Here is a 72,089-nt window from a genome sequence, read left to right as displayed (position 1 = left end):
GTGCTTGACCCTCTTCCTTTTAACATTGATGGATATCATACAAGAGCAACAGTGTTTCTCCATTCACTTCACAGAGGCAATTTTGCACAAAGGTGAGGTTCCTGACTCCTGAAAACTCTGAGAAGTAGGCAGTATTCCTTTAAACAGCTAAGTCAATTCACAATGCTAAACAACTTGCTACACCCTGTTGCTTCAAACATTCATGAGTCTCTTACAAGAGCTACCAGGAATCTTCCATTCGCTTGTATGGGATATTTTGCAAAAGTTGGGTTCCTCACCCATGAAAACGCTGAGAGGTAGGCAGTATTCCTTTACCCAGCTAACTCAGTTCACAATGCTGTTCAAGGTGGTAGACCCTTTCCTTTCTAACATTAATGATTCTCTCAGAAGTTCGACAGTGATTCTTCCCATCCCTCTAAGTGCAGTATTTTGCACAAAGGTGGTATTGCTCACCCATGAAAACACTGAGTTGTAGGCATTATTCCTTTAAAGCAGTATATCAATTCGCATTGGAAAACAAGGTGCTTGACCCTCCTGCTTCTAACATTCATACTTCTCTTCCAAGAGTTCTAGTGCTGGTTCCATTGACTTGAAAGAGGCAATTTTGCACAAACTTGAGGTTCCTCCACCCATAAAAACACTGAGAGTTAGACAGTATTCCCTTCAACAGGTAAGTCAATTCACAGTGCTTAACAGGGTGCTAGACCCTCTTGCTTCTAACATTAATGATTGTCTCACAAGACCTACAGTGTGCCTCCATTCCCTTGGAAGGGGCTATTTAGCAGAACATTGATTTTCCTCCACCTGAAAACACTGAGAGTTAGGCAGTATACTATTGAACAGGTAACTCAATTCCTAATGCTTAACAAGGTGCTTGACCGTCTTGCTTCTAACACATGCATCTCTTACTGGAGAAACAGTGCTTCTTCCTTCCATTGAAACAGGGCTATTTTCCACAAAGGTAATCTTCTTCACACTGTAAATGCCTGAGAGACAGGTAGTATTCCTTTGTAAAGCTCACTCAATTCTCACTTTTAAACAACAGTCGAGACCCTCTTGCTGCTGGAATGAATGCTTTTCATACATCCTAAACTGTTCTGGTTCCATTCAGTTGAAGGCAGCTATTTGGCCCAACGGTGATCTTCCTCACACATGAATAAACTGAGGGGTAGTCAGTATTCCTTTCAACAGGTAACTCATTTCTCATAGGGAGACAAGTGGCAAACTATTCCTGCCTCTCACATACTGCATCCTGCCCTGAGCTACAAGTGAATGTGCATTTCGCCGAAAGTGGGTATTTTTCAAGGAGTGAATGATTCTCCATTGTCAAAGGCTTTCATTTGGCAAGCACTCCTTTCACATGCTAATTCAACTCTCACAGGAAAACAATGTGCTTGCAACTCCTGCTGCAAACCTTGACATCTGCTTGCCAGACACACAGTGCATGTTCCATTCAGTGGAAAGGGTCTACTGGCACAAAGATGGATTTGCTCACACTGTCAAACCCTTGACAGATAGGCAGTGTTCCTTTTGAATGCTAAATCACTTGAAGCTGCTAAACAAAGTGCTTGAGCATCTTTCTTGTAACCTTTGTGGTTCTCCTACAAGACATACAGTAATCCTTCCCTTCATGGAAACAGGCAATTTTGCCCCAAAATCAAGTTCGCCACACTTTCAAACTGTGAGAGGCAGGTGGTCTTAATTTTAAAACTTCACTCTACTCACACTGTTACACAACTTGCTGTGCGCTCTTGCTTCCAACCTAAATAATTTTCTCAGAAGAGCCTCAGAACTTCTTTCATTCTCTTCAAAAGGGTGATGTTGCACAAAGGTGATATACCTCATCCTTGAAAACACTGAGTGGTAGACAGTATTCCTGGAAACAAGTTACTCACGTATCATCCGAAGACAAGCTGCTTCACCCTCCTGCTTGTAACATTCATACTTTTCTTACAACACCCACACAGCTGGGTCCAGTCAGTTGTAAGAGGAGATTTTGCACAAAGTTGAAGGTTCTCACATATAAAAGCACTGAGAGGTATCAATATGTCCTTAAACAGCTAACTCAGTTGAGAATCCTCAACAGAGTGCTAGGCTCTCTTCCTGTTAACAGTAATGTCTCTCTTATAAGACCTACAGTGAAGCTTCCATTCACTCGAAAGGGGCAATTTTGAAAAATCCTGGTACTCCTCATCCCTGAAAACCCTGAGAGGTAAGTAGTATTCCATTAAACAACTCATTCAATTCACAAAGCTGAAGAATGTGCTTGACCCTCTTCCTTTTAACATTGATGGATATCATACAAGAGCAACAGTGTTTCTCCATTCACTTCACAGAGGCAATTTTGCACAAAGGTGAGGTTCCTGACTCCTGAAAACTCTGAGAAGTAGGCAGTATTCCTTTAAACAGCTAAGTCAATTCACAATGCTAAACAACTTGCTACACCCTGTTGCTTCAAACATTCATGAGTCTCTTACAAGAGCTACCAGGAATCTTCCATTCGCTTGTATGGGATATTTTGCAAAAGTTGGGTTCCTCACCCATGAAAACGCTGAGAGGTAGGCAGTATTCCTTTACCCAGCTAACTCAGTTCACAATGCTGTTCAAGGTGGTAGACCCTTTCCTTTCTAACATTAATGATTCTCTCAGAAGTTCGACAGTGATTCTTCCCATCCCTCTAAGTGCAGTATTTTGCACAAAGGTGGTATTGCTCACCCATGAAAACACTGAGTTGTAGGCATTATTCCTTTAAAGCAGTATATCAATTCGCATTGGAAAACAAGGTGCTTGACCCTCCTGCTTCTAACATTCATACTTCTCTTCCAAGAGTTCTAGTGCTGGTTCCATTGACTTGAAAGAGGCAATTTTGCACAAACTTGAGGTTCCTCCACCCATAAAAACACTGAGAGTTAGACAGTATTATCTTCAACAGGTAAGTCAATTCACAGTGCTTAACAGGGTGCTAGACCCTCTTGCTTCTAACATTAATGATTGTCTCACAAGACCTACAGTGTGCCTCCATTCCCTTGGAAGGGGCTATTTAGCAGAACATTGATTTTCCTCCACCTGAAAACACTGAGAGTTAGGCAGTATACTATTGAACAGGTAACTCAATTCCTAATGCTTAACAAGGTGCTTGACCGTCTTGCTTCTAACACATGCATCTCTTACTGGAGAAACAGTGCTTCTTCCTTCCATTGAAACAGGGCTATTTTCCACAAAGGTAATCTTCTTCACACTGTAAATGCCTGAGAGACAGGTAGTATTCCTTTGTAAAGCTCACTCAATTCTCACTTTTAAACAACAGTCGAGACCCTCTTGCTGCTGGAATGAATGCTTTTCATACATCCTAAACTGTTCTGGTTCCATTCAGTTGAAGGCAGCTATTTGGCCCAACGGTGATCTTCCTCACACATGAATAAACTGAGGGGTAGTCAGTATTCCTTTCAACAGGTAACTCATTTCTCATAGGGAGACAAGTGGCAAACTATTCCTGCCTCTCACATACTGCATCCTGCCCTGAGCTACAAGTGAATGTGCATTTCGCCGAAAGTGGGTATTTTTCAAGGAGTGAATGATTCTCCATTGTCAAAGGCTTTCATTTGGCAAGCACTCCTTTCACATGCTAATTCAACTCTCACAGGAAAACAATGTGCTTGCAACTCCTGCTGCAAACCTTGACATCTGCTTGCCAGACACACAGTGCATGTTCCATTCAGTGGAAAGGGTCTACTGGCACAAAGATGGATTTGCTCACACTGTCAAACCCTTGACAGATAGGCAGTGTTCCTTTTGAATGCTAAATCACTTGAAGCTGCTAAACAAAGTGCTTGAGCATCTTTCTTGTAACCTTTGTGGTTCTCCTACAAGACATACAGTAATCCTTCCCTTCATGGAAACAGGCAATTTTGCCCCAAAATCAAGTTCCTCACACTTTCAAACTCTCAGAGGCAGGTGGTCTTAATTTTAAAACTTCACTCTACTCACACTGTTACACAACTTGCTGTACGCTCTTGCTTCCAACCTAAATAATTTAATCAGAAGAGCCTCAGAACTTCTTCCATTCTCTTCAAAGGGGTGATGTTGCACAAAGGTGATATACCTCATCCTTGAAAACACTGAGTGGTAGGCAGTATTCCTGGAAAAAAGTTACTCACGTATCATCCGAAGACAAGCTGCTTCACCCTCCTGCTTGTAACATTCATACTTTTCTTACAACACCCACACAGCTGGGTCCAGTCAGTTGTAAGAGGAGATTTTGCACAAAGTTGAAGGTTCTCACATATAAAAGCACTGAGAGGTATCAGTATGTCCTTAAACAGCTAACTCAGTTGAGAATCCTCAACAGAGTGCTAGGCTCTCTTCCTGTTAACAGTAATGTCTGTCTTATAAGACCTACAGTACAGCTTCTATTCACTCGAATGGGGCAATTTTGAAAAATCCTGGTAGTCCTCATCCCTGAAAACCCTGAGAGGTAGGTAGTATTCCATTAAACAACTCACTCAATTCCCAAAGCTGAAGAAGGTGCTTGACCCTCTTCTTTCTAACATTGATGGATTTCATACAAGAGCAACAGTGTTTCTCCATTCCCTTCACAAAGGCAATTTTGCACAAAGGTGAGGTTCCTGACTCCTGAAAACTCTGAGAAGTAGGCAGTATTCCTTTAAACAGCTAAGTCAATTCACAATGCTAAACAACTTGCTACACCCTGTTGCTTCAAACATTCATGAGTCTCTTACAAGAGCTACCAGGAATCTTCCATTCGCTTGTATGGGATATTTTGCAAAAGTTGGGTTCCTCACCCATGAAAACGCTGAAAAGTAGGCAGTATTCCTTTACCCAGCTAACTCAGTTCACAATGCTGTTCAAGGTGGTAGACCCTTTCCTTTCTAACATTAATGATTCTCTCAGAAGTTCGACAGTGATTCTTCCCATCCCTCTAAGTGCAGTATTTTGCACAAAGGTGATATTGCTCACCCATGAAAACGCTGAATTGTAGGCATTATTCCTTTAAAGCAGTATATCAATTCGCATTGGAAAACAAGATGCTTGACCCTGCTGCTTCTAACATTCATAGTTCTTTTCTAAGAGATGTAGTGCTGGTTCCATTGACTGGAAAGAGGTCATTTTGCACAAACTTGAGGTTCCTCCACCCATAAAAACACTGAGAGTTAGACAGTATTCCCTTCAACAGGTAAATCAATTCACAGTGCTTAACAGGGTGCTAGACCCTCTTCCTTCTAACATTAATGATTGTCTAACAAGACCTACAGTATGCCTCCATTCCCTTGAAAGGAGCTATTTAGCAGAACATTGATTTTCCTCCCCCTGAAAACACTGAGAGTTGGCAGTATTCCATTCAACAGGTAACTCAATTCATAGTGCTTAACAAGGTGCTTGACCCTCTTGCTTCTAACACTTATGCATCTCTTACAGGAGAAACAGTGCTTCTTCCTTCCATTGAAACAGGGCTCTTTTGCACAAAGATAATCTTCTTCACACTGTAAATGCCTGAGAGACAGGTAGTATTCCTTTGTAAAGCTCACTCAATTCTCACTTTTAAACAACAGTCGAGACCCTCTTGCTGCTGGAATGAATGCTTTTCATACATCCTAAACTGTTCTGATTCCATTCAGTTGAAGGCAGCTATTTGGCCCAACGGTGATCTTCCTCACACATGAATAAACTGAGGGGTAGTCAGTATTCCTTTCAACAGGTAACTCATTTCTCATAGGGAGACAAGTGCCAAACTATTCCTGCCTCTCACATACTGCATCCTGCCCTGAGCTACAAGTGAATGTGCATTTCGCCGAAAGTGGGTATTTTTCAAGGAGTGAATGATTCTCCATTGTCAAAGGCTTTCATTTGGCAAGCACTCCTTTCACATGCTATTTCAACTCTCACAGGAAAACAATGTGCTTGCAAGTCCTGCTGCAAACCTTGACCCCTGCTGGCAAGAGACACAGTGCATGTTCCATTCAGTGGAAAGGGTCTATTGGCACAAAGATGGATTTGCTCACACTGTCAAACCCTTGACAGATAGGCAGTGTTCCTTTTGAATGCTAAATCACTTGAAGCTGCTAAACAAAGTGCTTGAGCATCTTTCTTGTAACCTTTGTGGTTCTCCTACAAGACATACAGTAATCCTTCCCTTCATGGAAACAGGCAATTTTGCCCCAAAATCAAGTTCGCCACACTTTCAAACTGTGAGAGGCAGGTGGTCTTAATTTTAAAACTTCACTCTACTCACACTGTTACACAACTTGCTGTGCGCTCTTGCTTCCAACCTAAATAATTTTCTCAGAAGAGCCTCAGAACTTCTTTCATTCTCTTCAAAGGGGTGATGTTGCACAAAGGTGATATACCTCATCCTTGAAAACACTGAGTGGTAGACAGTATTCCTGGAAACAAGTTACTCACGTATCATCCGAAGACAAGCTGCTTCACCCTCCTGCTTGTAACATTCATACTTTTCTTACAACACCCACACAGCTGGGTCCAGTCAGTTGTAAGAGGAGATTTTGCACAAAGTTGAAGGTTCTCACATATAAAAGCACTGAGAGGTATCAATATGTCCTTAAACAGCTAACTCAGTTGAGAATCCTCAACAGAGTGCTAGGCTCTCTTCCTGTTAACAGTAATGTCTCTCTTATAAGACCTACAGTGAAGCTTCCATTCACTCGAAAGGGGCAATTTTGAAAAATCCTGGTAGTCCTCATCCCTGAAAACCCTGAGAGGTAAGTAGTATTCCATTAAACAACTCATTCAATTCACAAAGCTGAAGAATGTGCTTGACCCTCTTCCTTTTAACATTGATGGATATCATACAAGAGCAACAGTGTTTCTCCATTCACTTCACAGAGGCAATTTTGCACAAAGGTGAGGTTCCTGACTCCTGAAAACTCTGAGAAGTAGGCAGTATTCCTTTAAACAGCTAAGTCAATTCACAATGCTAAACAACTTGCTACACCCTGTTGCTTCAAACATTCATGAGTCTCTTACAAGAGCTACCAGGAATCTTCCATTCGCTTGTATGGGATATTTTGCAAAAGTTGGGTTCCTCACCCATGAAAACGCTGAGAGGTAGGCAGTATTCCTTTACCCAGCTAACTCAGTTCACAATGCTGTTCAAGGTGGTAGACCCTTTCCTTTCTAACATTAATGATTCTCTCAGAAGTTCGACAGTGATTCTTCCCATCCCTCTAAGTGCAGTATTTTGCACAAAGGTGGTATTGCTCACCCATGAAAACACTGAGTTGTAGGCATTATTCCTTTAAAGCAGTATATCAATTCGCATTGGAAAACAAGGTGCTTGACCCTCCTGCTTCTAACATTCATACTTCTCTTCCAAGAGTTCTAGTGCTGGTTCCATTGACTTGAAAGAGGCAATTTTGCACAAACTTGAGGTTCCTCCACCCATAAAAACACTGAGAGTTAGACAGTATTCCCTTCAACAGGTAAGTCAATTCACAGTGCTTAACAGGGTGCTAGACCCTCTTGCTTCTAACATTAATGATTGTCTCACAAGACCTACAGTGTGCCTCCATTCCCTTGGAAGGGGCTATTTAGCAGAACATTGATTTTCCTCCACCTGAAAACACTGAGAGTTAGGCAGTATACTATTGAACAGGTAACTCAATTCCTAATGCTTAACAAGGTGCTTGACCGTCTTGCTTCTAACACATGCATCTCTTACTGGAGAAACAGTGCTTCTTCCTTCCATTGAAACAGGGCTATTTTCCACAAAGGTAATCTTCTTCACACTGTAAATGCCTGAGAGACAGGTAGTATTCCTTTGTAAAGCTCACTCAATTCTCACTTTTAAACAACAGTCGAGACCCTCTTGCTGCTGGAATGAATGCTTTTCATACATCCTAAACTGTTCTGGTTCCATTCAGTTGAAGGCAGCTATTTGGCCCAACGGTGATCTTCCTCACACATGAATAAACTGAGGGGTAGTCAGTATTCCTTTCAACAGGTAACTCATTTCTCATAGGGAGACAAGTGGCAAACTATTCCTGCCTCTCACATACTGCATCCTGCCCTGAGCTACAAGTGAATGTGCATTTCGCCGAAAGTGGGTATTTTTCAAGGAGTGAATGATTCTCCATTGTCAAAGGCTTTCATTTGGCAAGCACTCCTTTCACATGCTAATTCAACTCTCACAGGAAAACAATGTGCTTGCAACTCCTGCTGCAAACCTTGACATCTGCTTGCCAGACACACAGTGCATGTTCCATTCAGTGGAAAGGGTCTACTGGCACAAAGATGGATTTGCTCACACTGTCAAACCCTTGACAGATAGGCAGTGTTCCTTTTGAATGCTAAATCACTTGAAGCTGCTAAACAAAGTGCTTGAGCATCTTTCTTGTAACCTTTGTGGTTCTCCTACAAGACATACAGTAATCCTTCCCTTCATGGAAACAGGCAATTTTGCCCCAAAATCAAGTTCCTCACACTTTCAAACTCTCAGAGGCAGGTGGTCTTAATTTTAAAACTTCACTCTACTCACACTGTTACACAACTTGCTGTACGCTCTTGCTTCCAACCTAAATAATTTAATCAGAAGAGCCTCAGAACTTCTTCCATTCTCTTCAAAGGGGTGATGTTGCACAAAGGTGATATACCTCATCCTTGAAAACACTGAGTGGTAGGCAGTATTCCTGGAAAAAAGTTACTCACGTATCATCCGAAGACAAGCTGCTTCACCCTCCTGCTTGTAACATTCATACTTTTCTTACAACACCCACACAGCTGGGTCCAGTCAGTTGTAAGAGGAGATTTTGCACAAAGTTGAAGGTTCTCACATATAAAAGCACTGAGAGGTATCAGTATGTCCTTAAACAGCTAACTCAGTTGAGAATCCTCAACAGAGTGCTAGGCTCTCTTCCTGTTAACAGTAATGTCTGTCTTATAAGACCTACAGTGCAGCTTCTATTCACTCGAATGGGGCAATTTTGAAAAATCCTGGTAGTCCTCATCCCTGAAAACCCTGAGAGGTAGGTAGTATTCCATTAAACAACTCACTCAATTCCCAAAGCTGAAGAAGGTGCTTGACCCTCTTCTTTCTAACATTGATGGATTTCATACAAGAGCAACAGTGTTTCTCCATTCCCTTCACAAAGGCAATTTTGCACAAAGGTGAGGTTCCTGACTCCTGAAAACTCTGAGAAGTAGGCAGTATTCCTTTAAACAGCTAAGTCAATTCACAATGCTAAACAACTTGCTACACCCTGTTGCTTCAAACATTCATGAGTCTCTTACAAGAGCTACCAGGAATCTTCCATTCGCTTGTATGGGATATTTTGCAAAAGTTGGGTTCCTCACCCATGAAAACGCTGAAAAGTAGGCAGTATTCCTTTACCCAGCTAACTCAGTTCACAATGCTGTTCAAGGTGGTAGACCCTTTCCTTTCTAACATTAATGATTCTCTCAGAAGTTCGACAGTGATTCTTCCCATCCCTCTAAGTGCAGTATTTTGCACAAAGGTGATATTGCTCACCCATGAAAACGCTGAATTGTAGGCATTATTCCTTTAAAGCAGTATATCAATTCGCATTGGAAAACAAGATGCTTGACCCTGCTGCTTCTAACATTCATAGTTCTTTTCTAAGAGATGTAGTGCTGGTTCCATTGACTGGAAAGAGGTCATTTTGCACAAACTTGAGGTTCCTCCACCCATAAAAACACTGAGAGTTAGACAGTATTCCCTTCAACAGGTAAATCAATTCACAGTGCTTAACAGGGTGCTAGACCCTCTTCCTTCTAACATTAATGATTGTCTAACAAGACCTACAGTATGCCTCCATTCCCTTGAAAGGAGCTATTTAGCAGAACATTGATTTTCCTCCCCCTGAAAACACTGAGAGTTGGCAGTATTCCATTCAACAGGTAACTCAATTCATAGTGCTTAACAAGGTGCTTGACCCTCTTGCTTCTAACACTTATGCATCTCTTACAGGAGAAACAGTGCTTCTTCCTTCCATTGAAACAGGGCTCTTTTGCACAAAGATAATCTTCTTCACACTGTAAATGCCTGAGAGACAGGTAGTATTCCTTTGTAAAGCTCACTCAATTCTCACTTTTAAACAACAGTCGAGACCCTCTTGCTGCTGGAATGAATGGTTTTCATACATCCTAAACTGTTCTGGTTCCATTCAGTTGAAGGCAGCTATTTGGCCCAACGGTGATCTTCCTCACACATGAATAAACTGAGGGGTAGTCAGTATTCCTTTCAACAGGTAACTCATTTCTCATAGGGAGACAAGTGGCAAACTATTCCTGCCTCTCACATACTGCATCCTGCCCTGAGCTACAAGTGAATGTGCATTTCGCCGAAAGTGGGTATTTTTCAAGGAGTGAATGATTCTCCATTGTCAAAGGCTTTCATTTGGCAAGCACTCCTTTCACATGCTATTTCAACTCTCACAGGAAAACAATGTGCTTGCAAGTCCTGCTGCAAACCTTGACCCCTGCTGGCAAGAGACACAGTGCATGTTCCATTCAGTGGAAAGGGTCTATTGGCACAAAGATGGATTTGCTCACACTGTCAAACCCTTGACAGATAGGCAGTGTTCCTTTTGAATGCTAAATCACTTGAAGCTGCTAAACAAAGTGCTTGAGCATCTTTCTTGTAACCTTTGTGGTTCTCCTACAAGACATACAGTAATCCTTCCCTTCATGGAAACAGGCAATTTTGCCCCAAAATCAAGTTCGCCACACTTTCAAACTGTGAGAGGCAGGTGGTCTTAATTTTAAAACTTCACTCTACTCACACTGTTACACAACTTGCTGTGCGCTCTTGCTTCCAACCTAAATAATTTTCTCAGAAGAGCCTCAGAACTTCTTTCATTCTCTTCAAAGGGGTGATGTTGCACAAAGGTGATATACCTCATCCTTGAAAACACTGAGTGGTAGACAGTATTCCTGGAAACAAGTTACTCACGTATCATCCGAAGACAAGCTGCTTCCCCATCCTGCTTGTAACATTCATACTTTTCTTACAACACCCACACAGCTGGGTCCAGTCAGTTGTAAGAGGAGATTTTGCACAAAGTTGAAGGTTCTCACATATAAAAGCACTGAGAGGTATCAATATGTCCTTAAACAGCTAACTCAGTTGAGAATCCTCAACAGAGTGCTAGGCTCTCTTCCTGTTAACAGTAATGTCTCTCTTATAAGACCTACAGTGCAGCTTCCATTCACTCGAAAGGGGCAATTTTGAAAAATCCTGGTAGTCCTCATCCCTGAAAACCCTGAGAGGTAAGTAGTATTCCATTAAACAACTCATTCAATTCACAAAGCTGAAGAATGTGCTTGACCCTCTTCCTTTTAACATTGATGGATATCATACAAGAGCAACAGTGTTTCTCCATTCACTTCACAGAGGCAATTTTGCACAAAGGTGAGGTTCCTGACTCCTGAAAACTCTGAGAAGTAGGCAGTATTCCTTTAAACAGCTAAGTCAATTCACAATGCTAAACAACTTGCTACACCCTGTTGCTTCAAACATTCATGAGTCTCTTACAAGAGCTACCAGGAATCTTCCATTCGCTTGTATGGGATATTTTGCAAAAGTTGGGTTCCTCACCCATGAAAACGCTGAGAGGTAGGCAGTATTCCTTTACCCAGCTAACTCAGTTCACAATGCTGTTCAAGGTGGTAGACCCTTTCTTTTCTAACATTAATGATTCTCTCAGAAGTTCGACAGTGATTCTTCCCATCCCTCTAAGTGCAGTATTTTGCACAAAGGTGGTATTGCTCACCCATGAAAACACTGAGTTGTAGGCATTATTCCTTTAAAGCAGTATATCAATTCGCATTGGAAAACAAGGTGCTTGACCCTCCTGCTTCTAACATTCATACTTCTCTTCCAAGAGTTCTAGTGCTGGTTCCATTGACTTGAAAGAGGCAATTTTGCACAAACTTGAGGTTCCTCCACCCATAAAAACACTGAGAGTTAGACAGTATTCCCTTCAACAGGTAAGTCAATTCACAGTGCTTAACAGGGTGCTAGACCCTCTTGCTTCTAACATTAATGATTGTCTCACAAGACCTACAGTGTGCCTCCATTCCCTTGGAAGGGGCTATTTAGCAGAACATTGATTTTCCTCCACCTGAAAACACTGAGAGTTAGGCAGTATACTATTGAACAGGTAACTCAATTCCTAATGCTTAACAAGGTGCTTGACCGTCTTGCTTCTAACACATGCATCTCTTACTGGAGAAACAGTGCTTCTTCCTTCCATTGAAACAGGGCTATTTTCCACAAAGGTAATCTTCTTCACACTGTAAATGCCTGAGAGACAGGTAGTATTCCTTTGTAAAGCTCACTCAATTCTCACTTTTAAACAACAGTCGAGACCCTCTTGCTGCTGGAATGAATGCTTTTCATACATCCTAAACTGTTCTGGTTCCATTCAGTTGAAGGCAGCTATTTGGCCCAACGGTGATCTTCCTCACACATGAATAAACTGAGGGGTAGTCAGTATTCCTTTCAACAGGTAACTCATTTCTCATAGGGAGACAAGTGGCAAACTATTCCTGCCTCTCACATACTGCATCCTGCCCTGAGCTACAAGTGAATGTGCATTTCGCCGAAAGTGGGTATTTTTCAAGGAGTGAATGATTCTCCATTGTCAAAGGCTTTCATTTGGCAAGCACTCCTTTCACATGCTAATTCAACTCTCACAGGAAAACAATGTGCTTGCAACTCCTGCTGCAAACCTTGACATCTGCTTGCCAGACACACAGTGCATGTTCCATTCAGTGGAAAGGGTCTACTGGCACAAAGATGGATTTGCTCACACTGTCAAACCCTTGACAGATAGGCAGTGTTCCTTTTGAATGCTAAATCACTTGAAGCTGCTAAACAAAGTGCTTGAGCATCTTTCTTGTAACCTTTGTGGTTCTCCTACAAGACATACAGTAATCCTTCCCTTCATGGAAACAGGCAATTTTGCCCCAAAATCAAGTTCCTCACACTTTCAAACTCTCAGAGGCAGGTGGTCTTAATTTTAAAACTTCACTCTACTCACACTGTTACACAACTTGCTGTACGCTCTTGCTTCCAACCTAAATAATTTAATCAGAAGAGCCTCAGAACTTCTTCCATTCTCTTCAAAGGGGTGATGTTGCACAAAGGTGATATACCTCATCCTTGAAAACACTGAGTGGTAGGCAGTATTCCTGGAAAAAAGTTACTCACGTATCATCCGAAGACAAGCTGCTTCACCCTCCTGCTTGTAACATTCATACTTTTCTTACAACACCCACACAGCTGGGTCCAGTCAGTTGTAAGAGGAGATTTTGCACAAAGTTGAAGGTTCTCACATATAAAAGCACTGAGAGGTATCAGTATGTCCTTAAACAGCTAACTCAGTTGAGAATCCTCAACAGAGTGCTAGGCTCTCTTCCTGTTAACAGTAATGTCTGTCTTATAAGACCTACAGTGCAGCTTCTATTCACTCGAATGGGGCAATTTTGAAAAATCCTGGTAGTCCTCATCCCTGAAAACCCTGAGAGGTAGGTAGTATTCCATTAAACAACTCACTCAATTCCCAAAGCTGAAGAAGGTGCTTGACCCTCTTCTTTCTAACATTGATGGATTTCATACAAGAGCAACAGTGTTTCTCCATTCCCTTCACAAAGGCAATTTTGCACAAAGGTGAGGTTCCTGACTCCTGAAAACTCTGAGAAGTAGGCAGTATTCCTTTAAACAGCTAAGTCAATTCACAATGCTAAACAACTTGCTACACCCTGTTGCTTCAAACATTCATGAGTCTCTTACAAGAGCTACCAGGAATCTTCCATTCGCTTGTATGGGATATTTTGCAAAAGTTGGGTTCCTCACCCATGAAAACGCTGAAAAGTAGGCAGTATTCCTTTACCCAGCTAACTCAGTTCACAATGCTGTTCAAGGTGGTAGACCCTTTCCTTTCTAACATTAATGATTCTCTCAGAAGTTCGACAGTGATTCTTCCCATCCCTCTAAGTGCAGTATTTTGCACAAAGGTGATATTGCTCACCCATGAAAACGCTGAATTGTAGGCATTATTCCTTTAAAGCAGTATATCAATTCGCATTGGAAAACAAGATGCTTGACCCTGCTGCTTCTAACATTCATAGTTCTTTTCTAAGAGATGTAGTGCTGGTTCCATTGACTGGAAAGAGGTCATTTTGCACAAACTTGAGGTTCCTCCACCCATAAAAACACTGAGAGTTAGACAGTATTCCCTTCAACAGGTAAATCAATTCACAGTGCTTAACAGGGTGCTAGACCCTCTTCCTTCTAACATTAATGATTGTCTAACAAGACCTACAGTATGCCTCCATTCCCTTGAAAGGAGCTATTTAGCAGAACATTGATTTTCCTCCCCCTGAAAACACTGAGAGTTGGCAGTATTCCATTCAACAGGTAACTCAATTCATAGTGCTTAACAAGGTGCTTGACCCTCTTGCTTCTAACACTTATGCATCTCTTACAGGAGAAACAGTGCTTCTTCCTTCCATTGAAACAGGGCTCTTTTGCACAAAGATAATCTTCTTCACACTGTAAATGCCTGAGAGACAGGTAGTATTCCTTTGTAAAGCTCACTCAATTCTCACTTTTAAACAACAGTCGAGACCCTCTTGCTGCTGGAATGAATGCTTTTCATACATCCTAAACTGTTCTGGTTCCATTCAGTTGAAGGCAGCTATTTGGCCCAACGGTGATCTTCCTCACACATGAATAAACTGAGGGGTAGTCAGTATTCCTTTCAACAGGTAACTCATTTCTCATAGGGAGACAAGTGCCAAACTATTCCTGCCTCTCACATACTGCATCCTGCCCTGAGCTACAAGTGAATGTGCATTTCGCCGAAAGTGGGTATTTTTCAAGGAGTGAATGATTCTCCATTGTCAAAGGCTTTCATTTGGCAAGCACTCCTTTCACATGCTATTTCAACTCTCACAGGAAAACAATGTGCTTGCAAGTCCTGCTGCAAACCTTGACCCCTGCTGGCAAGAGACACAGTGCATGTTCCATTCAGTGGAAAGGGTCTATTGGCACAAAGATGGATTTGCTCACACTGTCAAACCCTTGACAGATAGGCAGTGTTCCTTTTGAATGCTAAATCACTTGAAGCTGCTAAACAAAGTGCTTGAGCATCTTTCTTGTAACCTTTGTGGTTCTCCTACAAGACATACAGTAATCCTTCCCTTCATGGAAACAGGCAATTTTGCCCCAAAATCAAGTTCGCCACACTTTCAAACTGTGAGAGGCAGGTGGTCTTAATTTTAAAACTTCACTCTACTCACACTGTTACACAACTTGCTGTGCGCTCTTGCTTCCAACCTAAATAATTTTCTCAGAAGAGCCTCAGAACTTCTTTCATTCTCTTCAAAGGGGTGATGTTGCACAAAGGTGATATACCTCATCCTTGAAAACACTGAGTGGTAGACAGTATTCCTGGAAACAAGTTACTCACGTATCATCCGAAGACAAGCTGCTTCACCCTCCTGCTTGTAACATTCATACTTTTCTTACAACACCCACACAGCTGGGTCCAGTCAGTTGTAAGAGGAGATTTTGCACAAAGTTGAAGGTTCTCACATATAAAAGCACTGAGAGGTATCAATATGTCCTTAAACAGCTAACTCAGTTGAGAATCCTCAACAGAGTGCTAGGCTCTCTTCCTGTTAACAGTAATGTCTCTCTTATAAGACCTACAGTGAAGCTTCCATTCACTCGAAAGGGGCAATTTTGAAAAATCCTGGTAGTCCTCATCCCTGAAAACCCTGAGAGGTAAGTAGTATTCCATTAAACAACTCATTCAATTCACAAAGCTGAAGAATGTGCTTGACCCTCTTTCTTTTAACATTGATGGATATCATACAAGAGCAACAGTGTTTCTCCATTCACTTCACAGAGGCAATTTTGCACAAAGGTGAGGTTCCTGACTCCTGAAAACTCTGAGAAGTAGGCAGTATTCCTTTAAACAGCTAAGTCAATTCACAATGCTAAACAACTTGCTACACCCTGTTGCTTCAAACATTCATGAGTCTCTTACAAGAGCTACCAGGAATCTTCCATTCGCTTGTATGGGATATTTTGCAAAAGTTGGATTCCTCACCCATGAAAACGCTGAGAGGTAGGCATTATTCCTTTACCCAGCTAACTCAGTTCACAATGCTGTTCAAGGTGGTAGACCCTTTCCTTTCTAACATTAATGATTCTCTCAGAAGTTCGACAGTGATTCTTCCCATCCCTCTAAGTGCAGTATTTTGCACAAAGGTGGTATTGCTCACCCATGAAAACACTGAGTTGTAGGCATTATTCCTTTAAAGCAGTATATCAATTCGCATTGGAAAACAAGGTGCTTGACCCTCCTGCTTCTAACATTCATACTTCTCTTCCAAGAGTTCTAGTGCTGGTTCCATTGACTTGAAAGAGGCAATTTTGCACAAACTTGAGGTTCCTCCACCCATAAAAACACTGAGAGTTAGACAGTATTCCCTTCAACAGGTAAGTCAATTCACAGTGCTTAACAGGGTGCTAGACCCTCTTGCTTCTAACATTAATGATTGTCTCACAAGACCTACAGTGTGCCTCCATTCCCTTGGAAGGGGCTATTTAGCAGAACATTGATTTTCCTCCACCTGAAAACACTGAGAGTTAGGCAGTATACTATTGAACAGGTAACTCAATTCCTAATGCTTAACAAGGTGCTTGACCGTCTTGCTTCTAACACATGCATCTCTTACTGGAGAAACAGTGCTTCTTCCTTCCATTGAAACAGGGCTATTTTCCACAAAGGTAATCTTCTTCACACTGTAAATGCCTGAGAGACAGGTAGTATTCCTTTGTAAAGCTCACTCAATTCTCACTTTTAAACAACAGTCGAGACCCTCTTGCTGCTGGAATGAATGCTTTTCATACATCCTAAACTGTTCTGGTTCCATTCAGTTGAAGGCAGCTATTTGGCCCAACGGTGATCTTCCTCACACATGAATAAACTGAGGGGTAGTCAGTATTCCTTTCAACAGGTAACTCATTTCTCATAGGGAGACAAGTGGCAAACTATTCCTGCCTCTCACATACTGCATCCTGCCCTGAGCTACAAGTGAATGTGCATTTCGCCGAAAGTGGGTATTTTTCAAGGAGTGAATGATTCTCCATTGTCAAAGGCTTTCATTTGGCAAGCACTCCTTTCACATGCTAATTCAACTCTCACAGGAAAACAATGTGCTTGCAACTCCTGCTGCAAACCTTGACATCTGCTTGCCAGACACACAGTGCATGTTCCATTCAGTGGAAAGGGTCTACTGGCACAAAGATGGATTTGCTCACACTGTCAAACCCTTGACAGATAGGCAGTGTTCCTTTTGAATGCTAAATCACTTGAAGCTGCTAAACAAAGTGCTTGAGCATCTTTCTTGTAACCTTTGTGGTTCTCCTACAAGACATACAGTAATCCTTCCCTTCATGGAAACAGGCAATTTTGCCCCAAATCAAGTTCCTCACACTTTCAAACTCTCAGAGGCAGGTGGTCTTAATTTTAAAACTTCACTCTACTCACACTGTTACACAACTTGCTGTACGCTCTTGCTTCCAACCTAAATAATTTAATCAGAAGAGCCTCAGAACTTCTTCCATTCTCTTCAAAGGGGTGATGTTGCACAAAGGTGATATACCTCATCCTTGAAAACACTGAGTGGTAGGCAGTATTCCTGGAAAAAAGTTACTCACGTATCATCCGAAGACAAGCTGCTTCACCCTCCTGCTTGTAACATTCATACTTTTCTTACAACACCCACACAGCTGGGTCCAGTCAGTTGTAAGAGGAGATTTTGCACAAAGTTGAAGGTTCTCACATATAAAAGCACTGAGAGGTATCAGTATGTCCTTAAACAGCTAACTCAGTTGAGAATCCTCAACAGAGTGCTAGGCTCTCTTCCTGTTAACAGTAATGTCTGTCTTATAAGACCTACAGTGCAGCTTCTATTCACTCGAATGGGGCAATTTTGAAAAATCCTGGTAGTCCTCATCCCTGAAAACCCTGAGAGGTAGGTAGTATTCCATTAAACAACTCACTCAATTCCCAAAGCTGAAGAAGGTGCTTGACCCTCTTCTTTCTAACATTGATGGATTTCATACAAGAGCAACAGTGTTTCTCCATTCCCTTCACAAAGGCAATTTTGCACAAAGGTAAGGTTCCTGACTCCTGAAAACTCTGAGAAGTAGGCAGTATTCCTTTAAACAGCTAAGTCAATTCACAATGCTAAACAACTTGCTACACCCTGTTGCTTCAAACATTCATGAGTCTCTTACAAGAGCTACCAGGAATCTTCCATTCGCTTGTATGGGATATTTTGCAAAAGTTGGGTTCCTCACCCATGAAAACGCTGAAAAGTAGGCAGTATTCCTTTACCCAGCTAACTCAGTTCACAATGCTGTTCAAGGTGGTAGACCCTTTCCTTTCTAACATTAATGATTCTCTCAGAAGTTCGACAGTGATTCTTCCCATCCCTCTAAGTGCAGTATTTTGCACAAAGGTGATATTGCTCACCCATGAAAACGCTGAATTGTAGTCATTATTCCTTTAAAGCAGTATATCAATTCGCATTGGAAAACAAGATGCTTGACCCTGCTGCTTCTAACATTCATAGTTCTTTTCTAAGAGATGTAGTGCTGGTTCCATTGACTGGAAAGAGGTCATTTTGCACAAACTTGAGGTTCCTCCACCCATAAAAACACTGAGAGTTAGACAGTATTCCCTTCAACAGGTAAATCAATTCACAGTGCTTAACAGGGTGCTAGACCCTCTTCCTTCTAACATTAATGATTGTCTAACAAGACCTACAGTATGCCTCCATTCCCTTGAAAGGAGCTATTTAGCAGAACATTGATTTTCCTCCCCCTGAAAACACTGAGAGTTGGCAGTATTCCATTCAACAGGTAACTCAATTCATAGTGCTTAACAAGGTGCTTGACCCTCTTGCTTCTAACACTTATGCATCTCTTACAGGAGAAACAGTGCTTCTTCCTTCCATTGAAACAGGGCTCTTTTGCACAAAGATAATCTTCTTCACACTGTAAATGCCTGAGAGACAGGTAGTATTCCTTTGTAAAGCTCACTCAATTCTCACTTTTAAACAACAGTCGAGACCCTCTTGCTGCTGGAATGAATGCTTTTCATACATCCTAAACTGTTCTGGTTCCATTCAGTTGAAGGCAGCTATTTGGCCCAACGGTGATCTTCCTCACACATGAATAAACTGAGGGGTAGTCAGTATTCCTTTCAACAGGTAACTCATTTCTCATAGGGAGACAAGTGCCAAACTATTCCTGCCTCTCACATACTGCATCCTGCCCTGAGCTACAAGTGAATGTGCATTTCGCCGAAAGTGGGTATTTTTCAAGGAGTGAATGATTCTCCATTGTCAAAGGCTTTCATTTGGCAAGCACTCCTTTCACATGCTATTTCAACTCTCACAGGAAAACAATGTGCTTGCAAGTCCTGCTGCAAACCTTGACCCCTGCTGGCAAGAGACACAGTGCATGTTCCATTCAGTGGAAAGGGTCTATTGGCACAAAGATGGATTTGCTCACACTGTCAAACTCTTGACAAATAGGCAGTCTTCCTTTTGAATGCTAAATCACTTGAAGCTGCTAAACAAAGTGCTAGAGCATCTTTCTTGTAATCTTTGTGGTTCTCCTACAAGACATACAGTAATCCTTCCCTTCATGGAAACAGGCAATTTTGCCCCAAAATCAAGTTCGCCACACTTTCAAACTGTGAGAGGCAGGTGGTCTTCCTTTTAAAACTTCACTCTACTCACACTGTTACACAACTTGCTGTGCGCTCTTGCTTCCAACCTAAATAATTTTCTCAGAAGAGCCTCAGAACTTCTTTCATTCTCTTCAAAGGGGTGTTGTTGCACAAATGTGATATACCTCATCCTTGAAAACACTGAGTGGTAGACAGTATTCCTGGAAACAAGTTACTCACGTATCATCCGAAGACAAGCTGCTTCACCCTCCTGCTTGTAACATTCATACTTTTCTTACAACACCCACACAGCTGGGTCCAGTCAGTTGTAAGAGGAGATTTTGCACAAAGTTGAAGGTTCTCACATATAAAAGCACTGAGAGGTATCAATATGTCCTTAAACAGCTAACTCAGTTGAGAATCCTCAACAGAGTGCTAGGCTCTCTTCCTGTTAACAGTAATGTCTCTCTTATAAGACCTACAGTGCAGCTTCCATTCACTCGAAAGGGGCAATTTTGAAAAATCCTGGTAGTCCTCATCCCTGAAAACCCTGAGAGGTAAGTAGTATTCCATTAAACAACTCATTCAATTCACAAAGCTGAAGAATGTGCTTGACCCTCTTCCTTTTAACATTGATGGATATCATACAAGAGCAACAGTGTTTCTCCATTCACTTCACAGAGGCAATTTTGCACAAAGGTGAGGTTCCTGACTCCTGAAAACTCTGAGAAGTAGGCAGTATTCCTTTAAACAGCTAAGTCAATTCACAATGCTAAAGAACTTGCTACACCCTGTTGCTTCAAACATTCATGAGTCTCTTACAAGAGCTACCAGGAATCTTCCATTCGCTTGTATGGGATATTTTGCAAAAGTTGGGTTCCTCACCCATGAAAACGCTGAGAGGTAGGCAGTATTCCTTTACCCAGCTAACTCAGTTCACAATGCTGTTCAAGGTGGTAGACCCTTTCTTTTCTAACATTAATGATTCTCTCAGAAGTTCGACAGTGATTCTTCCCATCCCTCTAAGTGCAGTATTTTGCACAAAGGTGGTATTGCTCACCCATGAAAACGCTGAGTTGTAGGCATTATTCCTTTAAAGCAGTATATCAATTCGCATTGGAAAACAAGGTGCTTGACCCTCCTGCTTCTAACATTCATACTTCTTTTCCAAGAGATGTAGTGCTGGTTCCATTGACTGGAAAGAGGTCATTTTGCACAAACTTGAGGTTCCTCCACCCATAAAAACACTGAGAGTTAGACAGTATTCCCTTCAACAGGTAAGTCAATTCACAGTGCTTAACAGGGTGCTAGACCCTCTTCCTTCTAACATTAATGATTGTCTAACAAGACCTACAGTATGCCTCCATTCCCTTGAAAGGAGCTATTTAGCAGAACATTGATTTTCCTCCCCCTGAAAACACTGAGAGTTGGCAGTATTCCATTCAACAGGTAACTCAATTCATAGTGCTTAACAAGATGCTTGACCCTCTTGCTTCTAACACTTATGCATCTCTTACAGGAGAAACAGTGCTTCTTCCTTCCATTGAAACAGGGCTCTTTTGCACAAAGATAATCTTCTTCACACTGTAAATGCCTGAGAGACAGGTAGTATTCCTTTGTAAAGCTCACTCAATTCTCACTTTTAAACAACAGTCGAGACCCTCTTGCTGCTGGAATGAATGGTTTTCATACATCCTAAACTGTTCTGGTTCCATTCAGTTGAAGGCAGCTATTTGGCCCAACGGTGATCTTCCTCACACATGAATAAACTGAGGGGTAGTCAGTATTCCTTTCAACAGGTAACTCATTTCTCATAGGGAGACAAGTGCCAAACTATTCCTGCCTCTCACATACTGCATCCTGCCCTGAGCTACAAGTGAATGTGCATTTCGCCGAAAGTGGGTATTTTTCAAGGAGTGAATGATTCTCCATTGTCAAAGGCTTTCATTTGGCAAGCACTCCTTTCACATGCTAATTCAACTCTCACAGGAAAACAAAGTGCTTGCAACTCCTGCTGCAAACCTTGACATCTGCTTGCCAGACACACAGTGCATGTTCCATTCAGTGGAAAGGGTCTATTGGCACAAAGATGGATTTGCTCACACTGTCAAACCCTTGACAGATAGGCAGTGTTCCTTTTGAATGCTAAATCACTTGAAGCTGCTAAACAAAGTGCTTGAGCATCTTTCTTGTAACCTTTGTGGTTCTCCTACAAGACATACAGTAATCCTTCCCTTCATGGAAACAGGCAATTTTGCCCCAAAATCAAGTTCGCCACACTTTCAAACTGTGAGAGGCAGGTGGTCTTAATTTTAAAACTTCACTCTACTCACACTGTTACACAACTTGCTGTGCGCTCTTGCTTCCAACCTAAATAATTTTCTCAGAAGAGCCTCAGAACTTCTTTCATTCTCTTCAAAGGGGTGATGTTGCACAAAGGTGATATACCTCATCCTTGAAAACACTGAGTGGTAGACAGTATTCCTGGAAACAAGTTACTCACGTATCATCCGAAGACAAGCTGCTTCACCCTCCTGCTTGTAACATTCATACTTTTCTTACAACACCCACACAGCTGGGTCCAGTCAGTTGTAAGAGGAGATTTTGCACAAAGTTGAAGGTTCTCACATATAAAAGCACTGAGAGGTATCAATATGTCCTTAAACAGCTAACTCAGTTGAGAATCCTCAACAGAGTGCTAGGCTCTCTTCCTGTTAACAGTAATGTCTCTCTTATAAGACCTACAGTGCAGCTTCCATTCACCCGAATGGGGCAATTTTGAAAAATCCTGGTAGTCCTCATCCCTGAAAACCCTGAGAGGTAGGTAGTATTCCATTAAACAACTCACTCAATTCCCAAAGCTGAAGAAGGTGCTTGACCCTCTTCTTTCTAACATTGATGGATTTCATACAAGAGCAACAGTGTTTCTCCATTCCCTTCACAAAGGCAATTTTGCACAAAGGTGAGGTTCCTGACTCCTGAAAACTCTGAGAAGTAGGCAGTATTCCTTTAAACAGCTAAGTCAATTCACAATGCTAAACAACTTGCTACACCCTGTTGCTTCAAACATTCATGAGTCTCTTACAAGAGCTACCAGGAATCTTCCATTCGCTTGTATGGGATATTTTGCAAAAGTTGGGTTCCTCACCCATGAAAACGCTGAGAGGTAGGCAGTATTCCTTTACCCAGCTAACTCAGTTCACAATGCTGTTCAAGGTGGTAGACCCTTTCCTTTCTAACATTAATGATTCTCTCAGAAGTTCGACAGTGATTCTTCCCATCCCTCTAAGTGCAGTATTTTGCACAAAGGTGGTATTGCTCACCCATGAAAACGCTGAGTTGTAGGCATTATTCCTTTAAAGCAGTATATCAATTCGCATTGGAAAACAAGGTGCTTGACCCTGCTGCTTCTAACATTCATACTTCTTTTCCAAGAGATGTAGTGCTGGTTCCATTGACTGGAAAGAGGTCATTTTGCACAAACTTGAGGTTCCTCCACCCATAAAAACACTGAGAGTTAGACAGTATTCCCTTCAACAGGTAAGTCAATTCACAGTGCTTAACAGGGTGCTAGACCCTCTTCCTTCTAACATTAATGATTGTCTAACAAGACCTACAGTATGCCTCCATTCCCTTGAAAGGAGCTATTTAGCAGAACATTGATTTTCTTCTCCCTGAAAACACTGAGAGTTGGCAGTATTCCATTCAACAGGTAACTCAATTCATAGTGCTTAACAAGATGCTTGACCCTCTTGCTTCTAACACTTATGCATCTCTTACAGGAGAAACAGTGCTTCTTCCTTCCATTGAAACAGGGCTCTTTTGCACAAAGATAATCTTCTTCACACTGTAAATGCCTGAGAGACAGGTAGTATTCCTTTGTAAAGCTCACTCAATTCTCACTTTTAAACAACAGTCGAGACCCTCTTGCTGCTGGAATGAATGCTTTTCATACATCCTAAACTGTTCTGGTTCCATTCAGTTGAAGGCAGCTATTTGGCCCAACGGTGATCTTCCTCACACATGAATAAACTGAGGGGTAGTCAGTATTCCTTTCAACAGGTAACTCATTTCTCATAGGGAGACAAGTGGCAAACTATTCCTGCCTCTCACATACTGCATCCTGCCCTGAGCTACAAGTGAATGTGCATTTCGCCGAAAGTGGGTATTTTTCAAGGAGTGAATGATTCTCCATTGTCAAAGGCTTTCATTTGGCAAGCACTCCTTTCACATGCTATTTCAACTCTCACAGGAAAACAATGTGCTTGCAACTGCTGCTGCAAACCTTGACATCTGCTTGCCAGACACATAGTGCATGTTCCATTCAGTGGAAAGGGTCTATTGGCACAAAGATGGATTTGCTCACACTGTCAAACCCTTGACAGATAGGCAGTGTTCCTTTTGAATGCTAAATCACTTGAAGCTGCTAAACAAAGTGCTTGAGCATCTTTCTTGTAACCTTTGTGGTTCTCCTACAAGACATACAGTAATCCTTCCCTTTATGGAAACAGGCAATTTTGCCCCAAAATCAAGTTCCTCACACTTTCAAACTGTCAGAGGCAGGTGGTCTTCCTTTTAAAACTTCACTCTACTCACACTGTTACACAACTTGCTGTACGCTCTTGCTTCCAACCTAAATAATTTAATCAGAAGAGCCTCAGAACTTCTTCCATTCTCTTCAAAGGGGTGATGTTGCACAAAGGTGATATACCTCATCCTTGAAAACACTGAGTGGTAGGTAGTATTCCTGGAAAAAAGTTACTCACGTATCATCCGAAGACAAGCTGCTTCACCCTCCTGCTTGTAACATTCATACTTTTCTTACAACACCCACACAGCTGGGTCCAGTCAGTTGTAAGAGGAGATTTTGAACAAAGTTGAAGGTTCTCACATATAAAAGCACTGAGAGGTATCAGTATGTCCTTAAACAGCTAACTCATTTGAGAATTCTCAACAGAGTGCTAGGCTCTCTTCCTGTTAACAGTAATGTCTCTCTTATAAGACCTACAGTGCAGCTTCCATTCACTCGAAAGGGGCAATTTTGAAAAATCCTGGTAGTCCTCATCCCTGAAAACCCTGAGAGGTAGGTAGTATTCCATTAAACAACTCACTCAATTCCCAAAGCTGAAGAAGGTGCTTGACCTTCTTCTTTCTAACATTGATGGATTTCATACAAGAGCAACAGTGTTTCTCCATTCCCTTCACAAAGGCAATTTTGCACAAAGGTGAGGTTCCTGACTCCTGAAAACTCTGAGAAGTAGGCAGTATTCCTTTAAACAGCTAAGTCAATTCACAATGCTAAACAACTTGCTACACCCTGTTGCTTCAAACATTCATGAGTCTCTTACAAGAGCTACCAGGAATCTTCCATTCGCTTGTATGGGATATTTTGCAAAAGTTGGGTTCCTCACCCATGAAAACGCTGAGAGGTAGGCAGTATTCCTTTACCCAGCTAACTCAGTTCACAATGCTGTTCAAAGTGGTAGACCCTTTCCTTTCTAACATTAATGATTCTCTCACAAGATCGACAGTGATTCTTCCCATCCCTCTAAGTGCGGTATTTTGCCCAAAGGTGGTATTCCTCACCCATGAAAACGCTGAGTTGTAGGCATTATTCCTTTAAAGCAGTATATCAATTCGCCTTTGAAAACAACGTGCTTGACCCTCCTGCTTCTAACATTCATACTTCTCTTCCAAGAGATGTAGTGCTGGTTCCATTGACTTGAAAGAGGCAATTTTGCACAAACTTGAGGTTCCTCCACCCATAAAAACACTGAGAGTTAGACAGTATTCCCTTCAACAGGTAAGTCAATTCACAGTGCTTAACAGGGTGCTAGACCCTCTTGCTTCTAACATTAATGATTGTCTTACAAGACCTACACTATGCCTCCATTCCCTTGGAAGGGGCTATTTAGCAAAACATTGATTTTCCTCCACCTGAAAACACAGAGAGTTAGGCAGTATTCCATTCAACAGGTAACTCAATTCATAGTGCTTAACAAGGTGCTTGACCCTCTTGCTTCTAAGACTTATGCATCTCTTACAGGAGAAACAGTGCTTCTTCCTTCCATTGAAACAGGGCTCTTTTGCACAAAGATAATCTTCTTCACACTGTAAAAGCCTGAGAGACAGGTAGTATTCCTTTGTAAAGCTCACTCAATTCTCACTTTTAAACAACAGTCGAGACCCTCTTGCTGCTGGAATGAATGGTTTTCATACATCCTAAACTGTTCTGGTTCCATTCAGTTGAAGGCAGCTATTTGGCCCAACGGTGATCTTCCTCACACATGAATAAACTGAGGGGTAGTCAGTATTCCTTTCAACAGGTAACTCATTTCTCATAGGGAGACAAGTGCCAAACTATTCCTGCCTCTCACATACTGCATCCTGCCCTGAGCTACAAGTGAATGTGCATTTCGCCGAAAGTGGGTATTTTTCAAGGAGTGAATGATTCTCCATTGTCAAAGGCTTTCATTTGGCAAGCACTCCTTTCACATGCTAATTCAACTCTCACAGGAAAACAATGTGCTTGCAACTACTGCTGCAAACCTTGACATCTGCTTGCCAGACACACAGTGCATGTTCCATTCAGTGGAAAGGGTCTATTGGCACAAAGATGGATTTGCTCACACTGTCAAACCCTTGACAGATAGGCAGTGTTCCTTTTGAATGCTAAATCACTTGAAGCTGCTAAACAAAGTGCTTGAGCATCTTTCTTGTAACCTTTGTGGTTCTCCTACAAGACATACAGTAATCCTTCCCTTCATGGAAACAGGCAATTTTGCCCCAAAATCAAGTTCGCCACACTTTCAAACTGTGAGAGGCAGGTGGTCTTCCTTTTAAAACTTCACTCTACTCACACTGTTACACAACTTGCTGTGCGCTCTTGCTTCCAACCTAAATAATTTTCTCAGAAGAGCCTCAGAACTTCTTTCATTCTCTTCAAAGGGGTGATGTTGCACAAATGTGATATACCTCATCCTTGAAAACACTGAGTGGTAGACAGTATTCCTGGAAACAAGTTACTCACGTATCATCCGAAGACAAGCTGCTTCACCCTCCTGCTTGTAACATTCATACTTTTCTTACAACACCCACACAGCTGGGTCCAGTCAGTTGTAAGAGGAGATTTTGCACAAAGTTGAAGGTTCTCACATATAAAAGCACTGAGAGGTATCAGTATGTCCTTAAACAGCTAACTCAGTTGAGAATCCTCAACAGAGTGCTAGGCTCTCTTCCTGTTAACAGTAATGTCTCTCTTATAAGACCTACAGTGCAGCTTCTATTCACTCGAATGGGGCAATTTTGAAAAATCCTGGTAGTCCTCATCCCTGAAAACCCTGAGAGGTAGGTAGTATTCCATTAAACAACTCACTCAATTCCCAAAGCTGAAGAAGGTGCTTGACCCTCTTCTTTCTAACATTGATGGATTTCATACAAGAGCAAGAGTGTTTCTCCATTCCCTTCACAAAGGCAATTTTGCACAAAGGTGAGGTTCCTGACTCCTGAAAACTCTGAGAAGTAGGCAGTATTCCTTTAAACAGCTAAGTCAATTCACAATGCTAAACAACTTGCTACACCCTGTTGCTTCAAACATTCATGAGTCTCTTACAAGAGCTACCAGGAATCTTCCATTCGCTTGTATGGGATATTTTGCAAAAGTTGGGTTCCTCACCCATGAAAACCCTGAGAAGTAGGCAGTATTCCTTTACCCAGCTAACTCAGTTCACAATGCTGTTCAAGGTGGTAGACCCTTTCCTTTCTAACATTAATGATTCTCTCAGAAGTTCGACAGTGATTCTTCCCATCCCTCTAAGTGCAGTATTTTGCACAAAGGTGGTATTGCTCACCCATGAAACGCTGAATTGTAGGCATTATTCCTTTAAAGCAGTATATCAATTCGCATTGGAAAACAAGATGCTTGACCCTGCTGCTTCTAACATTCATAGTTCTTTTCTAAGAGATGTAGTGCTGGTTCCATTGACTGGAAAGAGGTCATTTTGCACAAACTTGAGGTTCCTCCACCCATAAAAACACTGAGAGTTAGACAGTATTCCCTTCAACAGGTAAGTCAATTCACAGTGCTTAACAGGGTGCTAGACCCTCTTCCTTCTAACATTAATGATTGTCTAACAAGACCTACAGTATGCCTCCATTCCCTTCAAAGGGGCTATTTAGCAAAACATTGATTTTCCTCCACCTGAAAACACAGAGAGTTAGGCAGTATTCCATTCAACAGGTAACTCAATTCATAGTGCTTAACAAGGTGCTTGACCCTCTTGCTTCTAAGACTTATGCATCTCTTACAGGAGAAACAGTGCTTCTTCCTTCCATTGAAACAGGGCTCTTTTGCACAAAGATAATCTTCTTCACACTGTAAATGCCTGAGAGACAGGTAGTATTCCTTTGTAAAGCTCACTCAATTCTCACTTTTAAACAACAGTCGAGACCCTCTTGCTGCTGGAATGAATGGTTTTCATACATCCTAAACTGTTCTGGTTCCATTCAGTTGAAGGCAGCTATTTGGCCCAACGGTGATCTTCCTCACACATGAATAAACTGAGGGGTAGTCAGTATTCCTTTCAACAGGTAACTCATTTCTCATACGGAGAGAAGTGCCAAACTATTCCAGCCTCTCACATACTGCATCCTGCCCTGAGCTACAAGTGTATGTGCATTTCGCCGAAAGTGGGTATTTTTCAAGGAGTGAATGATTCTCCATTGTCAAAGGCTTTCATTTGGCAAGCACTCCTTTCACATGCTAATTCAACTCTCACATGAAAACAATGTGCTTGCAAGTCCTGCTGCAAACCTTGACCCCTGCTGGCAAGAGACACAGTGCATGTTCCATTCAGTGGACAGGGTCTATTGGCACAAAGATGGATTTGCTCACACTGTCAAACCCTTGACAGATAGGCAGTCTTCCTTTTGAATGCTAAATCACTTGAAGCTGCTAAACAAAGTGCTAGAGCATCTTTCTTGTAATCTTTGTGGTTCTCCTACAAGACATACAGTAATCCTTCCCTTCATGGAAACAGGCAATTTTGCCCCAAAATCAAGTTCGCCACACTTTCAAACTGTGAGAGGCAGGTGGTCTTCCTTTTAAAACTTCACTCTACTCACACTGTTACACAACTTGCTGTGCGCTCTTGCTTCCAACCTAAATAATTTTCTCAGAAGAGCCTCAGAACTTCTTTCATTCTCTTCAAAGGGGTGATGTTGCACAAATGTGATATACCTCATCCTTGAAAACACTGAGTGGTAGACAGTATTCCTGGAAACAAGTTACTCACGTATCATCCGAAGACAAGCTGCTTCACCCTCCTGCTTGTAACATTCATACTTTTCTTACAACACCCACACAGCTGGGTCCAGTCAGTTGTAAGAGGAGATTTTGCACAAAGTTGAAGGTTCTCACATATAAAAGCACTGAGAGGTATCAGTATGTCCTTAAACAGCTAACTCAGTTGAGAATCCTCAACAGAGTGCTAGGCTCTCTTCCTGTTAACAGTAATGTCTCTCTTATAAGACCTACAGTGCAGCTTCTATTCACTCGAATGGGGCAATTTTGAAAAATCCTGGTAGTCCTCATCCCTGAAAACCCTGAGAGGTAGGTAGTATTCCATTAAACAACTCACTCAATTCCCAAAGCTGAAGAAGGTGCTTGACCCTCTTCTTTCTAACATTGATGGATTTCATACAAGAGCAACAGTGTTTCTCCATTCCCTTCACAAAGGCAATTTTGCACAAAGGTGAGGTTCCTGACTCCTGAAAACTCTGAGAAGTAGGCAGTATTCCTTTAAACAGCTAAGTCAATTCACAATGCTAAACAACTTGCTACACCCTGTTGCTTCAAACATTCATGAGTCTCTTACAAGAGCTACCAGGAATCTTCCATTCGCTTGTATGGGATATTTTGCAAAAGTTGGGTTCCTCACCCATGAAAACCCTGAGAAGTAGGCAGTATTCCTTTACCCAGCTAACTCAGTTCACAATGCTGTTCAAGGTGGTAGACCCTTTCCTTTCTAACATTAATGATTCTCTCAGAAGTTCGACAGTGATTCTTCCCATCCCTCTAAGTGCAGTATTTTGCACAAAGGTGGTATTGCTCACCCATGAAACGCTGAATTGTAGGCATTATTCCTTTAAAGCAGTATATCAATTCGCATTGGAAAACAAGATGCTTGACCCTGCTGCTTCTAACATTCATAGTTCTTTTCTAAGAGATGTAGTGCTGGTTCCATTGACTGGAAAGAGGTCATTTTGCACAAACTTGAGGTTCCTCCACCCATAAAAACACTGAGAGTTAGACAGTATTCCCTTCAACAGGTAAGTCAATTCACAGTGCTTAACAGGGTGCTAGACCCTCTTCCTTCTAACATTAATGATTGTCTAACAAGACCTACAGTATGCCTCCATTCCCTTCAAAGGGGCTATTTAGCAGAACATTGATTTTCCTCCCCCTGAGAACACTGAGAGTTGGCAGTATTCCATTCAACAGGTAACTCAATTCATAGTGCTTAACAAGATGCTTGACCCTCTTGCTTCTAACACTTATGCATCACTTACAGGAGAAACAGTGCTTCTTCCTTCCATTGAAACAGGGCTCTTTTGCACAAAGATAATCTTCTTCACACTGTAAATGCCTGAGAGACAGGTAGTATTCCTTTGTAAAGCTCACTCAATTCTCACTTTTAAACAACAGTCGAGACCCTCTTGCTGCTGGAATGAATGCTTTTCATACATCCTAAACTGTTCTGGTTCCATTCAGTTGAAGGCAGCTATTTGGCCCAACGGTGATCTTCCTCACACATGAATAAACTGAGGGGTAGTCAGTATTCCTTTCAACAGGTAACTCATTTCTCATAGGGAGACAAGTTTCAAACTATTCCTGCCTCTCACATACTGCATCCTGCCCTGAGCTACAAGTGAATGTGCATTTCGCCGAAAGTGGGTATTTTTCAAGGAGTGAATGATTCTCCATTGTCAAAGGCTTTCATTTGGCAAGCACTCCTTTCACATGCTATTTCAACTCTCACAGGAAAACAATGTGCTTGCAACTGCTGCTGCAAACCTTGACATCTGCTTGCCAGACACATAGTGCATGTTCCATTCAGTGGAAAGGGTCTATTGGCACAAAGATGGATTTGCTCACACTGTCAAACCCTTGACAGATAGGCAGTGTTCCTTTTGAATGCTAAATCACTTGAAGCTGCTAAACAAAGTGCTTGAGCATCTTTCTTGTAACCTTTGTGGTTCTCCTACAAGACATACAGTAATCCTTCCCTTCATGGAAACAGGCAATTTTGCCCCAAAATCAAGTTCGCCACACTTTCAAACTGTGAGAGGCAGGTGGTCTTCCTTTTAAAACTTCACTCTACTCACACTGTTACACAACTTGCTGTGCGCTCTTGCTTCCAACCTAAATAATTTTCTCAGAAGAGCCTCAGAACTTCTTTCATTCTCTTCAAAGGGGTGATGTTGCACAAATGTGATATACCTCATCCTTGAAAACACTGAGTGGTAGATAGTATTCCTGGAAACAAGTTACTCACGTATCATCCGAAGACAAGCTGCTTCACCCTCCTGCTTGTAACATTCATACTTTTCTTACAACACCCACACAGCTGGGTCCAGTCAGTTGTAAGAGGAGATTTTGCACAAAGTTGAAGGTTCTCACATATAAAAGCACTGAGAGGTATCAGTATGTCCTTAAACAGCTAACTCATTTGAGAATCCTCAACAGAGTGCTAGGCTCTCTTCCTGTTAACAGTAATGTCTCTCTTATAAGACCTACAGTGCAGCTTCCATTCACTCGAATGGGGCAATTTTGAAAAATCCTGGTAGTCCCCATCCCTGAAAACCCTGAGAGGTAGGTAGTATTCCATTAAACAACTCATTCAATTCACAAAGCTGAAGAATGTGCTTGACCCTCTTCCTTTTAACATTGATGGATATCATACAAGAGCAACAGTGTTTCTCCATTCACTTCACAGAGGCAATTTTGCACAAAGGTGAGGTTCCTGACTCCTGAAAACTCTGAGAAGTAGGCAGTATTCCTTTAAACAGCTAAGTCAATTCACAATGCTAAACAACTTGCTACACCCTGTTGCTTCAAACATTCATGAGTCTCTTACAAGAGCTACCAGGAATCTTCCATTCGCTTGTATGGGATATTTTGCAAAAGTTGGGTTCCTCACCCATGAAAACGCTGAGAGGTAGGCAGTATTCCTTTACCCAGCTAACTCAGTTCACAATGCTGTTCAAAGTGGTAGACCCTTTCCTTTCTAACATTAATGATTCTCTCAGAAGTTCGACAGTGATTCTTCCCATCCCTCTAAGTGCGGTATTTTGCCCAAAGCTGGTATTCCTCACCCATGAAAACGCTGAGTTGTAGGCATTATTCCTTTAAAGCAGTATATCAATTCGCCTTTGAAAACAAGGTGCTTGACCCTGCTGCTTCTAACATTCATACTTCTCTTCCAAGAGATGTAGTGCTGGTTCCATTGACTTGAAAGAGGCAATTTTGCACAAACTTGAGGTTCCTCCACCCATAAAAACACTGAGAGTTAGACAGTATTCCCTTCAACAGGTAAGTCAATTCACAGTGCTTAACAGGGTGCTAGACCCTCTTGCTTCTAACATTAATGATTGTCTTACAAGACCTACACTATGCCTCCATTCCCTTGGAAGGGGCTATTTAGCAAAACATTGATTTTCCTCCACCTGAAAACACAGAGAGTTAGGCAGTATTCCATTCAACAGGTAACTCAATTCATAGTGCTTAACAAGGTGCTTGACCCTCTTGCTTCTAAGACTTATGCATCTCTTACAGGAGAAACAGTGCTTCTTCCTTCCATTGAAACAGGGCTCTTTTGCACAAAGATAATCTTCTTCACACTGTAAAAGCCTGAGAGACAGGTAGTATTCCTTTGTAAAGCTCACTCAATTCTCACTTTTAAACAACAGTCCAGACCCTCTTGCTGCTGGAATGAATGGTTTTCATACATCCTAAACTGTTCTGGTTCCATTCAGTTGAAGGCAGCTATTTGGCCCAACGGTGATCTTCCTCACACATGAATAAACTGAGGGGTAGTCAGTATTCCTTTCAACAGGTAACTCATTTCTCATACGGAGACAAGTGCCAAACTATTCCAGCCTCTCACATACTGCATCCTGCCCTGAGCTACAAGTGTATGTGCATTTCGCCGAAAGTGGGTATTTTTCAAGGAGTGAATGATTCTCCATTGTCAAAGGCTTTCATTTGGCAAGCACTCCTTTCACATGCTAATTCAACTCTCACAGGAAAACAATGTGCTTGCAACTCCTGCTGCAAACCTTGACCCCTGCTGGCAAGAGACACAGTGCATGTTCCATTCAGTGGACAGGGTCTATTGGCACAAAGATGGATTTGCTCACACTGTCAAACCCTTGACAGATAGGCAGTCTTCCTTTTGAATGCTAAATCACTTGAAGCTGCTAAACAAAGTGCTAGAGCATCTTTCTTGTAATCTTTGTGGTTCTCCTACAAGACATACAGTAATCCTTCCCTTCATGGAAACAGGCAATTTTGCCCCAAAATCAAGTTCGCCACACTTTCAAACTGTGAGAGGCAGGTGGTCTTCCTTTTAAAACTTCACTCTACTCACAGTGTTACACAACTTGCTGTGCGCTCTTGCTTCCAACCTAAATAATTTTCTCAGAAGAGCCTCAGAACTTCTTTCATTCTCTTCAAAGGGGTGATGTTGCACAAATGTGATATACCTCATCCTTGAAAACATTGAGTGGTAGACAGTATTCCTGGAAACAAGTTACTCAAGTATCATCCGAAGACAAACTGCTTCACCCTCTTGCTTGTAACATTCATACTTTTCTTACAACACCCACACAGCTGGGTCCAGTCAGTTGTAAGAGGAGATATTGCACAAAGTTGAAGGTTCTCACATATAAAAGCACTGAGAGGTATCAATATGTCCTTAAACAGCTAACTCAGTTGAGAATCCTCAACAGAGTGCTAGGCTCTCTTCCTGTTAACAGTAATGTCTCTCTTATAAGACCTACAGTGCAGCTTCCATTCACTCGAAAGGGGCAATTTTGAAAAATCCTGTTAGTCCTCATCCCTAAAAATCCTGAGAGGTAAGTAGTATTCCATTAAACAACTCATTCAATTCACAAAGCTGAAGAATGTGCTTGACCCTCTTCCTTTTAACATTGATGGATTTCATACAAGAGCAACAGTGTTTCTCCATTCCCTTCACAAAGGCAATTTTGCACAAAGGTGAGGTTCCTGACTCCTGAAAACTCTGAGAAGTAGGCAGTATTCCTTTAAACAGCTAAGTCAATTCACAATGCTAAACAACTTGCTACACCCTGTTGCTTCAAACATTCATGAGTCTCTTACAAGAGCTACCAGGAATCTTCCATTCGCTTGTATGGGATATTTTGCAAAAGTTGGGTTCCTCACCCATGAAAACGCTGAGAAGTAGGCAGTATTCCTTTACCCAGCTAACTCAGTTCACAATGCTGTTCAAGGTGGTAGACCCTTTCCTTTCTAACATTAATGATTCTCTCAGAAGTTCGACAGTGATTCTTCCCATCCCTCTAAGTGCAGTATTTTGCACAAAGGTGGTATTGCTCACCCATGAAACGCTGAATTGTAGGCATTATTCCTTTAAAGCAGTATATCAATTCGCATTGGAAAACAAGATGCTTGACCCTGCTGCTTCTAACATTCATAGTTCTTTTCTAAGAGATGTAGTGCTGGTTCCATTGACTGGAAAGAGGTCATTTTGCACAAACTTGAGGTTCCTCCACCCATATAAACACTGAGAGTTAGACAGTATTCCCTTCAACAGGTAAGTCAATTCACAGTGCTTAACAGGGTGCTAGACCCTCTTCCTTCTAACATTAATGATTGTCTAACAAGACCTACAGTATACCTCCATTCCCTTCAAAGGGGCTATTTAGCAGAACATTGATTTTCCTCCCCCTGAGAACACTGAGAGTTGGCAGTATTCCATTCAACAGGTAACTCAATTCATAGTGCTTAACAAGATGCTTGACCCTCTTGCTTCTAACACTTATGCATCTCTTACAGGAGAAACAGTGCTTCTTCCTTCCATTGAAACAGGGCTCTTTTGCACAAAGATAATCTTCTTCACACTGTAAATGCCTGAGAGACAGGTAGTATTCCTTTGTAAAGCTCACTCAATTCTCACTTTTAAACAACAGTCGAGACCCTCTTGCTGCTGGAATGAATGGTTTTCATACATCCTAAACTGTTCTGGTTCCATTCAGTTGAAGGCAGCTATTTGGCCCAACGGTGATCTTCCTCACACATGAATAAACTGAGGGGTAGTCAGTATTCCTTTCAACAGGTAACTCATTTCTCATAGGGAGACAAGTTTCAAACTATTCCTGCCTCTCACATACTGCATCCTGCCCTGAGCTACAAGTGAATGTGCATTTCGCCGAAAGTGGGTATTTTTCAAGGAGTGAATGATTCTCCATTGTCAAAGGCTTTCATTTGGCAAGCACTCCTTTCACATGCTATTTCAACTCTCACAGGAAAACAATGTGCTTGCAACTGCTGCTGCAAACCTTGACATCTGCTTGCCAGACACATAGTGCATGTTCCATTCAGTGGAAAGGGTCTATTGGCACAAAGATGGATTTGCTCACACTGTCAAACCCTTGACAGATAGGCAGTGTTCCTTTTGAATGCTAAATCACTTGAAGCTGCTAAACAAAGTGCTTGAGCATCTTTCTTGTAACCTTTGTGGTTCTCCTACAAGACATACAGTAATCCTTCCCTTCATGGAAACAGGCAATTTTGCCCCAAAATCAAGTTCGCCACACTTTCAAACTGTGAGAGGCAGGTGGTCTTCCTTTTAAAACTTCACTCTACTCACACTGTTACACAACTTGCTGTGCGCTCTTGCTTCCAACCTAAATAATTTTCTCAGAAGAGCCTCAGAACTTCTTTCATTCTCTTCAAAGGGGTGATGTTGCACAAATGTGATATACCTCATCCTTGAAAACACTGAGTGGTAGATAGTATTCCTGGAAACAAGTTACTCACGTATCATCCGAAGACAAGCTGCTTCACCCTCCTGCTTGTAACATTCATACTTTTCTTACAACACCCACACAGCTGGGTCCAGTCAGTTGTAAGAGGAGATTTTGCACAAAGTTGAAGGTTCTCACATATAAAAGCACTGAGAGGTATCAGTATGTCCTTAAACAGCTAACTCATTTGAGAATCCTCAACAGAGTGCTAGGCTCTCTTCCTGTTAACAGTAATGTCTCTCTTATAAGACCTACAGTGCAGCTTCCATTCACTCGAATGGGGCAATTTTGAAAAATCCTGGTAGTCCCCATCCCTGAAAACCCTGAGAGGTAGGTAGTATTCCATTAAACAACTCATTCAATTCACAAAGCTGAAGAATGTGCTTGACCCTCTTCCTTTTAACATTGATGGATATCATACAAGAGCAACAGTGTTTCTCCATTCACTTCACAGAGGCAATTTTGCACAAAGGTGAAGTTCCTGACTCCTGAAAACTCTGAGAAGTAGGCAGTATTCCTTTAAACAGCTAAGTCAATTCACAATGCTAAACAACTTGCTACACCCTGTTGCTTCAAACATTCATGAGTCTCTTACAAGAGCTACCAGGAATCTTCCATTCGCTTGTATGGGATATTTTGCAAAAGTTGGGTTCCTCACCCATGAAAACGCTGAGAGGTAGGCAGTATTCCTTTACCCAGCTAACTCAGTTCACAATGCTGTTCAAAGTGGTAGACCCTTTCCTTTCTAACATTAATGATTCTCTCAGAAGTTCGACAGTGATTCTTCCCATCCCTCTAAGTGCGGTATTTTGCCCAAAGCTGGTATTCCTCACCCATGAAAACGCTGAGTTGTAGGCATTATTCCTTTAAAGCAGTATATCAATTCGCCTTTGAAAACAAGGTGCTTGACCCTGCTGCTTCTAACATTCATACTTCTCTTCCAAGAGATGTAGTGCTGGTTCCATTGACTTGAAAGAGGCAATTTTGCACAAACTTGAGGTTCCTCCACCCATAAAAACACTGAGAGTTAGACAGTATTCCCTTCAACAGGTAAGTCAATTCACAGTGCTTAACAGGGTGCTAGACCCTCTTGCTTCTAACATTAATGATTGTCTTACAAGACCTACACTATGCCTCCATTCCCTTGGAAGGGGCTATTTAGCAAAACATTGATTTTCCTCCACCTGAAAACACAGAGAGTTAGGCAGTATTCCATTCAACAGGTAACTCAATTCATAGTGCTTAACAAGGTGCTTGACCCTCTTGCTTCTAAGACTTATGCATCTCTTACAGGAGAAACAGTGCTTCTTCCTTCCATTGAAACAGGGCTCTTTTGCACAAAGATAATCTTCTTCACACTGTAAAAGCCTGAGAGACAGGTAGTATTCCTTTGTAAAGCTCACTCAATTCTCACTTTTAAACAACAGTCCAGACCCTCTTGCTGCTGGAATGAATGGTTTTCATACATCCTAAACTGTTCTGGTTCCATTCAGTTGAAGGCAGCTATTTGGCCCAACGGTGATCTTCCTCACACATGAATAAACTGAGGGGTAGTCAGTATTCCTTTCAACAGGTAACTCATTTCTCATACGGAGACAAGTGGCAAACTATTCCTGCCTCTCACATACTGCATCCTGCCCTGAGCTACAAGTGAATGTGCATTTCGCCGAAAGTGGGTATTTTTCAAGGAGTGAATGATTCTCCATTGTCAAAGGCTTTCATTTGGCAAGCACTCCTTTCACATGCTAATTCAACTCTCACAGGAAAACAATGTGCTTGCAACTGCTGCTGCAAACCTTGACATCTGCTTGCCAGACACACAGTGCATGTTCCATTCAGTGGAAAGGGTCTATTGGCACAAAGATGGATTTGCTCACACTGTCAAACCCTTGACAGATAGGCAGTGTTCCTTTTGAATGCTAAATCACTTGAAGCTGCTAAACAAAGTGCTTGAGCATCTTTCTTGTAACCTTTGTGGTTCTCCTACAAGACATACAGTAATCCTTCCCTTCATGGAAACAGGCAATTTTGCCCCAAAATCAAGTTCCTCACACTTTCAAACTGTCAGAGGCAGGTGGTCTTCCTTTTAAAACTTCACTCTACTCACACTGTTACACAACTTGCTGTACGCTCTTGCTTCCAACCTAAATAATTTAATCAGAAGAGCCTCAGAACTTCTTCCATTCTCTTCAAAGGGGTGATGTTGCACAAAGGTGATATACCTCATCCTTGAAAACACTGAGTGGTAGGCAGTATTCCTGGAAAAAAGTTACTCACGTATCATCCGAAGACAAGCTGCTTCACCCTCCTGCTTGTAACATTCATACTTTTCTTACAACACCCACACAGCTGGGTCCAGTCAGTTGTAAGAGGAGATTTTGCACAAAGTTGAAGGTTCTCACATATAAAAGCACTGAGAGGTATCAGTATGTCCTTAAACAGCTAACTCATTTGAGAATCCTCAACAGAGTGCTAGGCTCTCTTCCTGTTAACAGTAATGTCTCTCTTATAAGACCTACAGTGCAGCTTCCATTCACTCGAAAGGGGCAATTTTGAAAAATCCTGGTAGTCCTCATCCCTGAAAACCCTGAGAGGTAGGTAGTATTCCATTAAACAACTCACTCAATTCCCAAAGCTGAAGAAGGTGCATGACCCTCTTCTTTCTAACATTGATGGATTTCATACAAGAGCAACAGTGTTTCTCCATTCCCTTCACAAAGGCAATTTTGCACAAAGGTGAGGTTCCTGACTCCTGAAAACTCTGAGAAGTAGGCAGTATTCCTTTAAACAGCTAAGTCAATTCACAATGCTAAACAACTTGCTACACCCTGTTGCTTCAAACATTCATGAGTCTCTTACAAGAGCTACCAGGAATCTTCCATTCGCTTGTATGGGATATTTTGCAAAAGTTGGGTTCCTCACCCATGAAAACGCTGAGAGGTAGGCAGTATTCCTTTACCCAGCTAACTCAGTTCACAATGCTGTTCAAAGTGGTAGACCCTTTCCTTTCTAACATTAATGATTCTCTCAGAAGTTCGACAGTGATTCTTCCCATCCCTCTAAGTGCGGTATTTTGCCCAAAGGTGGTATTCCTCACCCATGAAAACGCTGAGTTGTAGGCATTATTCCTTTAAAGCAGTATATCAATTCGCCTTTGAAAACAAGGTGCTTGACCCTCCTGCTTCTAACATTCATACTTCTCTTCCAAGAGATGTAGTGCTGGTTCCATTGACTTGAAAGAGGCAATTTTGCACAAACTTGAGGTTCCTCCACCCATAAAAACACTGAGAGTTAGACAGTATTCCCTTCAACAGGTAAGTCAATTCACAGTGCTTAACAGGGTGCTAGACCCTCTTGCTTCTAACATTAATGATTGTCTTACAAGACCTACACTATGCCTCCATTCCCTTGGAAGGGGCTATTTAGCAAAACATTGATTTTCCTCCACCTGAAAACACAGAGAGTTAGGCAGTATTCCATTCAACAGGTAACTCAATTCATAGTGCTTAACAAGGTGCTTGACCCTCTTGCTTCTAAGACTTATGCATCTCTTACAGGAGAAACAGTGCTTCTTCCTTCCATTGAAACAGGGCTCTTTTGCACAAAGATAATCTTCTTCACACTGTAAATGCCTGAGAGACAGGTAGTATTCCTTTGTAAAGCTCACTCAATTCTCACTTTTAAACAACAGTCGAGACCCTCTTGCTGCTGGAATGAATGGTTTTCATACATCCTAAACTGTTCTGGTTCCATTCAGTTGAAGGCAGCTATTTGGCCCAACGGTGATCTTCCTCACACATGAATAAACTGAGGGGTAGTCAGTATTCCTTTCAACAGGTAACTCATTTCTCATACGGAGACAAGTGCCAAACTATTCCAGCCTCTCACATACTGCATCCTGCCCTGAGCTACAAGTGTATGTGCATTTCGCCGAAAGTGGGTATTTTTCAAGGAGTGAATGATTCTCCATTGTCAAAGGCTTTCATTTGGCAAGCACTCCTTTCACATGCTAATTCAACTCTCACATGAAAACAATGTGCTTGCAAGTCCTGCTGCAAACCTTGACCCCTGCTGGCAAGAGACACAGTGCATGTTCCATTCAGTGGACAGGGTCTATTGGCACAAAGATGGATTTGCTCACACTGTCAAACCCTTGACAGATAGGCAGTCTTCCTTTTGAATGCTAAATCACTTGAAGCTGCTAAACAAAGTGCTTGAGCATCTTTCTTGTAACCTTTGTGGTTCTCCTACAAGACATACAGTAATCCTTCCCTTCATGGAAACAGGCAATTTTGCCCCAAAATCAAGTTCGCCACACTTTCAAACTGTGAGAGGCAGGTGGTCTTCCTTTTAAAACTTCACTCTACTCACACTGTTACACAACTTGCTGTGCGCTCTTGCTTCCAACCTAAATAATTTTCTCAGAAGAGCCTCAGAACTTCTTTCATTCTCTTCAAAGGGGTGATGTTGCACAAATGTGATATACCTCATCCTTGAAAACACTGAGTGGTAGACAGTATTCCTGGAAACAAGTTACTCACGTATCATCCGAAGACAAGCTGCTTCACCCTCCTGCTTGTAACATTCATACTTTTCTTACAACACCCACACAGCTGGGTCCAGTCAGTTGTAAGAGGAGATTTTGCACAAAGTTGAAGGTTCTCACATATAAAAGCACTGAGAGGTATCAGTATGTCCTTAAACAGCTAACTCAGTTGAGAATCCTCAACAGAGTGCTAGGCTCTCTTCCTGTTAACAGTAATGTCTCTCTTATAAGACCTACAGTGCAGCTTCTATTCACTCGAATGGGGCAATTTTGAAAAATCCTGGTAGTCCTCATCCCTGAAAACCCTGAGAGGTAGGTAGTATTCCATTAAACAACTCACTCAATTCCCAAAGCTGAAGAAGGTGCTTGACCCTCTTCTTTCTAACATTGATGGATTTCATACAAGAGCAAGAGTGTTTCTCCATTCCCTTCACAAAGGCAATTTTGCACAAAGGTGAGGTTCCTGACTCCTGAAAACTCTGAGAAGTAGGCAGTATTCCTTTAAACAGCTAAGTCAATTCACAATGCTAAACAACTTGCTACACCCTGTTGCTTCAAACATTCATGAGTCTCTTACAAGAGCTACCAGGAATCTTCCATTCGCTTGTATGGGATATTTTGCAAAAGTTGGGTTCCTCACCCATGAAAACCCTGAGAAGTAGGCAGTATTCCTTTACCCAGCTAACTCAGTTCACAATGCTGTTCAAGGTGGTAGACCCTTTCCTTTCTAACATTAATGATTCTCTCAGAAGTTCGACAGTGATTCTTCCCATCCCTCTAAGTGCAGTATTTTGCACAAAGGTGGTATTGCTCACCCATGAAACGCTGAATTGTAGGCATTATTCCTTTAAAGCAGTATATCAATTCGCATTGGAAAACAAGATGCTTGACCCTGCTGCTTCTAACATTCATAGTTCTTTTCTAAGAGATGTAGTGCTGGTTCCATTGACTGGAAAGAGGTCATTTTGCACAAACTTGAGGTTCCTCCACCCATAAAAACACTGAGAGTTAGACAGTATTCCCTTCAACAGGTAAGTCAATTCACAGTGCTTAACAGGGTGCTAGACCCTCTTCCTTCTAACATTAATGATTGTCTAACAAGACCTACAGTATGCCTCCATTCCCTTCAAAGGGGCTATTTAGCAGAACATTGATTTTCCTCCCCCTGAGAACACTGAGAGTTGGCAGTATTCCATTCAACAGGTAACTCAATTCATAGTGCTTAACAAGATGCTTGACCCTCTTGCTTCTAACACTTATGCATCACTTACAGGAGAAACAGTGCTTCTTCCTTCCATTGAAACAGGGCTCTTTTGCACAAAGATAATCTTCTTCACACTGTAAATGCCTGAGAGACAGGTAGTATTCCTTTGTAAAGCTCACTCAATTCTCACTTTTAAACAACAGTCGAGACCCTCTTGCTGCTGGAATGAATGGTTTTCATACATCCTAAACTGTTCTGGTTCCATTCAGTTGAAGGCAGCTATTTGGCCCAACGGTGATCTTCCTCACACATGAATAAACTGAGGGGTAGTCAGTATTCCTTTCAACAGGTAACTCATTTCTCATAGGGAGACAAGTTTCAAACTATTCCTGCCTCTCACATACTGCATCCTGCCCTGAGCTACAAGTGAATGTGCATTTCGCCGAAAGTGGGTATTTTTCAAGGAGTGAATGATTCTCCATTGTCAAAGGCTTTCATTTGGCAAGCACTCCTTTCACATGCTATTTCAACTCTCACAGGAAAACAATGTGCTTGCAACTGCTGCTGCAAACCTTGACATCTGCTTGCCAGACACATAGTGCATGTTCCATTCAGTGGAAAGGGTCTATTGGCACAAAGATGGATTTGCTCACACTGTCAAACCCTTGACAGATAGGCAGTGTTCCTTTTGAATGCTAAATCACTTGAAGCTGCTAAACAAAGTGCTTGAGCATCTTTCTTGTAACCTTTGTGGTTCTCCTACAAGACATACAGTAATCCTTCCCTTCATGGAAACAGGCAATTTTGCCCCAAAATCAAGTTCGCCACACTTTCAAACTGTGAGAGGCAGGTGGTCTTCCTTTTAAAACTTCACTCTACTCACACTGTTACACAACTTGCTGTGCGCTCTTGCTTCCAACCTAAATAATTTTCTCAGAAGAGCCTCAGAACTTCTTTCATTCTCTTCAAAGGGGTGATGTTGCACAAATGTGATATACCTCATCCTTGAAAACACTGAGTGGTAGATAGTATTCCTGGAAACAAGTTACTCACGTATCATCCGAAGACAAGCTGCTTCACCCTCCTGCTTGTAACATTCATACTTTTCTTACAACACCCACACAGCTGGGTCCAGTCAGTTGTAAGAGGAGATTTTGCACAAACTTGAAGGTTCTCACATATAAAAGCACTGAGAGGTATCAGTATGTCCTTAAACAGCTAACTCATTTGAGAATCCTCAACAGAGTGCTAGGCTCTCTTCCTGTTAACAGTAATGTCTCTCTTATAAGACCTACAGTGCAGCTTCCATTCACTCGAATGGGGCAATTTTGAAAAATCCTGGTAGTCCCCATCCCTGAAAACCCTGAGAGGTAGGTAGTATTCCATTAAACAACTCATTCAATTCACAAAGCTGAAGAATGTGCTTGACCCTCTTCCTTTTAACATTGATGGATATCATACAAGAGCAACAGTGTTTCTCCATTCACTTCACAGAGGCAATTTTGCACAAAGGTGAGGTTCCTGACTCCTGAAAACTCTGAGAAGTAGGCAGTATTCCTTTAAACAGCTAAGTCAATTCACAATGCTAAACAACTTGCTACACCCTGTTGCTTCAAACATTCATGAGTCTCTTACAAGAGCTACCAGGAATCTTCCATTCGCTTGTATGGGATATTTTGCAAAAGTTGGGTTCCTCACCCATGAAAACGCTGAGAGGTAGGCAGTATTCCTTTACCCAGCTAACTCAGTTCACAATGCTGTTCAAAGTGGTAGACCCTTTCCTTTCTAACATTAATGATTCTCTCAGAAGTTCGACAGTGATTCTTCCCATCCCTCTAAGTGCGGTATTTTGCCCAAAGCTGGTATTCCTCACCCATGAAAACGCTGAGTTGTAGGCATTATTCCTTTAAAGCAGTATATCAATTCGCCTTTGAAAACAAGGTGCTTGACCCTGCTGCTTCTAACATTCATACTTCTCTTCCAAGAGATGTAGTGCTGGTTCCATTGACTTGAAAGAGGCAATTTTGCACAAACTTGAGGTTCCTCCACCCATAAAAACACTGAGAGTTAGACAGTATTCCCTTCAACAGGTAAGTCAATTCACAGTGCTTAACAGGGTGCTAGACCCTCTTGCTTCTAACATTAATGATTGTCTTACAAGACCTACACTATGCCTCCATTCCCTTGGAAGGGGCTATTTAGCAAAACATTGATTTTCCTCCACCTGAAAACACAGAGAGTTAGGCAGTATTCCATTCAACAGGTAACTCAATTCATAGTGCTTAACAAGGTGCTTGACCCTCTTGCTTCTAAGACTTATGCATCTCTTACAGGAGAAACAGTGCTTCTTCCTTCCATTGAAACAGGGCTCTTTTGCACAAAGATAATCTTCTTCACACTGTAAAAGCCTGAGAGACAGGTAGTATTCCTTTGTAAAGCTCACTCAATTCTCACTTTTAAACAACAGTCGAGACCCTCTTGCTGCTGGAATGAATGGTTTTCATACATCCTAAACTGTTCTGGTTCCATTCAGTTGAAGGCAGCTATTTGGCCCAACGGTGATCTTCCTCACACATGAATAAACTGAGGGGTAGTCAGTATTCCTTTCAACAGGTAACTCATTTCTCATACGGAGACAAGTGCCAAACTATTCCTGCCTCTCACATACTGCATCCTGCCCTGAGCTACAAGTGAATGTGCATTTCGCCGAAAGTGGGTATTTTTCAAGGAGTGAATGATTCTCCATTGTCAAAGGCTTTCATTTGGCAAGCACTCCTTTCACATGCTAATTCAACTCTCACAGGAAAACAATGTGCTTGCAACTGCTGCTGCAAACCTTGACATCTGCTTGCCAGACACACAGTGCATGTTCCATTCAGTGGAAAGGGTCTATTGGCACAAAGATGGATTTGCTCACACTGTCAAACCCTTGACAGATAGGCAGTGTTCCTTTTGAATGCTAAATCACTTGAAGCTGCTAAACAAAGTGCTTGAGCATCTTTCTTGTAACCTTTGTGGTTCTCCTACAAGACATACAGTAATCCTTCCCTTCATGGAAACAGGCAATTTTGCCCCAAAATCAAGTTCCTCACACTTTCAAACTGTCAGAGGCAGGTGGTCTTCCTTTTAAAACTTCACTCTACTCACACTGTTACACAACTTGCTGTACGCTCTTGCTTCCAACCTAAATAATTTAATCAGAAGAGCCTCAGAACTTCTTCCATTCTCTTCAAAGGGGTGATGTTGCACAAAGGTGATATACCTCATCCTTGAAAACACTGAGTGGTAGGCAGTATTCCTGGAAAAAAGTTACTCACGTATCATCCGAAGACAAGCTGCTTCACCCTCCTGCTTGTAACATTCATACTTTTCTTACAACACCCACACAGCTGGGTCCAGTCAGTTGTAAGAGGAGATTTTGCACAAAGTTGAAGGTTCTCACATATAAAAGCACTGAGAGGTATCAGTATGTCCTTAAACAGCTAACTCATTTGAGAATCCTCAACAGAGTGCTAGGCTCTCTTCCTGTTAACAGTAATGTCTCTCTTATAAGACCTACAGTGCAGCTTCCATTCACTCGAAAGGGGCAATTTTGAAAAATCCTGGTAGTCCTCATCCCTGAAAACCCTGAGAGGTAGGTAGTATTCCATTAAACAACTCACTCAATTCCCAAAGCTGAAGAAGGTGCATGACCCTCTTCTTTCTAACATTGATGGATTTCATACAAGAGCAACAGTGTTTCTCCATTCCCTTCACAAAGGCAATTTTGCACAAAGGTGAGGTTCCTGACTCCTGAAAACTCTGAGAAGTAGGCAGTATTCCTTTAAACAGCTAAGTCAATTCACAATGCTAAACAACTTGCTACACCCTGTTGCTTCAAACATTCATGAGTCTCTTACAAGAGCTACCAGGAATCTTCCATTCGCTTGTATGGGATATTTTGCAAAAGTTGGGTTCCTCACCCATGAAAACGCTGAGAGGTAGGCAGTATTCCTTTACCCAGCTAACTCAGTTCACAATGCTGTTCAAAGTGGTAGACCCTTTCCTTTCTAACATTAATGATTCTCTCAGAAGTTCGACAGTGATTCTTCCCATCCCTCTAAGTGCGGTATTTTGCCCAAAGGTGGTATTCCTCACCCATGAAAACGCTGAGTTGTAGGCATTATTCCTTTAAAGCAGTATATCAATTCGCCTTTGAAAACAAGGTGCTTGACCCTCCTGCTTCTAACATTCATACTTCTCTTCCAAGAGATGTAGTGCTGGTTCCATTGACTTGAAAGAGGCAATTTTGCACAAACTTGAGGTTCCTCCACCCATAAAAACACTGAGAGTTAGACAGTATTCCCTTCAACAGGTAAGTCAATTCACAGTGCTTAACAGGGTGCTAGACCCTCTTGCTTCTAACATTAATGATTGTCTTACAAGACCTACACTATGCCTCCATTCCCTTGGAAGGGGCTATTTAGCAAAACATTGATTTTCCTCCACCTGAAAACACAGAGAGTTAGGCAGTATTCCATTCAACAGGTAACTCAATTCATAGTGCTTAACAAGGTGCTTGACCCTCTTGCTTCTAAGACTTATGCATCTCTTACAGGAGAAACAGTGCTTCTTCCTTCCATTGAAACAGGGCTCTTTTGCACAAAGATAATCTTCTTCACACTGTAAATGCCTGAGAGACAGGTAGTATTCCTTTGTAAAGCTCACTCAATTCTCACTTTTAAACAACAGTCGAGACCCTCTTGCTGCTGGAATGAATGGTTTTCATACATCCTAAACTGTTCTGGTTCCATTCAGTTGAAGGCAGCTATTTGGCCCAACGGTGATCTTCCTCACACATGAATAAACTGAGGGGTAGTCAGTATTCCTTTCAACAGGTAACTCATTTCTCATACGGAGACAAGTGCCAAACTATTCCAGCCTCTCACATACTGCATCCTGCCCTGAGCTACAAGTGTATGTGCATTTCGCCGAAAGTGGGTATTTTTCAAGGAGTGAATGATTCTCCATTGTCAAAGGCTTTCATTTGGCAAGCACTCCTTTCACATGCTAATTCAACTCTCACATGAAAACAATGTGCTTGCAAGTCCTGCTGCAAACCTTGACCCCTGCTGGCAAGAGACACAGTGCATGTTCCATTCAGTGGACAGGGTCTATTGGCACAAAGATGGATTTGCTCACACTGTCAAACCCTTGACAGATAGGCAGTCTTCCTTTTGAATGCTAAATCACTTGAAGCTGCTAAACAAAGTGCTAGAGCATCTTTCTTGTAATCTTTGTGGTTCTCCTACAAGACATACAGTAATCCTTCCCTTCATGGAAACAGGCAATTTTGCCCCAAAATCAAGTTCGCCACACTTTCAAACTGTGAGAGGCAGGTGGTCTTCCTTTTAAAACTTCACTCTACTCACACTGTTACACAACTTGCTGTGCGCTCTTGCTTCCAACCTAAATAATTTTCTCAGAAGAGCCTCAGAACTTCTTTCATTCTCTTCAAAGGGGTGATGTTGCACAAATGTGATATACCTCATCCTTGAAAACATTGAGTGGTAGACAGTATTCCTGGAAACAAGTTACTCACGTATCATCCGAAGACAAGCTGCTTCACCCTCTTGCTTGTAACATTCATACTTTTCTTACAACACCCACACAGCTGGGTCCAGTCAGTTGTAAGAGGAGATATTGCACAAAGTTGAAGGTTCTCACATATAAAAGCACTGAGAGGTATCAATATGTCCTTAAACAGCTAACTCAGTTGAGAATCCTCAACAGAGTGCTAGGCTCTCTTCCTGTTAACAGTAATGTCTCTCTTATAAGACCTACAGTGCAGCTTCCATTCACTCGAAAGGGGCAATTTTGAAAAATCCTGTTAGTCCTCATCCCTAAAAATCCTGAGAGGTAAGTAGTATTCCATTAAACAACTCATTCAATTCACAAAGCTGAAGAATGTGCTTGACCCTCTTCCTTTTAACATTGATGGATTTCATACAAGAGCAACAGTGTTTCTCCATTCCCTTCACAAAGGCAATTTTGCACAAAGGTGAGGTTCCTGACTCCTGAAAACTCTGAGAAGTAGGCAGTATTCCTTTAAACAGCTAAGTCAATTCACAATGCTAAACAACTTGCTACACCCTGTTGCTTCAAACATTCATGAGTCTCTTACAAGAGCTACCAGGAATCTTCCATTCGCTTGTATGGGATATTTTGCAAAAGTTGGGTTCCTCACCCATGAAAACGCTGAGAAGTAGGCAGTATTCCTTTACCCAGCTAACTCAGTTCACAATGCTGTTCAAGGTGGTAGACCCTTTCCTTTCTAACATTAATGATTCTCTCAGAAGTTCGACAGTGATTCTTCCCATCCCTCTAAGTGCAGTATTTTGCACAAAGGTGGTATTGCTCACCCATGAAACGCTGAATTGTAGGCATTATTCCTTTAAAGCAGTATATCAATTCGCATTGGAAAACAAGATGCTTGACCCTGCTGCTTCTAACATTCATAGTTCTTTTCTAAGAGATGTAGTGCTGGTTCCATTGACTGGAAAGAGGTCATTTTGCACAAACTTGAGGTTCCTCCACCCATAAAAACACTGAGAGTTAGACAGTATTCCCTTCAACAGGTAAGTCAATTCACAGTGCTTAACAGGGTGCTAGACCCTCTTCCTTCTAACATTAATGATTGTCTAACAAGACCTACAGTATGCCTCCATTCCCTTCAAAGGGGCTATTTAGCAGAACATTGATTTTCCTCCCCCTGAGAACACTGAGAGTTGGCAGTATTCCATTCAACAGGTAACTCAATTCATAGTGCTTAACAAGGTGCTTGACCCTCTTGCTTCTAAGACTTATGCATCTCTTACAGGAGAAACAGTGCTTCTTCCTTCCATTGAAACAGGGCTCTTTTGCACAAAGATAATCTTCTTCACACTGTAAAAGCCTGAGAGACAGGTAGTATTCCTTTGTAAAGCTCACTCAATTCTCACTTTTAAACAACAGTCCAGACCCTCTTGCTGCTGGAATGAATGGTTTTCATACATCCTAAACTGTTCTGGTTCCATTCAGTTGAAGGCAGCTATTTGGCCCAACGGTGATCTTCCTCACACATGAATAAACTGAGGGGTAGTCAGTATTCCTTTCAACAGGTAACTCATTTCTCATACGGAGACAAGTGCCAAACTATTCCTGCCTCTCACATACTGCATCCTGCCCTGAGCTACAAGTGAATGTGCATTTCGCCGAAAGTGGGTATTTTTCAAGGAGTGAATGATTCTCCATTGTCAAAGGCTTTCATTTGGCAAGCACTCCTTTCACATGCTAATTCAACTCTCACAGGAAAACAATGTGCTTGCAACTGCTGCTGCAAACCTTGACATCTGCTTGCCAGACACACAGTGCATGTTCCATTCAGTGGAAAGGGTCTATTGGCACAAAGATGGATTTGCTCACACTGTCAAACCCTTGACAGATAGGCAGTGTTCCTTTTGAATGCTAAATCACTTGAAGCTGCTAAACAAAGTGCTTGAGCATCTTTCTTGTAACCTTTGTGGTTCTCCTACAAGACATACAGTAATCCTTCCCTTCATGGAAACAGGCAATTTTGCCCCAAAATCAAGTTCCTCACACTTTCAAACTGTCAGAGGCAGGTGGTCTTCCTTTTAAAACTTCACTCTACTCACACTGTTACACAACTTGCTGTACGCTCTTGCTTCCAACCTAAATAATTTAATCAGAAGAGCCTCAGAACTTCTTCCATTCTCTTCAAAGGGGTGATGTTGCACAAAGGTGATATACCTCATCCTTGAAAACACTGAGTGGTAGGCAGTATTCCTGGAAAAAAGTTACTCACGTATCATCCGAAGACAAGCTGCTTCACCCTCCTGCTTGTAACATTCATACTTTTCTTACAACACCCACACAGCTGGGTCCAGTCAGTTGTAAGAGGAGATTTTGCACAAAGTTGAAGGTTCTCACATATAAAAGCACTGAGAGGTATCAGTATGTCCTTAAACAGCTAACTCATTTGAGAATCCTCAACAGAGTGCTAGGCTCTCTTCCTGTTAACAGTAATGTCTCTCTTATAAGACCTACAGTGCAGCTTCCATTCACTCGAAAGGGGCAATTTTGAAAAATCCTGGTAGTCCTCATCCCTGAAAACCCTGAGAGGTAGGTAGTATTCCATTAAACAACTCACTCAATTCCCAAAGCTGAAGAAGGTGCATGACCCTCTTCTTTCTAACATTGATGGATTTCATACAAGAGCAACAGTGTTTCTCCATTCCCTTCACAAAGGCAATTTTGCACAAAGGTGAGGTTCCTGACTCCTGAAAACTCTGAGAAGTAGGCAGTATTCCTTTAAACAGCTAAGTCAATTCACAATGCTAAACAACTTGCTACACCCTGTTGCTTCAAACATTCATGAGTCTCTTACAAGAGCTACCAGGAATCTTCCATTCGCTTGTATGGGATATTTTGCAAAAGTTGGGTTCCTCACCCATGAAAACGCTGAGAGGTAGGCAGTATTCCTTTACCCAGCTAACTCAGTTCACAATGCTGTTCAAAGTGGTAGACCCTTTCCTTTCTAACATTAATGATTCTCTCAGAAGTTCGACAGTGATTCTTCCCATCCCTCTAAGTGCGGTATTTTGCCCAAAGGTGGTATTCCTCACCCATGAAAACGCTGAGTTGTAGGCATTATTCCTTTAAAGCAGTATATCAATTCGCCTTTGAAAACAAGGTGCTTGACCCTCCTGCTTCTAACATTCATACTTCTCTTCCAAGAGATGTAGTGCTGGTTCCATTGACTTGAAAGAGGCAATTTTGCACAAACTTGAGGTTCCTCCACCCATAAAAACACTGAGAGTTAGACAGTATTCCCTTCAACAGGTAAGTCAATTCACAGTGCTTAACAGGGTGCTAGACCCTCTTGCTTCTAACATTAATGATTGTCTTACAAGACCTACACTATGCCTCCATTCCCTTGGAAGGGGCTATTTAGCAAAACATTGATTTTCCTCCACCTGAAAACACAGAGAGTTAGGCAGTATTCCATTCAACAGGTAACTCCATTCATAGTGCTTAACAAGGTGCTTGACCCTCTTGCTTCTAAGACTTATGCATCTCTTACAGGAGAAACAGTGCTTCTTCCTTCCATTGAAACAGGGCTCTTTTGCACAAAGATAATCTTCTTCACACTGTAAATGCCTGAGAGACAGGTAGTATTCCTTTGTAAAGCTCACTCAATTCTCACTTTTAAACAACAGTCGAGACCCTCTTGCTGCTGGAATGAATGGTTTTCATACATCCTAAACTGTTCTGGTTCCATTCAGTTGAAGGCAGCTATTTGGCCCAACGGTGATCTTCCTCACACATGAATAAACTGAGGGGTAGTCAGTATTCCTTTCAACAGGTAACTCATTTCTCATACGGAGACAAGTGCCAAACTATTCCAGCCTCTCACATACTGCATCCTGCCCTGAGCTACAAGTGTATGTGCATTTCGCCGAAAGTGGGTATTTTTCAAGGAGTGAATGATTCTCCATTGTCAAAGGCTTTCATTTGGCAAGCACTCCTTTCACATGCTAATTCAACTCTCACATGAAAACAATGTGCTTGCAAGTCCTGCTGCAAACCTTGACCCCTGCTGGCAAGAGACACAGTGCATGTTCCATTCAGTGGACAGGGTCTATTGGCACAAAGATGGATTTGCTCACACTGTCAAACCCTTGACAGATAGGCAGTGTTCCTTTTGAATGCTAAATCACTTGAAGCTGCTAAACAAAGTGCTAGAGCATCTTTCTTGTAATCTTTGTGGTTCTCCTACAAGACATACAGTAATCCTTCCCTTCATGGAAACAGGCAATTTTGCCCCAAAATCAAGTTCGCCACACTTTCAAACTGTGAGAGGCAGGTGGTCTTCCTTTTAAAACTTCACTCTACTCACACTGTTACACAACTTGCTGTGCGCTCTTGCTTCCAACCTAAATAATTTTCTCAGAAGAGCCTCAGAACTTCTTTCATTCTCTTCAAAGGGGTGATGTTGCACAAATGTGATATACCTCATCCTTGAAAACATTGAGTGGTAGACAGTATTCCTGGAAACAAGTTACTCACGTATCATCCGAAGACAAGCTGCTTCACCCTCTTGCTTGTAACATTCATACTTTTCTTACAACACCCACACAGCTGGGTCCAGTCAGTTGTAAGAGGAGATATTGCACAAAGTTGAAGGTTCTCACATATAAAAGCACTGAGAGGTATCAATATGTCCTTAAACAGCTAACTCAGTTGAGAATCCTCAACAGAGTGCTAGGCTCTCTTCCTGTTAACAGTAATGTCTCTCTTATAAGACCTACAGTGCAGCTTCCATTCACTCGAAAGGGGCAATTTTGAAAAATCCTGTTAGTCCTCATCCCTAAAAATCCTGAGAGGTAAGTAGTATTCCATTAAACAACTCATTCAATTCACAAAGCTGAAGAATGTGCTTGACCCTCTTCCTTTTAACATTGATGGATTTCATACAAGAGCAACAGTGTTTCTCCATTCCCTTCACAAAGGCAATTTTGCACAAAGGTGAGGTTCCTGACTCCTGAAAACTCTGAGAAGTAGGCAGTATTCCTTTAAACAGCTAAGTCAATTCACAATGCTAAACAACTTGCTACACCCTGTTGCTTCAAACATTCATGAGTCTCTTACAAGAGCTACCAGGAATCTTCCATTCGCTTGTATGGGATATTTTGCAAAAGTTGGGTTCCTCACCCATGAAAACGCTGAGAAGTAGGCAGTATTCCTTTACCCAGCTAACTCAGTTCACAATGCTGTTCAAGGTGGTAGACCCTTTCCTTTCTAACATTAATGATTCTCTCAGAAGTTCGACAGTGATTCTTCCCATCCCTCTAAGTGCAGTATTTTGCACAAAGGTGGTATTGCTCACCCATGAAACGCTGAATTGTAGGCATTATTCCTTTAAAGCAGTATATCAATTCGCATTGGAAAACAAGATGCTTGACCCTGCTGCTTCTAACATTCATAGTTCTTTTCTAAGAGATGTAGTGCTGGTTCCATTGACTGGAAAGAGGTCATTTTGCACAAACTTGAGGTTCCTCCACCCATAAAAACACTGAGAGTTAGACAGTATTCCCTTCAACAGGTAAGTCAATTCACAGTGCTTAACAGGGTGCTAGACCCTCTTCCTTCTAACATTAATGATTGTCTAACAAGACCTACAGTATGCCTCCATTCCCTTCAAAGGGGCTATTTAGCAGAACATTGATTTTCCTCCCCCTGAGAACACTGAGAGTTGGCAGTATTCCATTCAACAGGTAACTCAATTCATAGTGCTTAACAAGATGCTTGACCCTCTTGCTTCTAACACTTATGCATCTCTTACAGGAGAAACAGTGCTTCTTCCTTCCATTGAAACAGGGCTCTTTTGCACAAAGATAATCTTCTTCACACTGTAAATGCCTGAGAGACAGGTAGTATTCCTTTGTAAAGCTCACTCAATTCTCACTTTTAAACAACAGTCGAGACCCTCTTGCTGCTGGAATGAATGGTTTTCATACATCCTAAACTGTTCTGGTTCCATTCAGTTGAAGGCAGCTATTTGGCCCAACGGTGATCTTCCTCACACATGAATAAACTGAGGGGTAGTCAGTATTCCTTTCAACAGGTAACTCATTTCTCATAGGGAGACAAGTTTCAAACTATTCCTGCCTCTCACATACTGCATCCTGCCCTGAGCTACAAGTGAATGTGCATTTCGCCGAAAGTGGGTATTTTTCAAGGAGTGAATGATTCTCCATTGTCAAAGGCTTTCATTTGGCAAGCACTCCTTTCACATGCTATTTCAACTCTCACAGGAAAACAATGTGCTTGCAACTGCTGCTGCAAACCTTGACATCTGCTTGCCAGACACATAGTGCATGTTCCATTCAGTGGAAAGGGTCTATTGGCACAAAGATGGATTTGCTCACACTGTCAAACCCTTGACAGATAGGCAGTGTTCCTTTTGAATGCTAAATCACTTGAAGCTGCTAAACAAAGTGCTTGAGCATCTTTCTTGTAACCTTTGTGGTTCTCCTACAAGACATACAGTAATCCTTCCCTTCATGGAAACAGGCAATTTTGCCCCAAAATCAAGTTCGCCACACTTTCAAACTGTGAGAGGCAGGTGGTCTTCCTTTTAAAACTTCACTCTACTCACACTGTTACACAACTTGCTGTGCGCTCTTGCTTCCAACCTAAATAATTTTCTCAGAAGAGCCTCAGAACTTCTTTCATTCTCTTCAAAGGGGTGATGTTGCACAAATGTGATATACCTCATCCTTGAAAACACTGAGTGGTAGATAGTATTCCTGGAAACAAGTTACTCACGTATCATCCGAAGACAAGCTGCTTCACCCTCCTGCTTGTAACATTCATACTTTTCTTACAACACCCACACAGCTGGGTCCAGTCAGTTGTAAGAGGAGATTTTGCACAAAGTTGAAGGTTCTCACATATAAAAGCACTGAGAGGTATCAGTATGTCCTTAAACAGCTAACTCATTTGAGAATCCTCAACAGAGTGCTAGGCTCTCTTCCTGTTAACAGTAATGTCTCTCTTATAAGACCTACAGTGCAGCTTCCATTCACTCGAATGGGGCAATTTTGAAAAATCCTGGTAGTCCCCATCCCTGAAAACCCTGAGAGGTAGGTAGTATTCCATTAAACAACTCATTCAATTCACAAAGCTGAAGAATGTGCTTGACCCTCTTCCTTTTAACATTGATGGATATCATACAAGAGCAACAGTGTTTCTCCATTCACTTCACAGAGGCAATTTTGCACAAAGGTGAGGTTCCTGACTCCTGAAAACTCTGAGAAGTAGGCAGTATTCCTTTAAACAGCTAAGTCAATTCACAATGCTAAACAACTTGCTACACCCTGTTGCTTCAAACATTCATGAGTCTCTTACAAGAGCTACCAGGAATCTTCCATTCGCTTGTATGGGATATTTTGCAAAAGTTGGGTTCCTCACCCATGAAAACGCTGAGAGGTAGGCAGTATTCCTTTACCCAGCTAACTCAGTTCACAATGCTGTTCAAAGTGGTAGACCCTTTCCTTTCTAACATTAATGATTCTCTCAGAAGTTCGACAGTGATTCTTCCCATCCCTCTAAGTGCGGTATTTTGCCCAAAGCTGGTATTCCTCACCCATGAAAACGCTGAGTTGTAGGCATTATTCCTTTAAAGCAGTATATCAATTCGCATTGGAAAACAAGGTGCTTGACCCTGCTGCTTCTAACATTCATACTTCTCTTCCAAGAGATGTAGTGCTGGTTCCATTGACTTGAAAGAGGCAATTTTGCACAAACTTGAGGTTCCTCCACCCATAAAAACACTGAGAGTTAGACAGTATTCCCTTCAACAGGTAAGTCAATTCACAGTGCTTAACAGGGTGCTAGACCCTCTTGCTTCTAACATTAATGATTGTCTTACAAGACCTACACTATGCCTCCATTCCCTTGGAAGGGGCTATTTAGCAAAACATTGATTTTCCTCCACCTGAAAACACAGAGAGTTAGGCAGTATTCCATTCAACAGGTAACTCAATTCATAGTGCTTAACAAGGTGCTTGACCCTCTTGCTTCTAAGACTTATGCATCTCTTACAGGAGAAACAGTGCTTCTTCCTTCCATTGAAACAGGGCTCTTTTGCACAAAGATAATCTTCTTCACACTGTAAAAGCCTGAGAGACAGGTAGTATTCCTTTGTAAAGCTCACTCAATTCTCACTTTTAAACAACAGTCCAGACCCTCTTGCTGCTGGAATGAATGGTTTTCATACATCCTAAACTGTTCTGGTTCCATTCAGTTGAAGGCAGCTATTTGGCCCAACGGTGATCTTCCTCACACATGAATAAACTGAGGGGTAGTCAGTATTCCTTTCAACAGGTAACTCATTTCTCATACGGAGACAAGTGCCAAACTATTCCTGCCTCTCACATACTGCATCCTGCCCTGAGCTACAAGTGAATGTGCATTTCGCCGAAAGTGGGTATTTTTCAAGGAGTGAATGATTCTCCATTGTCAAAGGCTTTCATTTGGCAAGCACTCCTTTCACATGCTAATTCAACTCTCACAGGAAAACAATGTGCTTGCAACTGCTGCTGCAAACCTTGACATCTGCTTGCCAGACACACAGTGCATGTTCCATTCAGTGGAAAGGGTCTATTGGCACAAAGATGGATTTGCTCACACTGTCAAACCCTTGACAGATAGGCAGTGTTCCTTTTGAATGCTAAATCACTTGAAGCTGCTAAACAAAGTGCTTGAGCATCTTTCTTGTAACCTTTGTGGTTCTCCTACAAGACATACAGTAATCCTTCCCTTCATGGAAACAGGCAATTTTGCCCCAAAATCAAGTTCCTCACACTTTCAAACTGTCAGAGGCAGGTGGTCTTCCTTTTAAAACTTCACTCTACTCACACTGTTACACAACTTGCTGTACGCTCTTGCTTCCAACCTAAATAATTTAATCAGAAGAGCCTCAGAACTTCTTCCATTCTCTTCAAAGGGGTGATGTTGCACAAAGGTGATATACCTCATCCTTGAAAACACTGAGTGGTAGGCAGTATTCCTGGAAAAAAGTTACTCACGTATCATCCGAAGACAAGCTGCTTCACCCTCCTGCTTGTAACATTCATACTTTTCTTACAACACCCACACAGCTGGGTCCAGTCAGTTGTAAGAGGAGATTTTGCACAAAGTTGAAGGTTCTCACATATAAAAGCACTGAGAGGTATCAGTATGTCCTTAAACAGCTAACTCATTTGAGAATCCTCAACAGAGTGCTAGGCTCTCTTCCTGTTAACAGTAATGTCTCTCTTATAAGACCTACAGTGCAGCTTCCATTCACTCGAAAGGGGCAATTTTGAAAAATCCTGGTAGTCCTCATCCCTGAAAACCCTGAGAGGTAGGTAGTATTCCATTAAACAACTCACTCAATTCCCAAAGCTGAAGAAGGTGCATGACCCTCTTCTTTCTAACATTGATGGATTTCATACAAGAGCAACAGTGTTTCTCCATTCCCTTCACAAAGGCAATTTTGCACAAAGGTGAGGTTCCTGACTCCTGAAAACTCTGAGAAGTAGGCAGTATTCCTTTAAACAGCTAAGTCAATTCACAATGCTAAACAACTTGCTACACCCTGTTGCTTCAAACATTCATGAGTCTCTTACAAGAGCTACCAGGAATCTTCCATTCGCTTGTATGGGATATTTTGCAAAAGTTGGGTTCCTCACCCATGAAAACGCTGAGAGGTAGGCAGTATTCCTTTACCCAGCTAACTCAGTTCACAATGCTGTTCAAAGTGGTAGACCCTTTCCTTTCTAACATTAATGATTCTCTCAGAAGTTCGACAGTGATTCTTCCCATCCCTCTAAGTGCGGTATTTTGCCCAAAGGTGGTATTCCTCACCCATGAAAACGCTGAGTTGTAGGCATTATTCCTTTAAAGCAGTATATCAATTCGCCTTTGAAAACAAGGTGCTTGACCCTCCTGCTTCTAACATTCATACTTCTCTTCCAAGAGATGTAGTGCTGGTTCCATTGACTTGAAAGAGGCAATTTTGCACAAACTTGAGGTTCCTCCACCCATAAAAACACTGAGAGTTAGACAGTATTCCCTTCAACAGGTAAGTCAATTCACAGTGCTTAACAGGGTGCTAGACCCTCTTGCTTCTAACATTAATGATTGTCTTACAAGACCTACACTATGCCTCCATTCCCTTGGAAGGGGCTATTTAGCAAAACATTGATTTTCCTCCACCTGAAAACACAGAGAGTTAGGCAGTATTCCATTCAACAGGTAACTCAATTCATAGTGCTTAACAAGGTGCTTGACCCTCTTGCTTCTAAGACTTATGCATCTCTTACAGGAGAAACAGTGCTTCTTCCTTCCATTGAAACAGGGCTCTTTTGCACAAAGATAATCTTCTTCACACTGTAAATGCCTGAGAGACAGGTAGTATTCCTTTGTAAAGCTCACTCAATTCTCACTTTTAAACAACAGTCGAGACCCTCTTGCTGCTGGAATGAATGGTTTTCATACATCCTAAACTGTTCTGGTTCCATTCAGTTGAAGGCAGCTATTTGGCCCAACGGTGATCTTCCTCACACATGAATAAACTGAGGGGTAGTCAGTATTCCTTTCAACAGGTAACTCATTTCTCATACGGAGACAAGTGCCAAACTATTCCAGCCTCTCACATACTGCATCCTGCCCTGAGCTACAAGTGTATGTGCATTTCGCCGAAAGTGGGTATTTTTCAAGGAGTGAATGATTCTCCATTGTCAAAGGCTTTCATTTGGCAAGCACTCCTTTCACATGCTAATTCAACTCTCACATGAAAACAATGTGCTTGCAAGTCCTGCTGCAAACCTTGACCCCTGCTGGCAAGAGACACAGTGCATGTTCCATTCAGTGGACAGGGTCTATTGGCACAAAGATGGATTTGCTCACACTGTCAAACCCTTGACAGATAGGCAGTCTTCCTTTTGAATGCTAAATCACTTGAAGCTGCTAAACAAAGTGCTAGAGCATCTTTCTTGTAATCTTTGTGGTTCTCCTACAAGACATACAGTAATCCTTCCCTTCATGGAAACAGGCAATTTTGCCCCCAAATCAAGTTCGCCACACTTTCAAACTGTGAGAGGCAGGTGGTCTTCCTTTTAAAACTTCACTCTACTCACACTGTTACACAACTTGCTGTGCGCTCTTGCTTCCAACCTAAATAATTTTCTCAGAAGAGCCTCAGAACTTCTTTCATTCTCTTCAAAGGGGTGATGTTGCACAAATGTGATATACCTCATCCTTGAAAACATTGAGTGGTAGACAGTATTCCTGGAAACAAGTTACTCACGTATCATCCGAAGACAAGCTGCTTCACCCTCTTGCTTGTAACATTCATACTTTTCTTACAACACCCACACAGCTGGGTCCAGTCAGTTGTAAGAGGAGATATTGCACAAAGTTGAAGGTTCTCACATATAAAAGCACTGAGAGGTATCAATATGTCCTTAAACAGCTAACTCAGTTGAGAATCCTCAACAGAGTGCTAGGCTCTCTTCCTGTTAACAGTAATGTCTCTCTTATAAGACCTACAGTGCAGCTTCCATTCACTCGAAAGGGGCAATTTTGAAAAATCCTGTTAGTCCTCATCCCTAAAAATCCTGAGAGGTAAGTAGTATTCCATTAAACAACTCATTCAATTCACAAAGCTGAAGAATGTGCTTGACCCTCTTCCTTTTAACATTGATGGATATCATACAAGAGCAACAGTGTTTCTCCATTCACTTCACAGAGGCAATTTTGCACAAAGGTGAGGTTCCTGACTCCTGAAAACTCTGAGAAGTAGGCAGTATTCCTTTAAACAGCTAAGTCAATTCACAATGCTAAACAACTTGCTACACCCTGTTGCTTCAAACATTCATGAGTCTCTTACAAGAGCTACCAGGAATCTTCCATTCGCTTGTATGGGATATTTTGCAAAAGTTGGGTTCCTCACCCATGAAAACGCTGAGAAGTAGGCAGTATTCCTTTACCCAGCTAACTCAGTTCACAATGCTGTTCAAGGTGGTAGACCCTTTCCTTTCTAACATTAATGATTCTCTCAGAAGTTCGACAGTGATTCTTCCCATCCCTCTAAGTGTAGTATTTTGCACAAAGGTGGTATTGCTCACCCATGAAAACGCTGAATTGTAGGCATTATTCCTTTAAAGCAGTATATCAATTCGCATTGGAAAACAAGGTGCTTGACCCTGCTGCTTCTAACATTCATACTTCTTTTCCAAGAGATGTAGTGCTGGTTCCATTGACTGGAAAGAGGTCATTTTGCACAAACTTGAGGTTCCTCCACCCATAAAAACACTGAGAGTTAGACAGTATTCCCTTCAACAGGTAAGTCAATTCACAGTGCTTAACAGGGTGCTAGACCCTCTTCCTTCTAACATTAAAGATTGTCTAACAAGACCTACAGTATGCCTCCATTCCCTTGAAAGGAGCTATTTAGCAGAACATTGATTTTCCTCCCCCTGAAAACACTGAGAGTTGGCAGTATTCCATTCAACAGGTAACTCAATTCATAGTGCTTAACAAGATGCTTGACCCTCTTGCTTCTAACACTTATGCATCTCTTACAGGAGAAACAGTGCTTCTTCCTTCCATTGAAACAGGGCTCTTTTGCACAAAGATAATCTTCTTCACACTGTAAATGCCTGAGAGACAGGTAGTATTCCTTTGTAAAGCTCACTCAATTCTCACTTTTAAACAACAGTCGAGACCCTCTTGCTGCTGGAATGAATGGTTTTCATACATCCTAAACTGTTCTGGTTCCATTCAGTTGAAGGCAGCTATTTGGCCCAACGGTGATCTTCCTCACACATGAATAAACTGAGGGGTAGTCAGTATTCCTTTCAACAGGTAACTCATTTCTCATAGGGAGACAAGTGGCAAACTATTCCTGCCTCTCACATACTGCATCCTGCCCTGAGCTACAAGTGAATGTGCATTTCGCCGAAAGTGGGTATTTTTCAAGGAGTGAATGATTCTCCATTGTCAAAGGCTTTCATTTGGCAAGCACTCCTTTCACATGCTAATTCAACTCTCACAGGAAAACAATGTGCTTGCAACTCCTGCTGCAAACCTTGACATCTGCTTGCCAGACACACAGTGCATGTTCCATTCAGTGGAAAGGGTCTATTGGCACAAAGATGGATTTGCTCACACTGTCAAACCCTTGACAGATAGGCAGTGTTCCTTTTGAATGCTAAATCACTTGAAGCTGCTAAACAAAGTGCTTGAGCATCATTCTTGTAACCTTTGTGGTTCTCCTACAAGACATACAGTAATCCTTCCCTTCATGGAAACAGGCAATTTTGCCCCAAAATCAAGTTCGCCACACTTTCAAACTGTGAGAGGCAGGTGGTCTTCCTTTTAAAACTTCACTCTACTCACACTGTTACACAACTTCCTGTGCGCTCTTGCTTCCAACCTAAATAATTTTCTCAGAAGAGCCTCAGAACTTCTTTCATTCTCTTCAAAGGGGTGATGTTGCACAAATGTGATATACCTCATCCTTGAAAACACTGAGTGGTAGACAGTATTCCTGGAAACAAGTTACTCACGTATCATCCGAAGACAAGCTGCTTCACCCTCCTGCTTGTAACATTCATACTTTTCTTACAACACCCACACAGCTGGGTCCAGTCAGTTGTAAGAGGAGATTTTGCACAAAATTGAAGGTTCTCACATATAAAAGCACTGAGAGGTATCAATATGTCCTTAAACAGCTAACTCAGTTGAGAATCCTCAACAGAGTGCTAGGCTCTCTTCCTGTTAACAGTAATGTCTCTCTTATAAGACCTACAGTGCAGCTTCCATTCACTCGAAAGGGGCAATTTTGAAAAATCCTGGTAGTCCTCATCCCTGAAAACCCTGAGAGGTAAGTAGTATTCCATTAAACAACTCATTCAATTCACAAAGCTGAAGAATGTGCTTGACCCTCTTCCTTTTAACATTGATGGATATCATACAAGAGCAACAGTGTTTCTCCATTCACTTCACAGAGGCAATTTTGCACAAAGGTGAGGTTCCTGACTCCTGAAAACTCTGAGAAGTAGGCAGTATTCCTTTAAACAGCTAAGTCAATTCACAATGCTAAACAACTTGCTACACCCTGTTGCTTCAGACATTCATGAGTCTCTTACAAGAGCTACCAGGAATCTTCCATTCGCTTGTATGGGATATTTTGCAAAAGTTGGGTTCCTCACCCATGAAAACGCTGAGAGGTAGGCAGTATTCCTTTACCCAGCTAACTCAGTTCACAATGCTGTTCAAGGTGGTAGACCCTTTCTTTTCTAACATTAATGATTCTCTCAGAAGTTCGACAGTGATTCTTCCCATCCCTCTAAGTGCAGTATTTTGTACAAAGGTGGTATTGCTCACCCATGAAAACGCTGAGTTGTAGGCATTATTCCTTTAAAGCAGTATATCAATTCGCATTGGAACACAAGGTGCTTGACACTGCTGCTTCTAACATTCATACTTCTTTTCCAAGAGATGTAGTGCTGGTTCCATTGACTGGAAAGAGGTCATTTTGCACAAACTTGAGGTTCCTCCACCCATAAAAACACTGAGAGTTAGACAGTATTCCCTTCAACAGGTAAGTCAATTCACAGTGCTTAACAGGGTGCTAGACCCTCTTCCTTCTAACATTAATGATTGTCTAACAAGACCTACAGTATGCCTCCATTCCCTTGAAAGGAGCTATTTAGCAGAACATTGATTTTCCACCCCTGAAAACACTGAGAGTTGGCAGTGTTCCATTCAACAGGTAACTCAATTCATAGTGCTTAACAAGATGCTTGACCCTCTTGCTTCTAACACTTATGCATCTCTTACAGGAGAAACAGTGCTTCTTCCTTCCATTGAAACAGGGCTCTTTTGCACAAAGATAATCTTCTTCACAATGTAAATGCCTGAGAGACAGGTAGTATTCCTTTGTAAAGCTCACTCAATTCTCACTTTTAAACAACAGTCGAGACCCTCTTGCTGCTGGAATGAATGGTTTTCATACATCCTAAACTGTTCTGGTTCCATTCAGTTGAAGGCAGCTATTTGGCCCAACGGTGATCTTCCTCACACATGAATAAACTGAGCGGTAGTCAGTATTCCTTTCAACAGGTAACTCATTTCTCATAGGGAGACAAGTGGCAAACTATTCCTGCCTCTCACATACTGCATCCTGCCCTGAGCTACAAGTGAATGTGCATTTCGCCGAAAGTGGGTATTTATCAAGGAGTGAATGATTCTCCATTGTCAAAGGCTTTCATTTGGCAAGCACTCCTTTCACATGCTAATTCAACTCTCACAGGAAAACAATGTGCTTGCAACTGCTGCTGCAAACCTTGACATCTGCTTGCCAGACACACAGTGCATGTTCCATTCAGTGGAAAGGGTCTATTGACACAAAGATGGATTTGCTCACACTGTCAAACCCTTGACAGATAGGCAGTGTTCCTTTTGAATGCTAAATCACTTGAAGCTGCTAAACAAAGTGCTTGAGCATCTTTCTTTTAACCTTTGTGGTTCTCCTACAAGACATACAGTAATCCTTCCCTTCATGGAAACAGGCAATTTTGCCCCAAAATCAAGTTCGCCACACTTTCAAACTGTGAGAGGCAGGTAGTCTTCCTTTTAAAACTTCACTCTACTCACACTGTTACACAACTTCCTGTGCGCTCTTGCTTCCAACCTAAATAATTTAATCAGAAGAGCCTCAGAACTTCTTCCATTCTCTTCAAAGGGGTGATGTTGCACAAAGGTGATATACCTCATCCTTGAAAACACTGAGTGGTAGGCAGTATTCCTGGAAAAAAGTTACTCACGTATCATCCGAAGACAAGCTGCTTCACCCTCCTGCTTGTAACATTCATACTTTTCTTACAACACCCACACAGCTGGGTCCAGTCAGTTGTAAGAGGAGATTTTGCACAAAGTTGAAGGTTCTCACATATAAAAGCACTGAGAGGTATCAGTATGTCCTTAAACAGCTAACTCATTTGAGAATTCTCTACAGAGTGCTAGGCTCTCTTCCTGTTAACAGTAATGTCTCTCTTATAAGACCTACAGTGCAGCTTCCATTCACTCGAAAGGGGCAATTTTGAAAAATCCTGGTAGTCCTCATCCCTGAAAACCCTGAGAGGTAGGTAGTATTCCATTAAACAACTCACTCAATTCCCAAAGCTGAAGAAGGTGCTTGACCCTCTTCTTTCTAACATTGATGGATTTCATACAAGAGCAACAGTGTTTCTCCATTCCCTTCACAAAGGCAATTTTGCACAAAGGTGAGGTTCCTGACTCCTGAAAACTCTGAGAAGTAGGCAGTATTCCTTTAAACAGCTAAGTCAATTCACAATGCTAAACAACTTGCTACACCCTGTTGCTTCAAACATTCATGAGTCTCTTACAAGAGCTACCAGGAATCTTCCATTCGCTTGTATGGGATATTTTGCAAAAGTTGGGTTCCTCACCCATGAAAACGCTGAGAGGTAGGCAGTATTCCTTTACCCAGCTAACTCAGTTCACAATGCTGTTCAAAGTTGTAGACCCTTTCCTTTCTAACATTAATGATTCTCTCACAAGATCGACAGTGATTCTTCCCATCCCTCTAAGTGCGGTATTTTGCCCAAAGCTTTTATTCCTCACCCATGAAAACGCTGAGTTGTAGGCATTATTCCTTTAAAGCAGTATATCAATTCGCCTTTGAAAACAAGGTGCTTGACCCTCCTGCTTCTAACATTCATACTTCTCTTCCAAGAGATGTAGTGCTGGTTCCATTGACTTGAAAGAGGCAATTTTGCACAAACTTGAGGTTCCTCCACCCATAAAAACACTGAGAGTTAGACAGTATTCCCTTCAACAGGTAAGTCAATTCACAGTGCTTAACAGGGTGCTAGACCCTCTTGCTTCTAACATTAATGATTGTCTTACAAGACCTACACTATGCCTCCATTCCCTTGGAAGGGGCTATTTAGCAAAACATTGATTTTCCTCCACCTGAAAACACAGAGAGTTAGGCAGTATTCCATTCAACAGGTAACTCAATTCATAGTGCTTAAGAAGGTGCTTGACCCTCTTGCTTCTAACACTTATGCATCTCTTACAGGAGAAACAGTGCTTCTTCCTTCCATTGAAACAGGGCTCTTTTGCACAAAGATAATCTTCTTCACACTGTAAATGCCTGAGAGACAGGTAGTATTCCTTTGTAAAGCTCTCTCAATTCTCACTTTTAAACAACAGTCGAGACCCTCTTGCTGCTGGAATGAATGGTTTTCATACATCCTAAACTGTTCTGGTTCCATTCAGTTGAAGGCAGCTATTTGGCCCAACGGTGATCTTCCTCACACATGAATAAACTGAGGGGTAGTCAGTATTCCTTTCAACAGGTAACTCATTTCTCATAGGGAGACAAGTGGCAAACTATTCCTGCCTCTCACATACTGCATCCTGCCCTGAGCTACAAGTGTATGTGCATTTCGCCGAAAGTGGGTATTTTTCAAGGAGTGAATGATTCTCCATTGTCAAAGGCTTTCATTTGGCAAGCACTCCTTTCACATGCTAATTCAACTCTCACATGAAAACAATGTGCTTGCAAGTCCTGCTGCAAACCTTGACCCCTGCTGGCAAGAGACACAGTGCATGTTCCATTCAGTGGAAAGGGTCTATTGGCACAAAGATGGATTTGCTCACACTGTCAAACTCTTGACAGATAGGCAGTCTTCCTTTTGAATGCTAAATCACTTGAAGCTGCTAAACAAAGTGCTAGAGCATCTTTCTTGTAATCTTTGTGGTTCTCCTACAAGACATACAGTAATCCTTCCCTTCATGGAAACAGGCAATTTTGCCCCAAAATCAAGTTCGCCACACTTTCAAACTGTGAGAGGCAGGTGGTCTTCCTTTTAAAACTTCACTCTACTCACACTGTTACACACCTTGCTGTGCGCTCTTGCTTCCAACCTAAATAATTTTCTCAGAAGAGCCTCAGAACTTCTTTCATTCTCTTCAAAGGGGTGATGTTGCACAAATGTGATATACCTCATCCTTGAAAACACTGAGTGGTAGACAGTATTCCTGGAAACAAGTTACTCACGTATCATCCGAAGACAAGCTGCTTCACCCTCTTGCTTGTAACATTCATACTTTTCTTACAACACCCACACAGCTGGGTCCAGTCAGTTATAAGAGGAGATTTTGCACAAAGTTGAAGGTTCTCACATATAAAAGCACTGAGAGGTATCAATATGTCCTTAAACAGCTAACTCAGTTGAGAATCCTCAACAGAGTGCTAGGCTCTCTTCCTGTTAACAGTAATGTCTCTCTTATAAGACCTACAGTGCAGCTTCCATTCACTCGAAAGGGGCAATTTTGAAAAATCCTGGTAGTCCTCATCCCTAAAAACCCTGAGAGGTAAGTAGTATTCCATTAAACAACTCATTCAATTCACAAAGCTGAAGACTGTGCTTGACCCTCTTCCTTTTAACATTGATGGATATCATACAAGAGCAACAGTGTTTCTCCATTCACTTCACAGAGGCAATTTTGCACAAAGGTGAGGTTCCTGACTCCTGAAAACTCTGAGAAGTAGGCAGTATTCCTTTAAACAGCTAAGTCAATTCACAATGCTAAACAACTTGCTACACCCTGTTGCTTCAAACATTCATGAGTCTCTTACAAGAGCTACCAGGAATCTTCCTTTCGCTTGTATGGCATATTTTGCAAAAGTTGGGTTCCTCACCCATGAAAACGCTGAGAGGTAGGCAGTATTCCTTTACCCAGCTAACTCAGTTCACAATGCTGTTCAAGGTGGTAGACCCTTTCTTTTCTAACATTAATGATTCTCTCAGAAGTTCGACAGTGATTCTTCCCATCCCTCTAAGTGCAGTATTTTGCACAAAGGTGGTATTGCTCACCCATGAAAACGCTGAGTTGTAGGCATTATTCCTTTAAAGCAGTATATCAATTCGCATTGGAAAACAAGGTGCTTGACCCTGCTGCTTCTAACATTCATACTTCTTTTCCAAGAGATGTAGTGCTGGTTCCATTGACTGGAAAGAGGTCATTTTGCACAAACTTGAGGTTCCTCCACCCATAAAAACACTGAGAGTTAGACAGTATTCCCTTCAACAGGTAAGTCAATTCACAGTGCTTAACAGGGTGCTAGACCCTCTTTCTTCTAACATTAATGATTGTCTAACAAGACCTACAGTATGCCTCCATTCCCTTGAAAGGAGCTATTTAGCAGAACATTGATTTTCCTCCCCCTGAAAACACTGAGAGTTGGCAGTATTCCATTCAACAGGTAACTCAATTCATAGTGCTTAACAAGATGCTTGACCCTCTTGCTTCTAACACTTATGCATCTCTTACAGGAGAAACAGTGCTTCTTCCTTCCATTGAAACAGGGCTCTTTTGCACAAAGATAATCTTCTTCACACTGTAAATGCCTGAGAGACAGGTAGTATTCCTTTGTAAAGCTCACTCAATTCTCACTTTTAAACAACAGTCGAGACCCTCTTGCTGCTGGAATGAATGGTTTTCATACATCCTAAACTGTTCTGGTTCCATTCAGTTGAAGGCAGCTATTTGGCCCAACGGTGATCTTCCTCACACATGAATAAACTGAGGGGTAGTCAGTATTCCTTTCAACAGGTAACTCATTTCTCATAGGGAGACAAGTGGCAAACTATTCCTGCCTCTCACATACTGCATCCTGCCCTGAGCTACAAGTGAATGTGCATTTCGCCGAAAGTGGGTATTTATCAAGGAGTGAATGATTCTCCATTGTCAAAGGCTTTCATTTGGCAAGCACTCCTTTCACATGCTAATTCAACTCTCACAGGAAAACAATGTGCTTGCAACTGCTGCTGCAAACCTTGACATCTGCTTGCCAGACACACAGTGCATGTTCCATTCAGTGGAAAGGGTCTATTGGCACAAAGATGGATTTGCTCACACTGTCAAACCCTTGACAGATAGGCAGTGTTCCTTTTGAATGCTAAATCACTTGAAGCTGCTAAACAAAGTGCTTGAGCATCTTTCTTGTAACCTTTGTGGTTCTCCTACAAGACATACAGTAATCCTTCCCTTCATGGAAACAGGCAATTTTGCCCCAAAATCAAGTTCGCCACACTTTCAAACTGTGAGAGGCAGGTAGTCTTCCTTTTAAAACTTCACTCTACTCACACTGTTACACAACTTCCTGTGCGCTCTTGCTTCCAACCTAAATAATTTAATCAGAAGAGCCTCAGAACTTCTTCCATTCTCTTCAAAGGGGTGATGTTGCACAAAGGTGATATACCTCATCCTTGAAAACACTGAGTGGTAGGCAGTATTCCTGGAAAAAAGTTACTCACGTATCATCCGAAGACAAGCTGCTTCACCCTCCTGCTTGTAACATTCATACTTTTCTTACAACACCCACACAGCTGGGTCCAGTCAGTTGTAAGAGGAGATTTTGCACAAAGTTGAAGGTTCTCACATATAAAAGCACTGAGAGGTATCAGTATGTCATTAAACAGCTAACTCATTTGAGAATTCTCTACAGAGTGCTAGGCTCTCTTCCTGTTAACAGTAATGTCTCTCTTATAAGACCTACAGTGCAGCTTCCATTCACTCGAAAGGGGCAATTTTGAAAAATCCTGGTAGTCCTCATCCCTGAAAACCCTGAGAGGTAGGTAGTATTCCATTAAACAACTCACTCAATTCCCAAAGCTGAAGAAGGTGCTTGACCCTCTTCTTTCTAACATTGATGGATTTCATACAAGAGCAACAGTGTTTCTCCATTCCCTTCACAAAGGCAATTTTGCACAAAGGTGAGGTTCCTGACTCCTGAAAACTCTGAGAAGTAGGCAGTATTCCTTTAAACAGCTAAGTCAATTCACAATGCTAAACAACTTGCTACACCCTGTTGCTTCAAACATTCATGAGTCTCTTACAAGAGCTACCAGGAATCTTCCATTCGCTTGTATGGGATATTTTGCAAAAGTTGGGTTCCTCACCCATGAAAACGCTGAGAGGTAGGCAGTATTCCTTTACCCAGCTAACTCAGTTCACAATGCTGTTCAAAGTGGTAGACCCTTTCCTTTCTAACATTAATGATTCTCTCACAAGATCGACAGTGATTCTTCCCATCCCTCTAAGTGCGGTATTTTGCCCAAAGGTGGTATTCCTCACCCATGAAAACGCTGAGTTGTAGGCATTATTCCTTTAAAGCAGTATATCAATTCGCCTTTGAAAACAAGGTGCTTGACCCTCCTGCTTCTAACATTCATACTTCTCTTCCAAGAGATGTAGTGCTGGTTCCATTGACTTGAAAGAGGCAATTTTGCACAAACTTGAGGTTCCTCCACCCATAAAAACACTGAGAGTTAGACAGTATTCCCTTCAACACGTAAGTCAATTCACAGTGCTTAACAGGGTGCTAGACCCTCTTGCTTCTAACATTAATGATTGTCTTACAAGACCTACACTATGCCTCCATTCCCTTGGAAGGGGCTATTTAGCAAAACATTGATTTTCCTCCACCTGAAAACACAGAGAGTTAGGCAGTATTCCATTCAACAGGTAACTCAATTCATAGTGCTTAACAAGGTGCTTGACCCTCTTGCTTCTAACACTTATGCATCTCTTACAGGAGAAACAGTGCTTCTTCCTTCCATTGAAACAGGGCTCTTTTGCACAAAGATAATCTTCTTCACACTGTAAAAGCCTGAGAGACAGGTAGTATATTCCTTTGTAAAGCTCACTCAATTCTCACTTTTAAACAACAGTCGAGACCCTCTTGCTGCTGGAATGAATGGTTTTCATACATCCTAAACTGTTCTGGTTCCATTCAGTTGAAGGCAGCTATTTGGCCCAACGGTGATCTTCCTCACACATGAATAAACTGAGGGGTAGTCAGTATTCCTTTCAACAGGTAACTCATTTCTCATACGGAGACAAGTGCCAAACTATTCCTGCCTCTCACATACTGCATCCTGCCCTGAGCTACAAGTGTATGTGCATTTCGCCGAAAGTGGGTATTTTTCAAGGAGTGAATGATTCTCCATTGTCAAAGGCTTTCATTTGGCAAGCACTCCTTTCACATGCTAATTCAACTCTCACAGGAAAACAATGTGCTTGCAACTGCTGCTGCAAACCTTGACATCTGCTTGCCAGACACACAGTGCATGTTCCATTCAGTGGAAAGGGTCTATTGGCACAAAGATGGATTTGCTCACACTGTCAAACCCTTGACAGATAGGCAGTGTTCCTTTTGAATGCTAAATCACTTGAAGCTGCTAAACAAAGTGCTTGAGCATCTTTCTTGTAACCTTTGTGGTTCTCCTACAAGACATACAGTAATCCTTCCCTTCATGGAAACAGGCAATTTTGCCCCAAAATCAAGTTCGCCACACTTTCAAACTGTGAGAGGCAGGTGGTCTTCCTTTTAAAACTTCACTCTACTCACACTGTTACACAACTTGCTGTGCGCTCTTGCTTCCAACCTAAATAATTTTCTCAGAAGAGCCTCAGAACTTCTTTCATTCTCTTCAAAGGGGTGATGTTGCACAAATGTGATATACCTCATCCTTGAAAACACTGAGTGGTAGATAGTATTCCTGGAAACAAGTTACTCACTTATCATCCGAAGACAAGCTGCTTCACCCTCCTGCTTGTAACATTCATACTTTTCTTACAACACCCACACAGCTGGGTCCAGTCAGTTGTAAGAGGAGATTTTGCACAAAGTTGAAGGTTCTCACATATAAAAGCACTGAGAGGTATCAGTATGTCCTTAAACAGCTAACTCATTTGAGAATCCTCAACAGAGTGCTAGGCTCTCTTCCTGTTAACAGTAATGTCTCTCTTATAAGACCTACAGTGCAGCTTCCATTCACTCGAATGGGGCAATTTTGAAAAATCCTGGTAGTCCCCATCCCTGAAAACCCTGAGAGGTAGGTAGTATTCCATTAAACAACTCATTCAATTCACAAAGCTGAAGAATGTGCTTGACCCTCTTCCTTTTAACATTGATGGATATCATACAAGAGCAACAGTGTTTCTCCATTCACTTCACAGAGGCAATTTTGCACAAAGGTGAGGTTCCTGACTCCTGAAAACTCTGAGAAGTAGGCAGTATTCCTTTAAACAGCTAAGTCAATTCACAATGCTAAACAACTTGCTACACCCTGTTGCTTCAAACATTCATGAGTCTCTTACAAGAGCTACCAGGAATCTTCCATTCGCTTGTATGGGATATTTTGCAAAAGTTGGGTTCCTCACCCATGAAAACGCTGAGAGGTAGGCAGTATTCCTTTACCCAGCTAACTCAGTTCACAATGCTGTTCAAAGTGGTAGACCCTTTCCTTTCTAACATTAATGATTCTCTCAGAAGTTCGACAGTGATTCTTCCCATCCCTCTAAGTGCGGTATTTTGCCCAAAGCTGGTATTCCTCACCCATGAAAACGCTGAGTTGTAGGCATTATTCCTTTAAAGCAATATATCAATTCGCCTTTGAAAACAAGGTGCTTGACCCTGCTGCTTCTAACATTCATACTTCTCTTCCAAGAGATGTAGTGCTGGTTCCATTGACTGGAAAGAGGCAATTTTGCACAAACTTGAGGTTCCTCCACCCATAAAAACACTGAGAGTTAGACAGTATTCCCTTCAACAGGTAAGTCAATTCACAGTGCTTAACAGGGTGCTAGACCCTCTTGCTTCTAACATTAATGATTGTCTTACAAGACCTACACTATGCCTCCATTCCCTTGGAAGGGGCTATTTAGCAAAACATTGATTTTCCTCCACCTGAAAACACAGAGAGTTAGGCAGTATTCCATTCAACAGGTAACTCAATTCATAGTGCTTAACAAGGTGCTTGACCCTCTTGCTAGTAAGACTTATGCATCTCTTACAGGAGAAACAGTGCTTCTTCCTTCCATTGAAACAGGGCTCTTTTGCACAAAGATAATCTTCTTCACACTGTAAATGCCTGAGAGACAGGTAGTATTCCTTTGTAAAGCTCACTCAATTCTCACTTTTAAACAACAGTCGAGACCCTCTTGCTGCTGGAATGAATGGTTTTCATACATCCTAAACTGTTCTGGTTCCATTCAGTTGAAGGCAGCTATTTGGCCCAACGGTGATCTTCCTCACACATGAATAAACTGAGGGGTAGTCAGTATTCCTTTCAACAGGTAACTCATTTCTCATACGGAGACAAGTGCCAAACTATTCCAGCCTCTCACATACTGCATCCTGCCCTGAGCTACAAGTGTATGTGCATTTCGCCGAAAGTGGGTATTTATCAAGGAGTGAATGATTCTCCATTGTCAAAGGCTTTCATTTGGCAAGCACTCCTTTCACATGCTAATTCAACTCTCACATGAAAACAATGTGCTTGCAAGTCCTGCTGCAAACCTTGACCCCTGCTGGCAAGAGACACAGTGCATGTTCCATTCAGTGGACAGGGTCTATTGGCACAAAGATAGATTTGCTCACACTGTCAAACCCTTGACAGATAGGCAGTGTTCCTTTTGAATGCTAAATCACTTGAAGCTGCTAAACAAAGTGCTTGAGCATCATTCTTGTAACCTTTGTGGTTCTCCTACAAGACATACAGTAATCCTTCCCTTCATGGAAACAGGCAATTTTGCCCCAAAATCAAGTTCGCCACACTTTCAAACTGTGAGAGGCAGGTGGTCTTCCTTTTAAAACTTCACTCTACTCACACTGTTACACAACTTCCTGTGCGCTCTTGCTTCCAACCTAAATAATTTTCTCAGAAGAGCCTCAGAACTTCTTTCATTCTCTTCAAAGGGGTGATGTTGCACAAATGTGATATACCTCATCCTTGAAAACACTGAGTGGTAGACAGTATTCCTGGAAACAAGTTACTCACGTATCATCCGAAGACAAGCTGCTTCACCCTCTTGCTTG

This window comes from Castor canadensis, chromosome 15 (genome assembly GCF_047511655.1).
Source record: "Castor canadensis chromosome 15, mCasCan1.hap1v2, whole genome shotgun sequence".
Classification (NCBI taxonomy): Eukaryota; Metazoa; Chordata; class Mammalia; order Rodentia; family Castoridae; genus Castor; species Castor canadensis.
Note: the sequence above shows the minus strand (reverse complement) of the source record.